General features: G+C 57.4%; 1 protein-coding gene and 1 long non-coding RNA gene across 2 annotated transcripts; both read right to left on the bottom strand.

Moving 5' to 3' along the window:
- Window positions 1-9987: 9987 nt before the first annotated feature.
- On the bottom strand, window positions 9988-29321 carry LOC141981993 (sphingomyelin phosphodiesterase 5-like). Its single transcript, XM_074943640.1, has 8 exons — window positions 29211-29321; window positions 23408-24466; window positions 22066-22138; window positions 14048-14188; window positions 13177-13266; window positions 12752-12815; window positions 12339-12495; window positions 9988-10841 (listed from the first exon to the last, which is right to left on the bottom strand). The coding sequence occupies exons 2-8, from the start codon at window positions 24314-24316 to the stop codon at window positions 10746-10748; spliced, it is 1530 nt and encodes a 509-aa protein (XP_074799741.1). The 5' UTR covers window positions 24317-24466; window positions 29211-29321; the 3' UTR covers window positions 9988-10745.
- A 7644-nt stretch (window positions 29322-36965) lies between these two features.
- Window positions 36966-47312, bottom strand: LOC141981994 (uncharacterized). Its single transcript, XR_012637935.1, has 3 exons — window positions 47013-47312; window positions 43233-43507; window positions 36966-36984 (listed from the first exon to the last, which is right to left on the bottom strand). It is a non-coding gene; the product is annotated as an uncharacterized LOC141981994 (long non-coding RNA).
- Window positions 47313-60160: the final 12848 nt, after the last annotated feature.

The raw sequence follows: 60160 nt of genomic DNA, 5'->3' as shown, positions 1-60160 counted from the left end.
TCATCCGGGACTTCCCCCGTTCGCCACGAGTTTTCAAAGATAATGGCCAAGGGCTCTGCAATCACAGCCGCCAATTCCTTCAGCACTCTCGGATGTAACTCGTCCGGCCCCATGGACTTGTGCACGTCCAGCTTTTCTAAATAGTCCCTAACCACCTCTATCTCCACAGAGGGCTGGCCATCTCTTCCCCATTCTGTGATGCCCAGCGCAGCAGTCTGGGAGCTGACCTTGTTAGTGAAAACAGAGGCAAAAAAAGCATTGAGTACATTAGCTTTTTCCACATCCTCTGTCACTAGGTTGCCTCCCTCATTCAGTAAGGGGCCCACACTTTCCTTGGCTTTCTTCTTGTTGCCAACATACCTGAAGAAACCCTTCTTGTTACTCTTGACATCTCTTGCTAGCTGCAGCTCCAGGTGCGATTTGGCCCTCCTGATATCTTTCCTACATGCCCGAGCAATATTTTTATACTCTTCGCTATAGATGTTCGCTGAGGGGAGCTCGGCGGGGGGGGGTGCGAGGAGGGCTGCCCGCGCCGCAACAGGTAACCCGGGGGGGGGGCACAGGGGCACCGCTCCCCGCCCCAGCTCCCCTCCGCCTCCCTCGGCCTGAGCGGGAAGCCGCCACCTGCGTCTCAGCCCCCCCCAGACTTCCAGTGCGAACAGCTGATTTGCGGGAAGCCGGGGGGGGGGCAGAGAAGCAGGGCCGGGTGGCGCGTTCACGGGAGGAGGCGGAGGCGAGGTGAGCTGGGGCCAGGCGTGGGGTGGGGAGCTGCCGGTGGGGGCTCTGCACCCACCAAATTTTCCCCGTGGGGGCTCCAGCCCCGGAGCACCCCCAGAGTCGGTGCCTAAGGCGCCACTTTTGATGTGATCGGTGGGGGGAGCGGCTGCTCCCCCTGCTCCCCCCCAGCTACGCTACACCACCCCACCCCACCCCTAGGAGCCAGAGGGACCTGCCGGATGCTTCCTGAGAGCTGCCCTAGGTAAGCAGCTCCGGGACTCCCCACCTCGCCCCCCGGCAGGTCCCTCTGGCTCTTAGGGGTGGGGTGGGCACCCACTACTGTGGCCCCCGAGACCCTCCTGCCCGGCTCTGGGGGCAGTCAGGGGACAGGGGAGGGGGGTGGATGGGGGCATCAAGGAATGCAGGGGGTTGGATGGGGCAGGAGTCCCGGGGGCCGGAGGTGGGCCACGACCCCCTCGTGGGGTGAGGAGGGAACCGGTTGTTAAGATTTTGGGAGCTCATCACTGGGTGTCACACAGGGTTCGTTCCCTGAGCCTGTCCCTAGAGGGTGTGGCGGGTGCAGCGGGGTCTCTTGTTTTGGGAGGGGGAGAGGTTGGGGGGTTAATATCGATACCCCAGCTGCTCTGTTTCTTAGACCCGCGCCTGGCCCTTGGAGCGGAAGATGGGGCGGTTTGGGATGGTCCTTCGCTCCGTGTGTGTGTGATTCCAGTCTCCGCCTGGCCCCTGCGACCGTTGCCTGATCTCCATCCAGGAGCCTAGGCTCTGTTTGGGTGTCCTGGGCCCCGGCCATGGAGCACTGGGAAGGGAAGGCCCAGCCCTTGAACGTGCTGCGGGAAGCCGGGGTAGGGAGCAGAGGACAGGGTGAGGGGCTCGCCGGAGCCTGTGTTGCTTAGGAGAGGCTGCATTTTTCTGAACGAGCTGGAGCTTCCTTCGTGCTGAAGGTGTCTTGCCCAGGTACATGGCCAGGAGGTGACGAGGGCGCGACGAACGGAGGCCAGGCCTCTCTCTGTCCCCCAGGAGGGGATGGAGATGGCAGAGAGCATTGGGCCGGCTGCTGCTGTGTGAGCGCTCGGAGTCAGGAGTCCGGCTGGCCTGCAAGTGAGCTGAGCCCGCGGGGACTGTGATTCTCCAGCAGGCAGCACCAGAGACGGGAGCTGCGTTGTCTCTGCGGTTCGGTTCTCTCCCCCTTGTCTTGTTCCGTCCTCTCGGAAGCAGGATGGGACTTTAACAACTGCAGGGACAGCTCCAGCCCAGCTCACCTGACTTACGCTCTTTCCCCCTAACTGGATGGTTCTTACCAGGACCCCAGTTTTCTGTGATAAAACCCCAACATTCACCAATAAGAAACGTAAAAATGCGCGTTTTTCCGTGACAAAGGGATTTCTAGGATCCCGGGTTATACCATCGTTAACGCCAGCTGAAGGGCTGTCCAATGGGGGTCAGGTTCCTGGTAAAACGTCTCTCCCATGAAAGGGAACAAGCGTCACTGTGACAATGACAGCCTTGCTGGGAACCTGACAGGTCCAACGCTTTCACTGTTTTTCTTCCTCTTGCTGTATCTTTAATAAAATGCTAAAGGACTGTTCGTGGTGTGTTTGCCAGGGGCCCGAGCAGCCTCACCCAAACGTCATTTAACATGTTCAGGGCCAGGGTCACATTAACACCTTTGATGCCGTAGCGGGGTGGCTTTAGCCAGTGCCCCAGGTGCAATTGCACCCACAGAAATCAGTCGCGGATTAGCCAGTGTGCACTGGGTGCACTTGCACAGGGCTCCCAGCTCAGGTTTGGCCCAGCTGGCCTCCATTGGGACGGGGGTGGGGGGTGCGGAGCCAAGTCTGCGTGAGTGGCATTGTGACCTGGGGTAGGCTGAGGCTGGGTCAGACCTGAGCAGAAGGGAAAGTAAGCTGCTACACCCCGGTATGGCATACCGGCAAGAGCCCAGCAGCGGCTGGAGCCCCGGGCCCTTTAAATCGCCGCCCGAGCCCTGCTGCTGGAGCCCCGGGGGTTGTGGTGGCAATTTAAAGGGCCCAGGGCTCCCAGCTGCTGCTACCACAGTCCCAGCCCCGGGCCCTTTAAATCTTGATTTAAAGGGCCCGGGGATGTAAAGGCCCCACCTCTTCCAATTCAGGCCCCGCCCCCTCCTAAGTACCGGTAAGTCCTTGAAGTTACTTTCACCCCTGGACCTGAGTAACACTGTGACCATGTGCACCAGGTTGCAATGCTGAGAGTGGGGAGCCAGACGCAGCCCCTGGGACAGGAGCCACTTCTGCAGGGTGACTATAAGAACGGCCAGACTGGGTCAGACCAAAGGTCCATCTAGCCCAGTGTCCTGTCCTCTCTCAGTGGCCAATGCCAGGTGCCCCAGAGGGAATGAACAGAATAGGGAATCATCAAGTGATCCATCTCCTGTCGCCCATTCCCAGCTTCTGGCAAACCGAGGCTAGAGACACCATCCCTGCCCATCCTGGCTAATAGCCACTGATGGACCTATCCTCCAGGAACTTAATCTAGTTCTTTTTGAACCCTGCTATAGTCTTGGCCTCCTCTGGCAAGGAGTTCCACAGGCTTATTGTGCGTTGTGTGAAGAAATGCTTCCTTTGGTTTGTTTTAAACCTGCTGCTTATTCATTTCATTGGGTGACCCCTGGTTTTTGTGTTATGAGAAGGAGTAAATAACACTTCCTTATTTACTTTCTCTACACCCGTCATGATTTTATAGACCTCTATCTTATCCCCCCTTAGTTGTCTCTTTTTCTAATATATTTTTTTTTGAGATGGGGTGACCGCATCCGCACGCAGTATTCAAGCTGTGGGCATACCATGGATTTACATTGAGGCAATAGGATATTTTCTGTCTTATTCTCTATCCCTTTCTTGATGATTCCCGACATTCTGTTCGCTTTTTTGGCTGGCGCTGCCCACTGAGTGGATGTTTTCAGGGAACTCTCCACACTGACTCCAAGATCTTTCTTGAGTGGTAACAGCTAATTTAGACCCCATCATTGTATAGGTATAGTTGGGATGATGCTTTCCAATGTGCATTACTTTGCATTTATCAACATTGAATTTCATCTGCCATTTTGTTGCCCAGTCACCCAGTTTTGTGAGATCCCTTTGTAGCTCTTCGCAGTCTGCCTGGGACTTAACTATCTTGAGTAGTTTTGTATCATCTTCAAATTTTGCCACCTCACTGTTTACCCCTTTTTCCAAATCATTTATGAATATGTTGACTAGGACTGGGCCCAGTACAGACTCCTGGGGGACACCACTATTTACCTCTCTCCAGTCTGAAAACGGACCATTTATTCCTACCCTTTGTTTCCTGTCTTTTAACCAGGGTGAGTGCAGGGTGGGCTCATTCTCCAGTCCCCCCTCTTGGGGCCTCCCCTCCTCACCAGCCACGATTAGGGTTGTGGTGCCGGGGTAGAGGGTGCTGCTGCGGGTGGTCAGTGCCCCCTCAGCAGCTTAGTGTAGTGCACCCATTGAACCGGGGGCTCCCTTGCTCCTGCTGTCTGGGCTCCTGAACACACAACACCCCGCTGAGATCACAGAGGCACTGGGGAACAGGGGCTCTTGGTGCTCTCAACCTCTGCTCATTGTGCTGATCAGCATTCACTGTTACTGGTAGGAGCATGTGGGGAGAGGGGGTCTTTCACCTCTACTCCATCCCCGGCTTGGTTGCTGTGTCTGTCTGCTAATGTTCTCCCCCCCAGCAGAACCCTCTCCAGCCAGGTGCCCAAATCAGGTGATTGGCTTAAAACTCTTGAGTTAGCAAATGAGTAAGTCTTGATTCATCGCTTCCAAGGCCCGAAGGGATCATTGTGACCATCTTGTCTGACCCTCTGTACAGCACAGGCCAGATACCAGCCCCTAGGGCAGAGCGTTTCGACAAACAGCTAGTCTTGACTGAAAAATCGCCAGGGCTGGAGAATCCACCTCAACCCTGGGTACATTGTTCCAAGGGTTAGCTGCAAACCTAGGCCTTATTTCCAGTCTGAATGTGTCGACCTTCAACTTCCAGCCACTGGATCCTGTCAGACCTTCCTCTGCTAGAGTGAACAGCCCATTGTTAAATCTCTGATCCCCAGGTAGGTACTTCCAGACTGGGATCAACTCACCCCTTAACCCTCTCTTTGTTCAGCTAAATAGATTGCGCTCCTCTGTACGGCAGGTTTCTAACCCTTTAATTCTGACCGCTCCCCAATTTATCAACGTCCTTCTTGAACTGGAGCCAGGATCCCAACAGCGCTCGCACCAGTGCCACGTACAGAGGGAAAATAAACTCTGCTCCTACTCGAGATTCCCTTCTTTATATATCCCAGGATGGCATTAGCCCTTTTGGCCGCAGCCTCCCACTGGGAGCTCATGTTCACCTGATTATCCACCGTGACTCCCAAATCTTGTTCAGGGTCCCCATCCTCGCTGTATACATTCACATTTACCTGTATTAAAACGCAGTTTGCCTGTGCCCAGGTTACCAAGTGATCCAGATTGCTCTGAATCGGTGGCCTGGCCTCTTTGTTATTTATCACTGCCCCAGTTTTTGTATCATCTGCACAATTTGTCAGTGATGATTTTATGTTTTCTTCCAGGTCATTGATAAAAATGTTAAGTAGGGTCAAGAACCAACCCCTGTGGGGGCTCACTGGAAACACATCCACTCAGTGGTGATTCCCCAGTTACAATTACATTTTGAGATCTATCAGTTAGCCAGGTTTTAATCCATTGAATGTGTGCCATGGTCATTTTATACCATTCTAGTTTTTGAATCAAAATGTTGTGCAGTACCAACTCAAATGCTTTACATCAACCCTGTTACCTTTGTCAACCAAACTTGTAATCTCATCAAAAAGAGATTTCACATTAGTTTGATGGGATCTGTTTTCCATAAACCCTGGTTGATTGGCATTAATTGAGTCCTGTATTCAGCTGCTTCATTCTCTTGCCTATAATTACCAGCTCATCCTGTTTACCCTTTCTAAAAATTGGCACAACTTCTAGTCTTCTAGAAGTGCTCCAAGATTTATTGAAAAATCAACCTTAATGGTCCAGTGAGCTCCTCAGCCAGCACGTTTAAAACTCTTGAATGCAAGTTATCATGATCTGCTGTTTGAAAAATGTCTAATTTTAGTTGCTTCTGCTTAACATCCTCCTGAGATCCTAGTGGAATGGAAAGAGTGTTATCATCACCAAATGATGACACTATATAATCTGTAGTTTCCCCAAATACAGAACAGAAATATTTATTGAACACTTCTGCCTTTTCTGCATTATTATTGAGATTTCTACCATTTCCATCTAGTAATGGTACAATACCATTGTCAGGATTCTTTTTGTTCTTAATATATTTTAAATTTTATTGTACTTAATGCTGCTGGCCATAGTTGTCTCCTTGTGTCCCTTGGCTTTCCTTATCAATGTTCTACAATCCCTAACTTCTTATTTATATTAATTACTATCAACTTTCCCTTTCTTCCCTGGGTTGTGGCTCACACTGCTCTTCCCTGGGTTGTGGCTCATGCTAGTGCTTGGGTGGGTAGGTGTCTGGGTGCCAAAAAAAGGGCAGGGTTATGGTGCAAGGGGCGGGACTGGACACTTGGCAGTTCTGACCCTACCCTACCTGACCTCCATACCCTGTCTGTCCCACTCTCAGTCCCCTGCCCGTCCCCCCACGTCTCACTGCAGCACCCCGATATGCCCTGTACCCATGATCCCCTGCATGCTCCCCCATTTCTTACCCTGCCATCCCCTGCCCCCACAACCTCCTGCCTGCTGCTCTATCCCCTGCCCTCCACATTCCTCCTCCCCAGGTTCCCTCCACTGTCGGGGGGGGGGCAAGGTAAAGGGACTCAGTACTCCCCCTTGGGCCACCCCCACAGGGGCTGAGTCTGGAGACATGCATGACCCCATCCAGGCCAGTGCACCAGGGCCTGGGGAACGGGTGGCTGTGCGTGCACAGAGTGAGGTGGGGGTGTGACGTTCTGAGTGTGATTTAAAGTCTCATGGAAAGGTGACAGGGCCAGAAAGAGCTAATTAACTCCCAGACTGACCTGACCCATGGCCGAACTTTAGAGACTGGTTAGGAAGAGATGTAAATGAACAGAGCTTTGAAATGCAGCCGGCTTGTTAGAGAGAGAAGGGGAGATGTTTGCTCAGGTCTTGTGATGTCCGCAAACAAGCCTTGTCTATGGCTACGGCTTTGATTCAAAGATCAAAAAGGGAATATTAACATTTAGGAAGACACTTGAGTGACAGAGTATTATTGTCTATGTCTCTTTGAAGGCTGTGGGAACCTGTGTCTGAACTGTTTAATGGATAAATGACCCTGTGCTAATTGCCAGGATGTTTGGGAGAAGGAAAGTCAAGCCGATTGTTTTCTCAGGCCAAAAGGCTGCAGAAAATATATAAAGACCTTGGGACACAATCCTTCTTCATCTCAAATCTGCTTTGGGTTTCAGAAGGGGGAAACCTTAAGCCATCAGGATTGAGATCCCCAGTCACTGACTGGAGTCACCCTGAATATGGCCATTGGACTATAACCTCTGGACTATTTCTAAAAGGACTTTTGGCAACTACAAGCTCATCTCTGCTCTGTATCTGGACCTCAAGAATTGAACCCAAGTCTCTCTGTATATTGATCTTTTAACCAACACTCTCTTTTCTTTTGTAATAAATTTTAGCTTAGATAACAAGGATTGACTGTAAGCGTGTATTTGGGGTAAGATCTGAGTTATCATTCGACCTGGGTCTGGGGCTTGGTCCTTTGGGGTCAGAAGAACCTTTTCTTTTCGAGGATGAAATAAGATTTTCAGAATTTATCACCCTATGGTTGACAGGTGTGTCTGGAGGGAGGCCTGAGGCCTGACGCTGGCTACTTTAAGGGAACCCAGGGAGGGGCTGTAGAAGCTGCTTTGGGCTGGCTGGGTAAATCTAACTATTGTAATATCCACCAGCGTTTGGGGTTTGTCTGCCCCGGTCTGATTGCAGTTCACCCTGATTGAGTGACCTCAGCTGGCTCCCACGGGCAGCATCATTACAGGGGTGTTCCAGGTGGGGGCGTTCCTGGGCAGAGGCGGCAGCAGCTGACTGAGTCCTTGGGGCAGGGGGCCCAGTGGGGCACCAGATGCCTGGGGGGCCCCTGGGAGGAGCTGGGGATTCCTGGGCTTAAACCGCACGTCCCTGGTTGGGTCTTTAGACTGGGGGAGGGACATAGGAACCAGGGCTGTGGGTCCCCCCATGGCGTCCGGGACTGCCCCTGCAGCATGTACAGCCACCCAGACCCTTCTCTGCCCAGCTGGGTGCCCCCCTGCCAGTCCTGATAGTTGGTGCCAGGTGCGGGCGCCCTGCATGTGAGCTGGTCTCCCCGGCTGTCCCCCACAGCTGCAGCTGGCAGCAGTGCCCCTGGCGCAAGGCGGGGCCAGCCCCTTGGGGGCCCCAAGCAGGAATACTCCCAGCCCCACATACTAATACTTAATGGGGGCCCCCTGAGCTGCTCGGGGTCCTAAGCAATTTCCCAGTCTGCGTCTGCCTGCCACCAGTTCTGCCCCCGGCCACAGGCACCGTCCGGCTGGTGGGCATGAGCCTGCTGCAGGCGGGGGGGAGCTGGAGCTGCAGGACACGGTGGGTCGGCTCCTTCCCCCGCACAACCTCACCCCCCATGTGCAGCTACTGACCTGAGGGGGGGCAGGGGCCACCCTAGGAGCCTGGCCAGCCCCTGCCATCTCAGCACCCCATGCCCCTACTAGTGACTTGGTGCAGTGAGGTGCCTGGCAGGGGGAGGGCAGTGGGGTGCATGGTGCTGGCTCTAAAAGGTGCCCCCCTAGGAGGGTCACTGAGACCCCTCCCCGCAGGGCTCCCCAGCAACCTGGAGTGTTCAGAGCCCAGCTCCAACTGGCCACAGCCCCTTTCTGCCCCCCACAGTTCTTCCTTCCCATCAAATCATGGCCTCTGACTGGAGCAGCTCCTCCGGCACCAGCTCCCCCCTCCAGCCTGCCCGCCACACCGGGGACATCAGCCCCGGCCCCCAGGGGCATGGCCCACAGCGCCCACCAGCACCCCACGGCCTGCCCAGCCCGATTACAGTGTCCGCCCCACTGCTCCACCAGCCCCATGGCCTGCCTCCCCGACCCCCACCCTGGGGCCTGGCCAGCAGGGTAGCGGCAGGCACCAGCCCCACTTTTCCAGTCACAAAGTCCAAGAGCAGCAGGGTCCCAAAGTCCATCCGGGGAGCCTGCAGGGTCTGGGGGCTCTGACCCAGGCCTGGGGTTGCATCTCCTTGGCCAGAGAGAACAGTGACTCCTTTGCCAGTGACTCCTGTCTAGTGGCCACACATGGCATCACCCCTCTGGGTACAACGGCTGTGAGAGGCCTGGGCAGGCTGTGAGGGGTGACAGCCACTAGTCCTGGGGACCCCCCTTACCCAAGAGGGGGGTCTGCAGGAGGGGTATGGCTGAGAGGCCTGGGCAGGCTGTGGGGGGTGATGGCCCCGAGTCCTAGGGATGCCCCCATACCCAAGAGGGGGGTCTGCAGTAGGGGTATGGCTGAGAGGCCTGGCGTGCCCGACCAGGGATTTCCCCAGTGGTGCCGAAGGGTGACAACGCCCGGGGCAGAGTAGGAGCCAGGAGCTGCTGGGTCACAGCCTAGCTGGGGTAACGCGAAGGGGGTGTTGAAGGGAGCTGAACCGACCCAGCCCCGTGGAGGATCCAGGGGGGCGACCGGAGCTCTGAGGGCTGAACCCCGACACCTCCCAAGGCAGGTGGGAACTGTGACCTCAGCTGACCGCTGCAGGCTGGGACAAGGGGCCGAGGGGGGGTTGGATAAGACCCGGCTTTGGAGAGACTGGGTGGATCTCACCCGGGACTGACGGAGCCAGGCCCTGGATTGTGTGGCCGCTTGGCCACGTGCTTGGACCGGGGCCATATGGGAACGTTGGCTGCCCCGTGCCACCACGTTACAGCGACTGACAAACCCTGCCGCCCGGAGACGCAGCCAGTGGTGGAGGGGACAGGTCTGTCCTGGGCAGAGCTCACAGCCTGGGGCAGGAGAGGTGGAGCCCGGAGGCTCAGTCCGGGGGGCTGCGTGGCCCCCCCTGAAGGGAGAGTGGGACCCTGGGGGCCCGGCCTGCTGAAGGGTTCCTACCAGGGACTGTTCAAAGTTGGGGTGTAGCTGTGCCAGTGGCCAGCCTTGGGAGAGTCCGCCCCAGCCGCCCCCCCTACCCCCTTCCCCCAGTGCACAGACGTGGACAGTTGCTTTGAAAACTTTATTGATTCCCCGGGGGGCCAGGTGACCGCAGGGGAGAGGGGAGCCCCTCCTGGCAGCCATGGCTCAGCAGAAGGGCACTCTGCCCTGCCGAGGGACAGACAGGCCTCGCGTGAAGCTGAGACTCGCAGCGCTGCGCAGAGGCAGACGTGGCCCTGTCGGGCCCACGCCAGCTCCGGGGAGCCCCTGCCCAGCTAACACCCAGCTCATGGGCTGGGGAGGGGGCCCAAGGGCCGGCTGGACCCAGGGAGCACGTGGCACTGAGCCGGGAGGGGTGCTGCGCTGTCAGGTGGGGAAGCCGGCTGGCAGCCTGGGAAATAGCCAGCCCCTCGTCCTGCTGCAGTGGGTGAGGTCTGCAGAGGCAGCTCCACACCCCAGCGATCCCCTGCGGACCCCAAGCCAAGACCCATGGGTGCTGGGCCTCACTGGCCAGAGGGGGCGCAGCAGAGCAGCCTCCTCCTTGGGCCCCCGCCAGCCCAGAAGCCAGGTGCCAGGGCTGTCCCCCTCTTGGGGCACTGACCGGGGGCTCTGGCCAGCACAGACCCACCTTCCATGGGACCAGCAGAGCCCCTGGGGGTGACTCTGGCCCCACACAGCCCTGCACAGCCCCACCAGGTCTCAGGCCTCGCAGCCTATCCGAGTCCGGAGGGAGGGGGGCACAGGCAGGGGGAGGGCCCTGCCCAGCTCCACCATAACAAGGATTCTCCATCAACCTTCCGCCCCGGACACCGGGGTTCACACTCGCTGCTGTCACTGCGGCGCAGGGTTGAGGAGCAGCCGCAGCCCTACAGCCATGTGGTCCGAGCAGCCGGCCAGCTGGGTGATGAAGGAAAACTTCTCCACCTCCTGGGGAAAACAAGGGGACAGCGGTGTCAGGAGCACAGCAGGCTCCCTGCTCCCCACCCTGCCCCGAGAATGCGGGGGGGGGGTCCCCTGAGACCACAGATCCCAGCATGCAATGAGTCCAGGTCTGGCTAAGCCAGAGCAGTGCAGGCTGGGACTTGTAGTCTCCATGGGCTCCACCCTCCCCTCAATCAACGCTGAGCACTGACACAGCTCACTACCCCTTCCCAGCCATGGCCAGGCCAGGCTCCTTCCCCCGCTGCAGGGCAGGAAACAGCACAGAGCCGGGAGGAGGTCCCTGCCAGCATCATGCAGCACATCAGGGTCAGAGCCAGCAGAGAACCCAGGCGTCCTGGCCCCCAGGCTTGGACCCTTCCAGGGAGCCCTGGACCATGCTGACTAGCTCTCTGAATCCCCCGCACACCCTGAGCAGCAATTCGGCAAGGCCAGCCCCCTGCAGCCTGGCTCCACGGCACCATACCATGAAAACCCCGGAGCGTGGGAGCTGCTGAGAGCCCCTGAAGGAGCTGACCTAGTGAGTGCAGCTACCAGCCCCAGCCACCTCCCCAGCATGGGCCCCCGCGGCCCTACCAGCCCCCAGCATCTGGCCCCTGAGCCAGGCAGGCCCCAGAGCTGAACCCCCCTGCCCTGGGCCCAGCATCCCTGGCTGGGAGCTCGCCTGCACCCTTGGGCTTGGGGCTTGCCCTTCGCTCTATGGGGCCCAGGCCAGGCTGGGGGTTAGGGGCTCCCACGGGGGTACCCCTCTACGGGGAGACTTTGGCAAACCAGTAAAGTGCCTGAAACCACTATGGCTTATTACTAAAAGCAGCCAAGTCAGCAGGCTGTAAATTAGCCAAGTCAGCAGGCTTAGCTTAACCAAGGCAGGAGGGGAGGGGGGTCTTTGGGTGCCACGGGAAGGGCAGCTTGACCCTGCATCCCTCCTGATAAGAATTGTGTTGAAGTTGCTGATACATGCATCTTAGAAGAGCAGGATGTGCCCCAGGAATGTCTGCTGGGGCCTCAAGGCTGCAAACTCTGGAAAAACCCACCCCGATAATCAGAAGGAGCCTCTTGCTTGCCCAGGGGAACCGCTGGCTGAACAAGTTTGCTTTAAGGGACATGTCATTCTATTACTCCTGTATAAATAAGGGGGACTCTTCAGGACTGAACTCTCCCTCTGGATGCGTCTTGTGTTTCCCAGCGGCTGCGCCACTCGAGAGCCTCGCTCAGCTGGGGTAATTATCAAGGGTTGGGGTGTTTTACTGACCTCCCGCGGACGTGTGTGTAAGTGCTTGAGACCAAGTAAAGTTTAGCTGTAAGTGAAAGCCCTCTTGTGTTGTCCTGTTTGTGCCGCCTTCGATCGGCTGGCCGGCCGTGTCTCCCCTGATTTATTCCCTGACACCACCTCGCACCGAGTAAAAGTTACCAAGAGCTTTGGGTTGAAAGAACCCCGGGGAGCACCCCAGGCCGGCGGGAGCCGGGGCCCCTCTGGGCACTCACCGTTGTCAGGCTGATGGGGGCGGGGTGCTCGCGGTACAGGATGTAGTCGATGCGACGCCCTTCCCAGGGGCTCCCTGCTGCCGAGGGGTCGGGGCGGCCGTCCTGCAGGATGGGACAGGCCAGGTACTTCCGCCTGCCGTCCTCTTGCTCCAGGGTCCTGCGGGGTGCACGGGGGAGCTGTCAGCAGGGGGCCGAGTGGCAGGGGAGGAGGAGCGTGGCTCTGCGTAGGGGGCTAGTCACACCTGGGCTACAGGGGCTGCATGGCAAGGGAGGGCCATCCACAGGATAGCCTTTACCCTGTCCCATTAGCGTCCCATTACCCTGTGTGGGGGCGGGGGCAGAGCCTGCCTTGAACTAGGGCTGTAAGCCCCTCTGCCCCCCAGCGCTCCAGAACCCGCAGGTGCAGCCGTTACCTTTTCAGCTTCTCTGGGGTCGACACGGCCTCCTCGTAGATCTCCAGGTAGTTCAGCAGGGTGCCTGCAGGGACGTGAGCAGCAGTTAGAGCCTCCCCTGCTCCGCCGTTCCCCCCACCCCAACATCTTCCTTCGCCCACAGGTACCTCAGCAGAGATCTGGGTGCGGGGAGGGAGCAGGGCTGGGACAGGAGGGGGCTCCGGGTCTGGAGGGGCACGGGCAGAGCTGGGGGGCAGGCCTCGGCTAGCAGGGCCCCTGGACCCCTGACCCTCGACGTCTCACCCGGGGGTTCCAAAAGCTGGGTCCCCCTGTGGGGATCTGGATCTAGATGTTTATCTGCAGCCCCAGATGGGGGCCCGGCTCCGCGGAACTGAGACAGAGAGGGCAGCAAGCTGCACTGGGCACTGGGCCAGCCAGACACGTACCTATGGCCCAGGGCTTGTCCTTCTTGGGCCCCACTCGGCATGGGTCTTGGTACTGGTGGAAGATGTGGTGGGTCTGCTCCAACTCATCCCCTGGAAAGATCCGGCAGAGTGAATGGGCACATCTGCACTCCCCCCTCCCCTCCCCCTCCTCCAGACTACCCTCCCGCACCCCTCCCACTGCCGCCCCCACTCCTTGTGTGATGAAGCGGAAATTTTCCATAATATTTGTATGATGCCGATGTGTGCCTCAGTTTCCCTCTACACTTTGCTGCTCCTGGAAGAGTGCAGGAGACACAGGTGTGTGTGTGTCACTTGCTGTTGGGGTCGGTAATTAACTGCTTGGCGCAAACCCAGATCAACAGAAGGGCCAGGGAGACAACTGAAGTCCCCAGGACTGAACAGCCAAGACCGCCGAGCGGGAAGCCTGCGTGTGGGACTTGGGACCCGTGCTGGGGGACAGTGGGGTCAGGTGGCTTTGGAGGGACCGAGGCAGAGAGACAGGGAGCCCCAGGAACAGAGTCCATCACGCTGGGCTGGTTCCTGGCTCTGGCTGGGCAGGATGGGCCTTTGCCTCTCTGGGCTAGCCCGCAGCCATTCGTTTCTGTGGCCAGGGGACTAGTGAAAGGCTGCCAGTGTGGCTGCAAATACCCCAGAGCCTCGCGCCCTGCAGGGCCCGGCCCCCGCGTCCCGCAAGGGGCTGGCGTGGCTGGATTTGCTGCAGGGAGCCCCGGGGCAAGCCAGGGTCGCTGGGGCCCGAGGAGCCAGCCCCTCGGGGTGTGGCACGCCCCAGGGACGGGTTACAGGCTGGGCACACCGCGACACCCCCGCCAGGCTGCTGCTCTCCCCTGCCCTCACCCGGGCCAGGCCCCACCTGAGGAGCAGTTGTCGAAGTTGAAGTCCCCGCAGAAGACGTCGAAGGCGATGACGTCCCCTCGCTCCGTGTGGGCGTCCTGGAACAGCTGCACCCAGAAGAGCCCCAGGGTGAGCTGGTCGCAGCGGATCTGTGCATCGGCTGGGGGGGACAGAGCTCGATTACAGGGGGGCCAACTTCCTCCTGTGTGACACCCGGACACTGCCCCCGCTCCACCACTTTCCCTCGAGGCCCCCCCGCATGGCTCGCTGCTCTCTCCACCACCCTCCCCCTGCCAGCTGAGCAGAGCTCCGGGGGTGGGGGCGGAGTGGGGCAGGGCAGGGGAGGTGAGGGAAAGCCGCGCTCCGGGGGTGGGGGCTGAGTGGGGCAGGGCGGGGGGAGGGAGAGCCATGCTGCAGGGGTGGGGGCTGAGTGGGACAGGGCAGGGGAGGGAGAGCCGCGCTCTGGGGGTGGGGGCTGAGTGGGGCAGGGCGGGGGAGGGGAGGGAGAGCCGGGCTCTGGGGACAGGGGGTGTGTGCCGCAGCAGGGAGGGGGGAGTGTTGACCTGGGGATGTTGCAGGGGAGTTTTACTGGGACTGTCTGCATTGGGGATGGGGTAGCAGGGGGTGACTTCACTTGAGGAACGATACCTGAGCCTGTCACCTGAGCCAGGAGGGGGGTGGGGCCAGGTGACACCTTCTGCCCGGGGAACTGGACAAAGGCTGGAGGAGGAGCCGGGTGAGAGGGCTGAAGGGGTTTCAGTTTGGAGCAGTCTGGGGAAACAGAGGGAGCCCCAAGGCTGGGGTCTAAGCTCCCTGCCCCCAGAGGGACCTGACTGAGGGGTCCTGTTTGTACCTACAAGCTCTGTTTGGACTGTGTTCCTGTTGTCTAATAAACCTTCCATTTTACTGGCTGGCTGAGAGTCATGGGGAATCGCAGGAAGTGGGGGTGCAGGGCCCAGACTCCCCCATACTCCAGGACAACTGGTGGCAGAGGTGGGATCTACTGCACCCCGTGGACGGCACTTCCTGCAGTAAGTGACCGGGGGAGCAGTAAACCAAGGGGGATTGGCGGGGTCCAGGTGTGTTGAAGATTCAGAGAGGAGCAGTTTCGGGGGGCAGAGGAGCTATGCTTAACCCTTGGGAGTGTGTGAGACCAGCGAGAAGGACTGTTGCAATAATGGGGACCCCCCAGGGACTGTGGTGAGCAGGCTCAGGGGCGGAGGAGTCTGCGGCTCGACCCTGGGAGAGAGGTGGTGACCTGGAGAAGGGCTGGTACACTAGGGGGTCCTCCTGGAAACCGTGGGGAGCTGAGAGCACACAGGCCTGCGAGTGGCCAGCAGGGAGATGTATGCGAAGCGCCTTAAGAGCGACCTGGTGGAGCTGTGCAGGCAGAGGGGGCTGCGCACTGGGACGCTCACCAAAGAACAGCTGATTGCCCAGCTGGAGGAGGAGGATCGCTCAGAGGAGCCGATCCCTGTCTCTGAGGGGAGCAGCCCGGCAGACACAAGGCGGGCCCCGCTGCCTGTCCCAGCTGGGAGGGGTCAGACAGCTACTGAGGGCATCCCGAGACCCCTCCTTCCTATGCCTAGGGGAGGGGCTGGGAGGAGCCCAGCAAATACCGAGGGGACCGTGACCCCGGCAGCCAGCAGGGGATCCTCCCGGCGGAGCTCCCCATCCCTGGAGCGGAGGCGGCTGGAATGGGAGAGGGAGATGAAACTGAGAGAGCTGGAAGATGGAGAGAAGGAGCGAGAGGACCGTGAAAGGCATCGTTAGCATGAGCTGGAGCTGGCCAGGCTGAGGAGCAGTGGGGCCCCAGCTGCGGTGAGTGCGGGGGGACCCAAGACTGCAAGGAGGTTTGACAAGTGCCTCCTGGCCCAGCGGAAGGAGGGGGAGGACATAGATAGCTTCCTGACGGCCTTTGAGAATGCCTGCGAGATGCACAGGGTTGACCCTGCAGACAGGCTCTGGTTTCTCACCCCCTTACTGGACCCCAGAGCCGTGGAGGTGTACAGCCAAATGACAGGGGCGGAGGCAGGGGACTACGAACTGTTCAAACAGGCCCTGCTCCGTGAGTTTGGGCTGGCCCCTGAGATGTACCAGAAAAGGTTCCGGAGTCAGCGTAAAACGCCTGAGGTCACCTACCTACAACTGGTCAACCGAATGCAGGGATATGCCCGCAAGCGGGCAGATGGGGCCCGGACGAAGGAGGACCTGCTTGACCTGATTGTACTGGAGCAACTGGATGAGCGGTGCCCATCCGACCTGAGGCTATGATTGGAGGACAAAAAGCAGAGAACCCACAGCACGCAGGGCAGCTGGCCAACGAGTTTGTGAAGAGCTGGTCAAGGGGTGACAGGGAGGAGTCCCAAAGGAACAGGCCCACCATGATGCAGAGAGAGAGTCACCATGGACCTCCCAAAGGGGGAATATGGAGAACCCCCTCCCAAGGGGAGCATCCGGCATCAGGACCAACCGACTTGCTCCAGGGGACCAACGGGACATGACCTCTATTACTGTGGCCAAAGAGGCCACATACGGACCCAGTGCCCCAAGCTCAAGGACAGACTGAGCAGACCGAACCCACACAGGGTTAACTGGTTAGGGACCCAGCTGGACGAGGGGCAGGCTTCCCAGGCAAGGGTGGATGACAGCTTTCCAACTGCCCGGGAGGGAGGAGTGTCCCAGACCAGCTCCTCTGAAGGGCTGGATGCTCCGGACTCAAGGTTCTCGGTTTACAGGGTGGGCGCGGGGCTGTCGTTGCAGAATGAGTGCCTCATTTCCCTGGAGGTGGATGGGAGGAGAGTCAATGGATACTGGGATATGGGCGCGGAGGTGACGCTGGCCCGGCCCGAGGTGGTGGCCCCAGATCGGGTGGTGCCCAACACCTACCTGACCCTGACGGGTGGGTGGGACCCCATTCAAGGTGTCCGTGGTGAGGGTACATCTGAAATGGGGGGCCAAGGAGGGCCCCCAAGGATGTGGGGGTGGACCACCATTTGCCCACTGAGGTTTTGATGGGGGGAGACCTAGAGGACTGGCCAAGCAACCCCCAGACCGCCCTGGTTGTGACCCGTAGCCAGAGCCGGCGAGGGGCACTGCGCCCTGACCTTGGGGAGGGTACCACACCGGAGGCGCAGGACCCTGCCCTGGAGGGGAGGGAGCGCCGAGGGGCACGGCTTGGAGAGGCTGTGGCCTCAGACCTGGCCAATGAGAGGGAACCGATCCCCATCCCTTCCCCAGCCGCTGAGTTCCAGGCCGAGTTGAGGAAAGATCCCTCCTTGCGGAAGCTCAGGGATCTGGCCGACCTCAGTGTGGTGCGGACCATGAGGAGAGGCTGCCAGGAGAGGTTCCTGTGGGAGAAGGGGTTCCTGTACCGAGAATGGGCTCCCCCAGGGGAAGGGGAGTCCTGTGGGGTCAGGAGGCAGCTGGTGGTCCCTCAGAAGTATCGTCGCAAGCTCCTGTCCCTGGCCCATGACATCCCCCTCGCAGGGCACCAGGGAATCCGGCGCACCCGGCAGAGGTCGCTACAGAACTTTTACTGGCCCGGGGTCTTTACCACCGTCCGGCAGTATTGCCGATCCTGTGACCCCTGTCAGAGGGTGGGGAAGGCCCGGGACAAGGGGAAGGCGCCTTTGAGACCTTTGCCCATCATAGAGGAGCCTTTCCAGAAGGTGGCCATGGACATCGTGGGGCCTCTCAGCAAGACGACCCGCTCGGGGAAGAAATACATTCTGGTGGTGGTAGATTTTGCCACCCGCTACCCCGAGGCAGTGCCCTTAGCTTCCACTGAAGCAGACACCGTGGCAGATGCGCTCCTGACCATTTTCAGCCGAGTGGGGTTCCCCAAGGAAGTCTTGACAGACCAAGGGTCCGACTTCATGTCGGCCCTGCTCCGGTGCTTGTGGGAGAAATATGGGGTCCAGCACAACTGGGCCTCAGCTTATCACCCCCAGTCCAATGGGCTGGTGGAGAGGTTCAATGGGACACTAAAGATGATGCTGAAAACCTTTATGAACCAGCACCCGCAGGGTTGGGACAAGTACTTACCTCACCTGCTGTTTGCGTACAGGGAGGTGCCCCAGGAGTCTACCGGATTTTCGCCTTTCGAACTGTTATATGGAAGGAGGGTGAGGGGCCCCCTGGACCTGATGAGAGACGAGTGGGAGGGGAAGGCCACTCCCAATGGAGAGTCAGTGGTGGAGTATGTCCTGATCTTCCGAGAGAGACTGGCTGAACTCATGGGCCTGGCCAGGGAGAATCTGGCCAGAGCCCAGAAGAAGCAGAAGGTCTGGTATGACCGCACGGCGCGGGCCCGGGCCTACGCCACCGGGGATCCGGTGATGGTTCTCATCCCCCTGAGGAAAAACAAACTACAGGCCGCCTGGGAGGGCCCTTTCAAGGTTGTCAAGCAACTAAATGAGGGGGGGGATAGCTCAGTGGTGTGAGCATTGGCCTGCTAAACCCAGGGTTATGAGCTCAATCCTTGAGGAGGCCATTTAGGGATCTAGGGCAAAAAGAAATTGGGGATTGGCTCTCCTTTGAGGAGGGGATTGGACTAGATGATCTTCTGAGGTCCCTTCCAACCCTGATATTCTGTGATTCTATGTGGTGGAGCTGTCTAAGCAGGTGTACCATGTGAATATGATGAAGCCATATTATGCCAGGGGGAATGTGGTGTTGGCCGTGTGTGGACATTGGGAGGAGCAGGGAGATGACCCTTTAGTAGATCTATTCCCTGGGACCAGAGCTGGTTCCCCCCTGGAAACAATTCCCCTCTCAGATCAGCTAACCCCTGCCCAGCAAGCTGAGATCAGGGGGGTGCTGCATCCGTACCGACAGCTGTTTTCCAACCAGCCTGGACGCACTAATCTGACTAAAAGGAAAGGAGGACTTGTGGCACCTTAGAGACTAACCAATTTATTTGAGCATAAGCTTTCGTGAGCTACAGCTCACTTCATCGGATGCATACTGTGGAAAATACAGTGAGGAGATTCATATACACACAGACCATGAAAAAATACACATTGTAAGGATGAGCTTAAGATGAGCTATTACCAGCAGGAGAGTGGGGTGGGGGGTGGGGCCCCACCCCACTCTCCTGCTGGTAATAGCTCATCTTAAGTGATCACTCTCCTTACAATGTGTATTTTTTCATGGTCTGTGTGTATATAAATCTCCTCACTGTATTTTCCACAGTATGCATCCGATGAAGTGAGCTGTAGCTCACGAAAGCTTATGCTCAAATAAATTGGTTAGTCTCTAAGGTGCCACAAGTCCTCCTTTTCTTTTTGCGAATACAGACTAATACGGCTGCTACTCTGAAACTAATCTGACTGTCCACCGGGTGCAGACAGGGTCGCACCCGCCGATAAGATGCTCCCCCTTCCGAGTCACGGGGAAAACTGCTCAGGACCTGGAAAGAGAGGTCCGGGACATGCTGGCTTTGGGGGTGATCCAGCCATTGGCCAGCCCTTGGGCCTTGCCGGTGGTGCTGGTCCCCAGAAAGGACGGGTCGGTCCGGTTCTGTGTGGACTATCGGAAGCTCAATGCCATCACTGTATCTGATGCCTACCCCATGCCCAGGCCTGACGAGCTCCTAGACAAGCTGGGAGGAGCTCGGTACCTTACCACCATGGACCTTACAAAGGGCTACTGGCAAGTGCCGCTGGATGCAGATGCCCGGCTGAAATCGGCCTTTATCACCCCTCTGGGGCTCTATGAGTTTCTGACCCTGCCTTTCGGCCTCAAGGGAGCGCCGGCCACCTTCCAGCGCCTGGTGGACCAGCTCCTGAGGGGGATGGAGAGTTTTGCCGTGGCGTATATTGATGACATCTATGTCTTTAGCCAGACCTGGGAGGACCACGTGTCCCAGGTTAGACAAGTGCTGGACCAACTCCAGGGGGCTGGGCTGACTGTCAAAGCGGAGAAGTGCAAGGTGGGGATGGCTGAAGTATCTTACCTGGGCCATCGGGTGGGGAGCGGCCGCCTAAAGCCGGAACCAGCCAAGGTGGAGGTGATCCGAGACTGGCCCGCTCCCCACACCAAAAAGCAGGTCCAAGCCTTTATTGGGTTGGCAGGATACTACCGAAGGTTTGTGCCCCGCTTTAGCGCCATAGCCACCCCCATCACTGAGCTATGCAAGAAGGGGAAGCCAGACAAGGTGGTCTGGACCGAGCAGTGCCAGGAGGCTTTCCGCGCTCTGAAGGAGGCTCTGGTCAGTGGCCCAGTTCTGGCAAACCCAGACTTTGACAAGCCCTTTATGGTGTTCACCGACACCTCAGACACGGGACTGGGGGCGGTGTTAATGCAGGAGGATGAAAAGGGGGAGAGACACCCCATTGTGTACCTGGGCAAGAAGTTGCTACCCCGGGAGCAACACTACGCGGCCATCGAGAAGGAGTGCCTGGCCATGGTGTGGGCCCTCAAGAAACTAGAGCCCTATCTCTTCGGGCGACACTTCACCGTCTACACCGACCACTCTCCCCTGACCGGGCTGCACCAGATGAAAGGAGCCAACGCCAAGCTCCTGAGGTGGAGCCTGGTTCTGCAGGATTACGACATGGACGTGGTCCACGTGAAGGGAAGTGCCAACCTGATAGCGGACGTGCTGTCCCGGAGAGGGGGCCCCGAACTTCCCCAGGTCACTGGACAGCGTGACCCCGCTCAGTTCAGTCTCGAAGGGGGGAGAGATGTGACGATGTGACGCAGCAGGGAGGGGGGAGTGTTGACCTGGGGATGTCGCAGGGGAGTTTTACTGGGACTGTCTGCAATGGGGATGGGGTAGCCGGGGGTGACTTCACTTGAGGGATGATACCTGAGCCAGGAGGGGGATGGGGCCAGGTGACACCTTCTGCCCGGGAAATTGGACAAAGGCTGGAGGAGGAGCTGGGGGAGGCTGGGTGAGAGGGCTGAAGGGGTTTCAGTTTGGAGCAGTCTGGGGAAACGGAGGGAGCCCCAAGGCTGGGGTCTAAGCTCCCTGCCCCCCAGAGGGACCTGACTGAGGGGTCCTGTTTGTACCTACAAGCTCTGTTTGGACTGTGTTCCTGTCATCTAATAAACCTTCCGTTTTACTGGCTGGCTGAGAGTCACGGGGAATCGGAGGAAGTGGGGGTGCAGGGCCCTGACTCCTCCACCCTCTGTGACAGGGGGAGTGGGGCAGGGGAGGGCAGAGGAGGGGAGGGAGAGCAGTGCTCCGGGGGTGGGGGCTGAGTGGGGCAGTGTGGGGAGGGGAGGGAGAGCCATGCTCTGGGGGTGGGAGCTGAGTGGGGTAGGGCGGGGAGGGAGAGCCACGCTCCGGGGGTGGGGGCTGAGTGGGGCAGTGGGGGGAGGGGAGGGGGAGCCGCGCTCCGGGGGTGGGGCCTGAGTGCGGCAGTGGGGGGAGGGGAGGGACAGCCGCGCTCGGGGCAGGACAGCGGACCCCCCGGAGCCATTGCTGAGTGCTCAGGGCTCCTCCAGGCCCCAGGTGCTCTTCCCGCCCCCTGGTAACTGGACTTTTAGTGTCCAGGCAGCACTGCTGACCGGCACCACCAGGTTCCCTTTTTGACTGGACTTTCCAGTTCAAACCCAGACACCTGGCAACCCTACTCTGCTACCGGCTGCACCCCACGTCCAATCCCTGCGGGGCTCCCCAACAGGGGTCGCACAGCCACGGAGCCAGGAGCCCCAGGGCCGGAAGCAAGTGCCCCCCACCCACCACCCACACGGGGTCCCCTGCCCTGCCACTGCAGACTGTGGGGCAGAGGAGATTTGGCCCTTGGCTGGCGGGTCGGCACTGGGACCTCAGCCCAGTCCAGGGGACAGGTGTCCCCTCCTCGCTCGCGGGGCCCTGCGGGGCAGGGCTGGGGAGGCAAGCAGAGGGAGCCGGGGCCCAGGTGCCAATGCAGCCCCAGCACCAAGCCCGCTCCAGGAGCAGTGGCAGGGTCAGCGGCTGGGCTGCTCCCAGGAGTAGAGCGGGGAAGGGGGGGCATCTGGACGAGCTGTTCTCCCTCCCTAGCCCCGGTGGGCAAGAGCCCCTCACTGCCCCCTCCCCACACTCACCGGCTGGAGCGTGCAGGTGTGTGCAGTTCAGGTAGCCCACAATCCTCTGCCCGTGGGCGTCCCCCAGCTGTACCTAGCAGGTGCACATGGAAACGTTGCCAGTTACAAGCTGGAAGGCCACTGACGGGGCCGGGGCCCCACACAGCACAGGCCCCATCACGGGGAGGGGTGGGGGTGCCGGCGTTTGGCCAGGGCGACAGTCAGAGCCGTGGGGAAGGAGGGTCAGTTTCAGCCGTCAGTGCAGGGCATGGCTGGGAGCTGGGAGGAGATGACCCCCACGTGGTTCATGGGCCCACGTGTCTGTCACCCCACGGGTGCCCTGGATTCAGCCCTTATTGTCTGGCTGGGGTCCCAGCAGGTTGTGGGGTGGGAGCCCGGCTCCCAGGGGTACATCTAGACAGCCTGCAGCGGTGAGCCCCCAGCGCAAGGCTGGCTCGCCCCTGGTGTCAGAGCCCGAGCTTCAGCCCCAGCCATGTCCACACGGCTGGTTGTGAGCGCTCGCACGAGCCCTGCTAGCCCCACTCTGCCCCGCCGGGAGGCTGCTGCAGGGCCGGGCGACACACCCTGGGTGACTGTTCCCGGCGCTGGGAGGAGGCAAAGCAGACAGAGCAGTTTCCATCCCATGCTGGGGTCACTGCTGGGCAGGCGTTTCCAGGCCTGGCTAAGGGGCAGCGAGTGGCTGGGGCAGCAGCGGGGTCGGGTGCCCAGTGGCCTGTTGTCAGAGGCTGAGCCCCCTTTAGCCAACCTGCTGGCTCCCAGCCCCACTGCCAAGGGCTCTCACTGCTCTCCCGGCAGGGCTGTCCCCGAAGCGCCTGCTCCCCCCAGGCCCTGTCCCTGCCTGGGCTGCAGACACCCACTCCCTGGCCAGGGCTCCCGGAGCTGTTAACCTGTCAAGATGGGGCTAGGCTGATGGTGTGGGGCATCGTCCCTCCTCTGCCCGTGGGGCGCAGGGGGCCCCAGGGTAACCAATCCCCTGCACGCAGGGGGCTCAGACTCAGGGCCTCCCCACAGCTGGGAGGCCAGGACACACAGGGAAAAGGGAGAGGGCTCAGGGTCACTTGGGGAGTCCAGGGCAGACCCGGGAGGAGACCCCAGGAGTCCTGACTTCCAGTCCCCTGCTGTAACCCGCTCCGCCACCCAGGCCCACCTCTGCCCACGCAGGCCCAGCGCCCCTGCAGGGAGCGGTGGCTCGTACGCGGATGCAGCATTGCCCTGAGCAGGGCCGGGAGGGAATGCCCCACGCCGCCCTGCAGCGACCCCGTCAGGCTGGCTGGGGAGAGGCCACGCCAGGCCCAGGAGGGTAGAGGGCCCTGGGCTCCCCGCAGCTGGGGCAGCTCCTCACCTGCACGGAGAGCAGCCCCTTGGCGGACAGCGCGTCCTCGCCGGTGCCGTTGGGGTAGCAGTGGTACTGGGCGGCCAGCACGGGGTAGCGGCTGGCCAGGAAGAGCCCGCTGTTGAAGACCTTGAGAGTACAACACCCAGGCAGCCCGCAGGTGCCCACGTCGTACACGATGTGCTCGTAGAAGGGGCTCAGCAGCTGGCACAGGCGGGCGCCCGCTCGCTGATCGAACACCTCCTGCAGGCAAAGGAAGTCCACGTCCGGCGGGAAGGGCGCCGAGATCTGCCCGGGCCCAGCCTCTCCCTCCCCGTCGGGGATCTCGACCACCACGCTGGCGTCAGGGCAGCGGGCACTGCTCCCCGACCGCGGTGGGCTTGACATGGTGGTCCCGTACTTGGTGGGCAGCAGGAACTGGCTGCTCCTGGGGCTGGCCAAGCTGGCCCTGGCCTCCCCCTGCGTGAGGCGCTGGCCGATGCGGGCCACGCGCTGCTTCATCTGTCCCAGGTTGCTGAACTTGGCCAGGCCGTTGGGCAGGAGGCACACGTTGGCGCTGACGAAGCTGAAGGCCTTGCCCGTGCCCGGCAGCTCCCACGGCTCTGGGTGGCGCGAGGGCGCGGTGTGTTTGTAGGCGAAGGGCCTGCGGGCAGCCTGCAGCGGGAGCCACAGCAGCAGGCCCAGGAGGGCGACTGGCATGGAGAGGAGGAGGAGCAGCAGCAGCAAGGGGCCGGTGACCACTGCCCGCAGGGGGGAGCAGGGGCAGCCCCGGCACCAGTTCTGCTGCCGCTCCGCCGTGGTCTCTTTGAGGTCGAGCAGGCAGTCAGTGGCCCAGTAGCTGGGGAAGAGCAGGTACTGTCCCAGGCTGTATAGGCCGCTCAGGAACTGGTTCGGGAACGGAGACTCCCGCAGGACCATGCTGCACGGCACCAGGGGCCGGGTGCTCCACCTGCTTCCCGGGGGCTCCGGTCACACCTCGCCACGCCCCGGGGTCCCAATGCCCGGCCCGGGGGTCCTGCAGGGCGGGAGGAGCGGCTGATCCCGGCCGGCTTCGCGTCCCGGGAGGTGCTGAAGGGAGAGAACGGGCTGAAGTCAGCACTGCCTGGCGGTGTACGGGGGGTCAGCCCCACGCCCCTGGGTGAGTGGTTTGGACATTGGCATCTGACCCTGCTGGTTACCTGGGGCAGGCCTTGCCAGGCTGGGCGGGCTGATGACCCCAAACACCCCCTGGTGGGTTCACAGACCAGCCGGCCAGAGCTGCCTCCTCTGAATGGGGGTTTGCAGCAGCTCCCCCAGGAGCAGAGGGCGGCAGCACAGGGCCTCGGTCCCGCCAGGACAGAGCCTGGAAATGGGGCCCAAGACACCCCCACCCCTGGACGGAGCCTGCAGATGGGGCTTGGGACGACCCCCTCCCTGGACAGAGCCTGTGGACAAGCCGCAGGGAGGGACTGGTGGGGATTCGGAGGGGACCAGGACCCAGGCACAGAGGAACATTACATGCTGTGTGTGCTCGGCTCCCTGATGAGCACCAGTGTCACCCACAGACCTCCTGACAGAGACCCCTTAGAGAGAGAACATAGGAACGGCCAGACTGGGGCAGAGCAAAGGTCCATCCAGCCCAGTCTCCTGTCTGCCAACAGTGGCCAGTGCCAGGGGCCCCAGAGGGAATGAACAGAAAAGGGAATCACCAAGTGATCCACCCCCTGTCGCCCATTCCCAGCTTCTGGCAAAACCAAGGCTAGGGACACGATCGCTGCCCGTGCCCATCCTGGCTAACAGCCATTGATGGACCTACCCTCTATCATGAATCTATCAGATTCTATCATGAATCTATCTAGCTCCCTATTGAACCTCATTATAGTATTGGCCTTCACAACACCCTCTGGCAAGGCGTTCTACAGGTTGACAGTGCGTTGCGTGGAAAAAATACTTTCTTGTGTTTGTTTTAAAGCTGCTGCCTCTTAATGTCATTGGGTGGCCCCTTGTTCTTGTGTTATGAGAAGGAGTAAATAACACTTCCTTATTCACTTTCTCCACACCACTCTTGATTTTATAGACCTCGATCATATCCCCCCTTAGTCGCCTCTTTTCCAAGCTGAAAAGTCCCAGTCTTATTAATCTCTCCTCAGACGGAAGCCGTTCTATACCCCTCATCATTTTTGTTGCCCTTCTCTGTCCCTTTTCCAATTCCAATAGATCTTTTTTGAGATGGAGCGACCCCATCTGCACACAGTATTCAAGCTGTGGGCGTACCATGGATTTATATTGAGGCAACATGATATTTTCTGTCTTATTCTCGATCCCTTTCCCAACGATTCCCAACGCTCTATTCACTTTTTTGGCTGCCACTGCCCATTGAGTGAATGTTTTCAGAGAACTCTCCACAATGACTCCGAGATCTTTCTTGAGTGGTAACAGCTAATTTAGACCCCATCATTGTATAGGTATAGTTAGGATTATGTTTTCCAATGTGCATTACTTTGCATTTATCAACATTGAATTTCATCTGCCATTTGGTTGCCCAGTCACCCAGTTTTGTGAGATCCTTTTGTAGCTCTTCACAGTCTGCCTGGGACTTAACTATCTTGAGTAGTTTTGTATCATCTGCAAATTTTGCCACCTCACTGTTTACCCCTTTTCCCAGATCATTTATGAATATGTTAAATAGGACTGGGCCCAGTACAGCCCCCTGGGGGACACCACTATTTACCTCTCTCCATTCTGAAAACGGACCATTTATTCCAACCCTTTGTTTCATACTTTTTTAACCAGTTACCAATCCATGAGAGGACCTTCCCTCTTATCCCATGACAGCTTATTTTGCTTAGGAGCCTTTGGTGAGGGACCTTGTCAAAGGCTTTCCCTATACCGGAAACCTACTGACCACTATACTTACCTACATGCCTCCAGCTTTCATCCAGACCTCACCACACGATCCTTTGTCTACAGCCAAGCTCTACGATACAACCGCATTTGCTCCAACCCCTCAGACAGAGACAAACGCCTACAAGATCTCTATCAAGCGTTCTTACAACTACAATACCCACCTGGTGAAGTGAAGAAACAGGTTGATAGAGCCAGAAGAGTACCCAGAAGTCACCTACTACAGGACAGGCCCAACAAAGAAAATAACAGAACGCCACTAGCCGTCACCTTCAGCCCCCAACTAAAACCTCTCCAGCGCATCAGCAAGGATCTACAACCTATCCTGAAGGACGACCCATCACTCTCACAGATCTTGGGAGACAGGCCAGTCCTTGCTTACAGACAGCCCCCCAACCTGAAGCAAATACTCACCAGCAACCACATACCACACACCAGAACCACTAACCCAGGAACCTATCCCTGCAACAAAACCAGTTGCCAACTGTGCCCACATATCTATTCAGGGGACACCATCACAGGGCCTAATCACATCAGCCACACTATCAGAGGCTCGTTCACCTGCACATCTACCAATGTGATATATGCCATCATGTGCCAGCAATGCCCCTCTGCCATGTACATTGGCCAAACCGGACAGTCTCTACGTAAAAGAATAAATGGACACAAATCAGATGTCAAGAATTATAACATTCAAAAACCAGTCAGAGAACACTTCAATCTCTCTGGTCACTCGATTACAGACCTAAAAGTGGGAATTCTTCAACAAAAAAACTTCAGAAACAGACTCCAGCGAGAGACTGCTGAATTGGAATTAATTTGTAAACTGGATACAATTAACTTAGGCTTGAATAGAGACTGGGAGTGGACGGGTCATTACACAAAGTAAAACTATTTCCCCTTGTTTATTCCCCTCCCTCCCCCCAAGACGTTCTTGTCAACTGCTGGAAACGGCCCACCTTGACTATCACTACAAAAGGTTTTTTTTGTTCCCCCCTGCCCCCTGCTGGTAATAGCTCACCTTACCTGATCACTCTGGTTACAGTGTGTATGGTAACACCCATTGTTTCATGTTCTGTGTGTATACAAATCTCCCCACTGTATTTTCCACTGAATGCATCCGATGAAGTGAGCTGTAGCTCACGAAAGCTCATGCTCAAATAAATTGGTTAGTCTCTAAGGTGCCACAAGTCCTCCTTTTCTTTTTGTGGATACAGACTAACACGGCTGCTACTCTGAGACCTGAAAATCTAAGTACACTATATCCACTGGATCGCCTTTGTCCACATGCTTGTTGACTCCCTCAAAGAATTCTAGTAGATTGGTGAGGCAGGATTTCCCTTTCCTAAAACCATGTTGACTATTTCCCAACAAATTATGTTCAACTATGTGTCTGACAGTTTTGTTCTTTATGATAGTTTCAACCAATTTGCCCAGTGCTGAAGTCAGGCTCACCGGCCTGTAGTTGCCAGGGTCACCTCTGGGGCCCTTTTTAAACATTGGTGTCACCTTAGCTATCTCCAGTCGTTTGGTGCAGAAGCGGATTTTAAGGGCAGGTTACAGATGGCAGTTAGTAGTTCTGCAATTTCACATTTCACAAGCTCACACTGAGCGACAAAATGAGTCTGCTCGTCTACGGTCGGCTTTTAGCTCATGCACTAAGCTCCCGAGGCCCCAGATTCGATCCAGCCCGCCGACAACCGGTCTGTCAGTGTTACCCCAGCGCACCAGCCCGTCTGGCCTCAGGGACAGTTTGCGTCTCCCTCTCCCATGCCCGGTCCCATGCCCCTGCCTGGGCTCTCCTGCCAGCCTGGCTTCCTGAGCCCTTCCCTGCCCCACCCTCAGTCCAACTTGGCCCCGCCCCTCTCCTTGCCTACCCTTGGCCCCACTCCATCACCCTCACCTGCTCACCCTGCTTCCTGAGCCACCTGCCCCTGATCCAGCCCCCGCCCGCCCCCCTCTCCCCGGCAACACGGGGGCCCTGCTAACCTGTCCCTGTCAGCGTAACTCAGTGGTTGCCCCTCCACTTTGTCATTTCAGGGGGCCACCGAGTTGCAGGCATCATGCAGGCAGCAGGGAGCCAGGACTCCTGGGTTCTTTCTCCAGCCCTGGGAGGAGAGTGGGGTCCAGTGGTTAGAGCAGGGGGCTGGGAGTCAGGACTCCTGGGTTCTCTCTCCAGCCCTGGGAGGGGAGTGGGGTCCAGTGGTGTGACGCAGCAGGGAGGGGGGAGTGTTGACCTGGGAATGTGGCAGGAGATTTCACTGGGGATGCGAGACCTGAGAGCCTGTAACCTGAGCTGGGAGGGGGAGGTAACACCTCTGTCTGGGGAAACTGGACAAAGGCTGCAGGAGAGAGTCTGCTGGGGGTGTGTGTGTGTGTGTGTTTGGTTTCAGTTTTGTGCTGGGTGTGGAAAGCAGGAAACCCCAAGGCTGGGGTCCAAGCTCCCTGCCCCCCAGAAGGACTTGACTGAGGGGTCCTGGTTGTACCCACAAACTCTGTTTTAGACTGTGTTCCTACTGTCCAATAAACCTTCCGTTTTACTGGCTGGCTGAGAGTCTCGGTGAATCCCAGGAAGAGGGGTGCAGGGCCTGGACTCCCCCACACTCCATGACAAGTGGTTAGAGCAGGGGGCTGGGAGCCAGGACTCCTGGGTTCTCTCTCCAGTCCTGGGAGGGGAATGGGATCTAGTGGTTAGAGCGGGGGGGCTGGGATCCAGGACTCCTGGCTTCTCTCTCCAGCCCTGGGAGGGGAGTGGGGTCTAGTGGGTAGAGCAGGGGGCTGGGATCCAGGACTTCTGGGTTCTCTCCCTGGTCCTGGGAGAGGAGTGGGATCTAGTGGTTACGGGGGGGCCGGGATGCCTGGGTTCCAGCGCCGTGTGACCTTGGGGTGTCCTTGCCCCCCTCCCGGTACGGATGCCCTGGGCACTGACCTGGCGCCTCCCCATTGGCCGCCGTCAGAAGCAGCCACCTGCCACCTGGCCGGTCCGAGAGACCCCCCCGGGCAGCTGCCGGCCCCTCCCCGGAGCCCGCCGGCCCGAGAGCGGCTGGGGAGCGAGCCGGGCTGAAAGCGAAAGCAGCCCTACCTGGCCGGAGCCCCCGCCCCGAGCGCTTAAAGGAGCCGCAGCCTGGGGGACCCAGGAGGTCCCGTCCGTGCCCGCCCTCCCCGGCACAGCATGACCCCGCCCGGGCCCCCCAGCACCGCGCAGGAGCCTCTCCGTGCCCCCTCCCGGCAACAAGACCCTGGCCAGGGCTGTCTCTTACCCCGCAGTCGCACACTCGTCGTGCCGGGCGCCGCCCGGGGGGGCAGGACTGGGCGGGGGGCGCAGCCCGGACCCCGGCAGGGGCAGCCCCAGGGCTCTGAGCTTTTCCTTCTGCGCGCTCCCTAACCCTCCTCGCTCCCCGGAGCGGGGCGCGTCATTGCCCAGATGGGGAAACTGAGGCAGGGGTGGGGGTGGACTCAGCCACCCAGCGAGCCTGCGCAGAGCCCGGATTAGCGCCCAGGAGCACCGTGCCGAGCCCCTGGCTCTCAGCCAGTCAGCCGGGCCCCTGCCTGGGGGTCCCTGCGGGGCCGGGGCCGTGGGGGGCTGTGTGGCGATGCTGGGACCGCAGACCGGGCTGCGTCCTGGAAGGTGTTTAAAGCCTGGCACGATCGCCGGGCGGCTGGTCCGGGCTGAGCCGGGTGTGCGGGCGCCCGGTTCCCCCGGCGGTTAACCCTGGGGGGGGGGGACTGAAGTCAGGGGCTGGGGAATGTCCCTCAGCAGCCGGGCTGGTCTGTGTGCAGCGCGGAGCCGGGACGGGTCCCCCCTCTGCCCCACACACCTCCCCACAGCCCCTGCCCCTGGCCGGTTATCCCCCGGGAGAGGAGCGGGGCCGGGCAGTCCCCCGCCCCCGCTCCTGCCCCCCGCAGTCCCCTCCAGCCCCTCTCCCCAGCAGCCCCCCTCCCCGGCTTCCCTGTACAGACCCGGGCAATGCCCGGGGCAGCGAAGGTCACTGGAAACCCCCGAGGGAAGCTAATGGAAAGTGAAACCACCCAACTGTACCTGGCCTCTGCTTGCCCGGGATGGGGGGACTCCTGCCTCCCGCTGCCGAACGAGCCCCTCCCCAGCCGCAGACACCCCGGCTGTTAGCACTGGGGGGCTGGGACGGGGGGCAGGGGAGCGGAGGAGCTGCAGCGCTCTGGGGCGGTGAGGGTGTCAGTGTGGGGAGGGGACGGCCCACTGGCTGGGGTCACGCCCTGGCCCTTGGGGGTGGCCTGTGCGGTAATTTGCGATGAAGGTTTCTGTGAGTGGGGGGACTGCCCACTTCCTTCCTTCTCCAGGCCCAGCCCATCACACCCCGGGGGCTCCTTGCAGCCCAGAGTCTCCCATAAACTCCCTGCGCACCCCCTTCACAGCCCCTCCATTCCAGGGACTCCCTGCAACCTCCCCCTGCCAGGGTCTCTGGGTGCCCCCCATTTCCTGGGCTCTGGGTTCCCCCACTCACCCCCAGCTGCCCTGCAGGCAGTCACTCCCTCGCCTCCTTGGCCCAGGGTTCTGGGCTGGCTGTGGGAGCGCCAGGGGAGGAGGCAGGTGGAAGGAAGGGGCAGGGAGTGGGGGGGCATGTCCCCCTTTGCCGGCGGCAGGGCCCGATTCGGCCTCCGTGCAGCCTGACTGACGCTTTGCAGCATCGTGGGCTAGCAGCAGGGCAGGAAGGAAACTGGCAGAGGGGAGCCTCTGCCGCCAGAGGAAATCACATCTGAGCAGCCCTAGCAAGCATCTTCCTCTGCTCCACCTCTGAGCCCCTGGGGCAGGAGCTGCCTCTGCCCCCCTCCTCCCCGCACTGTCTGTTATACAGGGAGAAGCTAGCACAGTCCTACAGAGAGCCCGAGCCTCCAGTGAGAAGGATGGGGCAGGCCTGGAAACCCCTCTGGAATCTGAAGGTACTGGAGGGCTCCCATCATGCCAGAGAAGGGCCAGCAGTGACATGTTCCCCATTCGACAGAGGGGAAACTGAGGCACAGGGCAGGATGGTGAGGGTCACATGCGAGTCAGCGGCAGAGACAGGGCTGCAGCTGAGCTCTCCCAGTCCCCTGTTCAGCCCCCAGCACATCCTTCCCCCTTTCTCTCAGAGCCCACCGAGGCAGGCGTGGTCTAGTTGTCTGACCACAGCTGTGGGAAACGGGATCTCCTGAATGTTGGCACCTGCATAGTCCGGGAGCACCCGCGCAGCTGAGCGGTGACACTCCGGGCTGGGCCTCAGCTCTCGGTCAGGATGAGGAGGGACGTCTCCAGGTCTTGTGGAGAGCCGGGCGAGGACTGTTCCACAAAACGGTTTCCCACCAGAAAACGCCAGTTCGTCAGTTGGGTGGGAGCAGGTGGGTTTAAACAGAGCTGGCCCTGGGACGGTTCTTCAGGTCAGGACAGACTTTCTGGCTAAATCCAGAGCGAGAGATGAGCCAACAGCCCAGGGGGCAGGGCACTCTCCGGGGTGCCAGGAATGCAGGCACTGTGGGCTCTCTGGCTGGTCTCGGGTCTGTCCCAGTGCAGAGCAGGACATGCTCCCCCGCCTCATGGGGGGAGGTGAGGGCTCTCTGGTGGGTGACGCTGTCTGACGCCCCAGGAAGAGGGGTTGTGCTGAACAGTTCTGCCTGCTCAGGAAAGCGTGTCTGGAACGCCAGCCCTGCTCCCGCTCTAGCCTGGAACCGACCATGCCACAGCCTTTGGCTGGCACCAGCAGCTGGCACTGGAAGCTCTGAGCAGGGATCAGGGGCTTGGCTTCACAGGGATACCCAGTGCGATTTAGTCAGCAGTGTGTCTCCCAGACCCTGCACATCTGTACCTAGGGCTCCCCAATGCAGAGACCTCCCCGCAGCGCTTCCTGCCCGAGCGGCGCCAGTGGGGATCCATGCACCTGGAGAAGAGAGAAATCTCCCCGGGGGGCCACTTTCATTTTCCCCTTTGCTGAAAGCGTCACCTACATGAAAGGTTTCAGAGTAGCAGCCGTGTTAGTCTGTATCCGCAAAAAGAAAAGGAGGACTTGCTGCACCTTAGAGACTAACCAATCTATTTGAGCATAAGCTTTCGTGAGCTACAGCTCACTTCATCGGATGCATTCAGTGGAAAATACAGTGGGGAGATTTATATACACAGAGAACATGAAACAATGGGTGTTACCATACACACTGTAATGAGAGTGATCAGGTAAGGTGAGCTATTACCAGCAGAAGCGGGGGAGGGAACCTTTTGTAGTGATAATCAAGGTGGGCCATTTACAGCAGTTAACAAGAACGTTGGAGGAACGGGGGGGGGGGAAATAAGGAGGGGATAAACAAGGGGAAATAGTTTTACTTTGTGTAATGACCCATCCACTCCAAGTCTCTATTCAAGCCTAAGTTAATTGTATCCAGTTTACAAATTAATTCCAATTCAGCAGTCTCTCGTTGGAGTCTGTTTCTGAAGTTTTTTTGTTGAAGAATTGCAACTTTTAGGTCTGTAATCAAGTGACCAAAGAGATTGAAGTGTTCTCCGACTGGTTTTTGAATGTTATAATTCTTGACGTCTGATTTGTGTCCATTTATTCTTTTACGTAGAGACTGTCCGGTTTGGCCAATGTACATGGCAGAGGGGCATTGCTGGCACATGATGGCATCTATCACATTGGTAGATGTGCAGGTGAACGAGCCTCTGATAGTGTGGCTGATGTGATTAGGCCCTGTAATGGTGTCCCCTGAATAGATATGTGGGCACAGTTGGCAACGGGCTTTGTTGCAAGGATAGGTTCCTGGGTTAGTGGTTCTGTTGTGTGGTATGTGGTTGCTGGTGAGTATTTGCTTTAGGTTGGGGGGCTGTCTGTAAGCAAGGACTGGCCTGTCTCCCAAGATCTGTGAGAGTGATGGGTCATCCTTCAGGATAGGTTGTAGATCCTTGATGATGCGATGGAGACGTTTTAGTTGGGGGCTGAAGGTGACGGCTAGTGGTGTTCTGTTATTTTCTTTGTTGGGCCTGTCTTTGTTTGTTGGAAGTGAAGAAACAAATTGAAAGAGCCAGAAGATTACCCAGAAGTCACCTACTAAAGGACAGGCCCAATACTCTCACAGATCTTCGGAGACAGGCCAGTCCTTGCTTACAGACAGCCCCCCAACCTGAAGCAAATACTCACCAGCAACCACACACCACACAACAGAACCACTAACCCAGGAACCTATCCTTGCAACAAAGCCCGTTGGCAACTGTGTCCACATATCTATTCAGGGGACACCATCACAGGGCCTAATCACATCAGCCACACTATCAGAGGCTCGTTCACCTGCACATCTACCAATGTGATATATGCCAACATGTGCCAGCAATGCCCCTCTGCCATGTACATTGGCCAAACCGGACAGTCTCTACGTAAAAGAATAAATGGACACAAACCAGACGTCAAGAATTATAACATTCAAAAACCAGTCGGAGAACATTTCAATCTCTCTGGTCACTCGATTACAGACTTAAAAGTGGCAATTCTTCAACAAAAAAACTTCAAAAACGGACTCCAACGAGAGACTGCTGAATTGAAATTAATTTGCAAACTGGATACAATTAACTTAGGCTTGAATAGAGACTGGGAGTGGATGGGTCATTACACAAAGTAAAACTATTTCCCCTTGTTTATTCCCCCCCCCCCGCCCCCGCAACTGTTCCTCAGAGGTTCTTGTGAACTGCTGGAAATGGCCCACCTTGATTATCACTACAAAAGGTCCCTCCCCGCCGAGCTCTCCTGCTGGTAATAGCTCACCTTACCTGATCACTCTGGTTACAGTGTGTATGGTAACACCCATTGTTTCATGTTCTGTGTGTATATAAATCTCCTCACTGTATTTTCCACTGAATGCACACGATGAAGTGAGCTGTAGCTCATGAAAGCTTACGCTCAAATAAATTTGTTAGTCTCTAAGGTGCCACAAGTCCTCCTTTTCTTTTTACCTACATGAAAGCGTCACCTGCTGGATCCCCCTGTGTCCTGCTGCAGTGTCCAGGGAACTCTTCCCATGGGGCCTCCTGGAAAACAGATCGGGAAAACAGATCGGGTCGGTCAGTGATTGCAAGTGACCCTCCGAGAACCCAGCCGGCCCAGCCACGCGCCATGTGCCACGGTGCCAAGACAGGCCACCCACGCTCACCAGGAGCAGCGGGAGGCAAGAAGGAAAGCAATAATTTCACAGTTCATCCATCTGCCTGTCCATCCCCCCGACCCGTTCTGTCTGTCCATCCCCCTACACCCCTCCCGTCTGTCCATCTCCTCTTCCCATTCTGTCTGTCCATCCATACACAGCCCCTATCTACCTGTCCATCCATCCCCCACCCCACCCCCAGCTCTCTGTCTGTCTGTCCCCATGCACATCCCTCTGTCTATCTACTGCTTCCCCTGGCCAGGCTGAGCCTTCCCCTTGGCAGTGAGCAGCTCCCTAAGCCAGAGCTGGCGAGGACACGGAACAGGGATTGGGGGCAGAGACGGTCAGAGCTGCTAGGGCCCATCCAGCCCATCTCCTGGGTGATGCAGGACCGTTCCCTGCTGCCCTTGTGCATCCCAGGGCTGGCAGGCAGTGCCCAGGCTCCTGCCCCTTCCAGTGGGAGCTCAGCCAAGGGATGGCTCTGACCGACCCTGCCCAAAACTGGCCCTGTGGTGTGCCAGGATCCTTCTCCCCCCGTCTCTTCTGCTCCTGCAGCAAGTCCACGCTGCTCCCCCCGGGTCCTGCACAGCAGAGCTCCCACTGGCAGCCCTGCCCCCTCCCACTCCTTACGCTCCATCCCTCCGACTGCTCCCAGCGTTTCCTTCCTGCCTGCCTGACCTTGCTCCTCTGGATGTCCCAGCGCCTGGAGCACGGCCCAGTTCGCGCTGGCCGAGCACCTCCCAGCCGCCCCTCTGGAGGGGTGTCCAGCTGCAGGGTGCACAAAGCTCTCGTCCCTGCCCAGCCCGCGCTGTGCTGAGCCCACCGCCCCCTCCCCTTCCAGCTCCTCCCGTCACTGTACAGCGCTGTGCACGCTGCAGCACAGGTGGGGAGGAACGGAGGGCACAGGGGAGGCAAGCTGTCAGCCAGGCAGGCCCCCGCCCGGGGAGGGGCTCTGGCAGCCAAAACCAAGCCGGACACCCGCAGGCAGCCAGTACAGATCCCAGGGGTTACATACCCAAGGGCAGATCAACAGGCTTCCCCCTTCTGCCCCTGGGCTGCGAGAGCCATTCTGGAGCAGCAGGAGCAGGGAGCTGCTGGTGAGATGCAGCATGCTAGCCCCACGGCCACACTGAGGTTTCTGGGGGCCCAGGGAACAATCTGAAACTGAGACCAAAATAATTACCATGGGGCGGGGACCCAGCACGTGGGATCGCAGCGCCACTCAGGTGTAGCCTGGCCACAAGGGTTACAACACCACTCGGTCGGGAGGCCCTAAAATGCGGGGCCAAGGGCAAACTGCCCTTTTGGCCTCCCGGGTGGCCCCGGCAGCCCCCTGAAGCGGACATAGGAATGGCCAGACTGGGTCAGCCCAGTTTCCTGTCTCTGACAGAGACCAGCCCCAGCTGCCTCAGGGGAAGAAGTCCAAGATATTCTTCCCCATGCCGGCCTCCTTCTGACCCTAATCACAAGTGAAGGGCTGAAGCCCCGAGAGGCCTCACCCTTCTTAGCACCAACTCCTTTCACTCAGGCTATTCTCGCTATCCATATAAGTGTCCAATCCTTTTCAGAATCACTCTAAGTTCTTGACCTCAACAGCTTCCTGTGGCAGTGAGTTCCACAGGCTAATCGCATGTGGGAACACAGATTTCCTTTCATCAGTTTGGAATTAGCCACCTTTACATATTCCCTCCCGGCTGTCTTCTGTTATGAGATGGAGAGAACGAGAGCTGCCCCTCTCCTGTCTATATCCCATTCGTTATTTTATCATGTCCCTTCTTGTTCAAGCGCTAATCCTCAGAAACGCTTAGATCCAGCACCACTCAGTACCCACTTTATTTTGATTTTTTAAGGCTCTTGTCACCAAGGTACCCAAGGGCCTCAGAACCCTTAATGTGTTTCTCCCCACACACTCCTATGGGGCAGGGCAGCGCTATTAGCCCATGTTACAGAGGCGGAGAGAGGCTAAGGGTATGTCTACAGTATGAAATTATTTAAAAATGATTCTATTCGAATTTTCGGAAGCGATTTTATACATTCGGTCTTGTGTGTCCCCACTAAAGGGCGTGAATTTGGTGGAGTGCATCCACAGTACCGAGGCTAGCATCAAATGTCAGAGCGGTGCACTGTGGGTAGCTATCCCACAGTTCCTGCAGTCCCGGCCGCCCATTGGAACTCTGGGTTAAGCTCCCAGGGCATGATGGGGCAAAAACATTCTCGTGGGTGTTTCTGGGTGTGTGTCGTCAGTTGCTCCTCCTGCCGTGAAAGCTATGGCAGACAATCGTTTCGCGCCTTTTTGGCGTGCAGACGCCATACTGCTTTCAGCAGACGGTGCAGTATGGTGCACCGCTTCTCTCCTGGTACTACGAATCCACCTCGCATTTCCTCTTGTCTTTCTGTGGAGTCTCTATAAGTATCTGCTCTTTCTCTTCCTCATCGACCGCTTCCGCTGACAACTCTGCTCGGCCATCGTGAACCGAGCAGCACACCTTCTGCTGCCAATTCTGCTCTCCCGCTCTTGCTGCACTACCGAGCTTCTCCATGTTGACTGTCCTGGGCTACCGCCTCCGTGAAAGCTACAGAAGACAACCATTTCCCGCCTTTTTCAGCTATCGTGAACTGAACAGCACCTCTTCCGCTGCCACTCTGCTCTCCTATGTTTCGCGCCCTTTTTCCAGGATTACCCGTGCAGGCGCCATAGCGTGGCAAGCATGGAGCCCGCTCAGATCTCCGCTGCAGTTTTGACCATTGTAAATACCTCGTGTGTTATTGTGACGATGTGATGCAGCAGGGAGGGGGGAGTGTTGACCTGGGAATGTGCCCTGGGGACGGGAGACCTGAGAGCCTGTAACCTGAGCCAGGAGGGGGAGGGGGAGGTGACACCTCTGCCCAGGAATGTGGACGGAGGCTGCAGCAGGGAACCTGCTCGGTGGGTTTAGGGTCAGTTTGGGGCTGGGTGGAGGAACGCAGGGAACCCCAGGGCTGGGGTCTAAGCTCCCTGCTCCCCCAGAAGGACTTCACTGAGGGGTCCTGGGTGTACCCACAAGCTCTGTTTTGGACTGTGTTCCTGCTGTCCAATAAACCTTCTGTTTTACTGGCTGGCTGAGAGTCTCAGTGAATCCCAGGAAGAGGGGTGCAGGGCCTGGACTCCCCCACACTCCGTGACAACTGGTGGCAGAGGTGGGATCTACTGCACCCCGTGAACGGCGCTTCCTGCAGTAAGTGACTGGGGAACAGTAAAACGAAGGGGGATTGACGGGGACCAGGCGTGCTGAAGATTCAGAGAGAGACGGTTTCAGGGGGCGGTTAACCCCTGGGAGTGTGTGACCAGAGAGAAGGACTTTTGCAGTAACAGGGTCCCCCGGGGGATTGCAGCGAGCGGTCCCAGGGGCGGAGGAGTCTGCAGCTCGACCCTGGCAAAGAGGTGGTGACCTCAAGAAGGACTGGCACACTAGGGGCTTCTCCTGGAAACCGTGGAAAGCTGCCCGGCCTGCGAGTGGCCAGCCGGGAGATGTACGCTAAACGCCTTAAGAGCGACCTGGTGGAGCTGTGCAGGCAGAGGGGGCTGCGCGTCGGGAGGTCCACCAAGGAACAGCTGATTGCCCAGCTGGAGGAGAGGGATCGCTTGGAGGACCCGATCCCTGTCCCTGAGGGAAGCCGCCCGGCGGACGCAGCGTGGGCCCTGGGGCCTGACCAGGCTGGGAGGGGTCAGACTGCTGCCCAGGACACCCCGAGACCCTTCCTACCTATGCCTGGGGGAGGGGTTGCGGGAAGCCCAGCGAATACCGAGGGCCCCCTGACCCCAGCAGCCAGCAGGGGATCCTCCCAGCGGAGCTCCCCATCCCTGGAGCGGATGCGGCTGGAATGGGAGAGGGAGAGGAAAATGAGGGAGCTGGAGGATCATGAAAAACAACGTCAACATGAGGAGAAACAACGTCAACATGAGCAGGAGGAGAAGGAGAAACAATGTCAACATGAGCAGGAGGAGAAGGAGAGGGAGCATCAGGAGAAGGAGCGGGAGCATCAGGAGAAGGAGAGGGAACGTCAGGAGAAGGAGAGGGAACGTCAACATGAGCAGCAGGAGAAGGAGAAACAAAGACAGCATGAACTGGAGCTGGCCAGGCTGAGGAGCAGTGGGGCCCCGGCTGCGGTGAGTGAGGGGGGACCCAAGACCTCAAGGAGCTTTGATAAGTGCTTCCTGGCCCAGCGGAAGGAGGGGGAGGACATAGATAGCTTCCTGACGGCCTTTGAGAATGCCTGCGAGCTGCACAGGGTTGACCCTGCAGGCAGGCTCCAGTTCCTCACCCCCTTACTGGACCCCAAAGCCGTGGAGGTCTACAGCCGGATGACAGGGGCAGAGGCAGGGGACTATGAACTGTTCAAACAGGCCCTGCTCCGTGAGTTTGGGCTGACCCCCGAGATGTACCGGAGAAGGTTCCGGAGTCAGCGTAAAACGCCTGAGGTCACCTACCTACAACTGGTCAACAGGATGCAGGGATATGCCCGCAAGTGGACAGCGGGGGCCCAAGCTAAAGAGGACCTGCTTTACCTGTTTGTACTGGAGCACCTGTATGAACAGTGCCCTTCCGACCTGAGGCTGTGGCTGGTGGACAAAAAGCTCGCGAACCCCCAGCATGCAGGGCAGCTGGCCGACGAGTTTGTGAACAGTCGGTCAGGGGGTAGCCGGGAGGAGTCCCAAAAGAACAGGCCCCCCCCGATGCAGAGAGAGAGTCACCATGGGGCCTCCCAGCGGGGAAATAGGGAGAACCCCCTCCAAAGGGGAACGCCTGGTGTCGGGCCCCTCCGACCCGTTCGAGGGGACCAACGTGACCTGAGCTGCTATCACTGTGGCCAGAGAGGCCACGTACGGGCCCAGTGCCCCGGGCTCAGGGACAGACTGAGCAGACCCAACCTACCCAGGGTTAACTGGGTAGGGACTCAGCTGGACGAGGGGCAGGCGACCCAGGAAAGGGGGGCTACCAGTTTGCCACCTGCTCAGGAGGGAAGAGTACCCCCAGCCAGCCCCGCCAGAGGGCTGGAGGCTCTGGACTCAGGGTGCTCGGTTTACAGGGTGGGTGCGGGGCTGTCCCTCCGGAGAGAGTGCCTTGTTCCCCTGGAGGTGGATGGGAGGAAGGTCAATGGATACTGGGATACGGGCGCGGAGGTGACGCTGGCCCGGCCCGAGGTGGTGGCCCCAGATCGGGTGGTGCCCAACACCTACCTGACCCTGACGGGGGTGGGCGGGACCCCATTTAAGGTGCCCGTGGCAAGGGTACACCTGAAATGGGGGACCAAGGAGGGCCCCAAGGATGTGGGGGTACACCACCATTTGCCCACTGAAGTTTTGATGGGGGGAGACCTAGAGGACTGGCCAAGCGACCCCCAGACCGCCCTGGTTGTGACCCATAGCCAGAGCCGGCGAGGGGCACTGCGACCTGACCCTGGGGAGGGTACCACACTGGAGGCGCGAGACCCTACTCGGGTGGGGAGGGAGCGCCGAGGGGCACGGCTCAGAGAGGCTGCGGCCTCAGACCTGGCCACGGAGGGGGAACCGGGCCCCATCCCTTCCCCAGCCGCTGAGTTCCAGGCCGAGTTGAGGAAAGATCCCTCCTTGCAGAAGCTCAGGGACCTGGCCGACCTCAGTGAGGGACGGACCATGAGGAGAGGCTGCCAGGAGAGGTTCCTGTGGGAGAAGGGGTTCCTGTACCGAGAATGGGCTCCCCCAGGGGAAGGGGAGTCCTGTGGGGTCAGGAGGCAGCTGGTGGTCCCCCAGAAGTATCGCCGCAAGCTCCTGTCCCTGGCCCATGACATCCCCCTCGCAGGGCACCAGGGAATCCGGCGCACCCGGCAGAGGTTGCTACAGAACTTTTACTGGCCCGGGGTCTTTACCACCGTCCGGCAGTATTGCCGATCCTGTGACCCTTGTCAGAGGGTGGGGAAGGCCCGGGACAAGGGGAAAGCGGCTTTGAGACCTTTGCCCATCATAGAGGAGCCTTTCCAGAAGGTGGCCATGGACATCGTGGGGCCTCTCAGCAAGACGACCCGGTCGGGGAAGAAATACATTCTGGTGGTGGTAGATTTCGCCACCCGCTACCCCGAGGCAGTGCCCTTAGCGTCCATTGAAGCAGACACCGTGGCAGATGCGCTCCTGACCATTTTCAGCCGAGTGGGGTTCCCCAGGGAAGTCTTGACAGACCAAGGCTCCAACTTCATGTCGGCCCTGCTCCGGTGCTTGTGGGAGAAATGTGGGGTCCGGCATGACTGGGCCTCAGCGTATCACCCCCAGTCCAATGGGCTGGTGGAGAGGTTTAACGGGACGCTAAAGATGATGCTGAAAACCTTTATGAACCAGCACCCGCAGGATTGGGACAAGTACTTACCTCACCTGCTGTTCGCGTACAGGGAGGTGCCCCAGGAGTCTACCAGATTTTCGCCTTTCGAACTGTTATATGGAAGGAGGGTGAGGGGCCCCCTGGACCTGATGAGAGACGAGTGGGAGGGGAAGGCCACTCCCGATGGAGAGTCAGTGGTGGAGTATGTCCTGACCTTCCGAGAGAGACTGGCTGAACTCATGGGCCTGGCCAGGGAGAATCTGGCCAGAGCCCAGAGGAAGCAGAAGGTCTGGTATGACCGCACGGCGCGGGCCCGTGCCTACGCCACCGGGGATCAGGTGATGGTTCTCATCCCCGTGAGAAAGAACAAACTACAGGCCACCTGGGAGGGCCCGTTCAAGGTCGTCAAGCAGCTCAATGAGGTAAACTATGTGGTGGAGCTGTCGAACCGGGCCCACCACCGCCGGGTGTACCATGTGAATATGATGAAGCCATATTATGCCAGGGGGAATGTGGTGTTAGCTGTGTGTGGTCAGTGGGAGGAGCAGGGAGATGACCCTTTAGTAGATCTATTCCCTGGGACCAGAGCTGGTTCCCCCCTGGAAACAATCCCCCTCTCGGATCAGCTCACCCCTGCCCAGCAAGCTGAGGTCAGGGGGGTGCTGCATCCGTACCGACAGCTGTTTTCCAACCAGCCTGGACGCACTAATCTGACTGTCCACCGGGTGCAGACAGGGTCGCACCCGCCGATAAGATGCTCCCCCTTCCGAGTCACAGGGAAAACTGCTCAGGACCTGGAAAGAGAGGTCCGGGACATGCTGGCTTTGGGGGTGATCCAGCCATCGGCCAGCCCTTGGGCCTCGCCGGTGGTGCTGGTCCCCAAAAAGGATGGGTCAGTCCGGTTCTGTGTGGACTATCGGAAGCTCAATGCCATCACTGTATCGGATGCCTACCCCATGCCCAGGCCGGACGAGCTCCTAGACAAGCTGGGAGGAGCTCGGTACCTTACCACCATGGACCTTACAAAGGGCTACTGGCAAGTGCCGCTGGATGCAGATGCCCGGCTGAAATCGGCCTTTATCACCCCTCTGGGGCTCTATGAGTTTCTGACCCTGCCTTTCGGCCTCAAGGGAGCGCCGGCCACCTTCCAGCGCCTGGTGGACCAGCTCCTGAGGGGGATGGAGAGTTTTGCCGTGGCGTATATTGACGACATCTGTGTCTTTAGCCAGACCTGGGAGGACCACGTGTCCCAGGTTAGACAAGTGCTGGACCGACTCCAGGGGGCTGGGCTGACTGTCAAAGCGGAGAAGTGCAAGGTGGGGATGGCTGAAGTATCTTACCTGGGCCATCGGGTGGGGAGCGGCCGCCTAAAGCCGGAACCGGCCAAGGTGGAGGTGATCAGAGACTGGCCCGCTCCCCACACCAAAAAGCAGGTCCAAGCCTTTATTGGGATGGCAGGATACTACCGAAGATTTGTGCCCCACTTTAGCGCCATAGCCACCCCCATCACTGAGCTATGCAAGAAGGGGAAGCCAGACAAGGTGGTCTGGACCGAGCAGTGCCAGGAGGCTTTCCGGGCGCTGAAGGAGGCTCTGGTCAGTGGCCCAGTTCTAGCAAACCCAGACTTTGACAAGCCCTTTGTGGTGTTCACCGACGCCTCCGACACGGGACTGGGGGCGGTGTTAATGCAGGAGGATGAAAAGGGGGAGAGACACCCCATCGTGTACCTGAGCAAGAAGTTGCTACCCCGGGAGCAACACTACGCGGCCATCGAGAAGGAGTGCCTGGCCATGGTGTGGGCCCTCAAGAAACTAGAGCCCTATCTCTTCGGGCGACACTTCACCGTCTACACCGACCACTCTCCCCTGACCTGGCTGCACCAGATGAAAGGAGCCAACGCCAAGCTCCTGAGGTGGAGCCTGCTCCTGCAGGATTACGACATGGACGTGGTCCATGTGAAGGGAAGTGCCAACCTGATAGCGGATGCGCTGTCCCGGAGAGGGGGCCCCGAACTTCCCCAGGTCACTGGTCACAGTGACCCCGCTCAGTTCAGTCTCGAAGGGGGGAGAGATGTGACGATGTGATGCAGCAGGGAGGGGGGAGTGTTGACCTGGGAATGTGCCCTGGGGACGGGAGACCTGAGAGCCTGTAACCTGAGCCAGGAGGGGGAGGGGGAGGTGACACCTCTGCCCAGGAATGTGGACGGAGGCTGCAGCAGGGAACCTGCTCGGTGGGTTTAGGGTCAGTTTGGGGCTGGGTGGAGGAACACAGGGAACCCCAGGGCTGGGGTCTAAGCTCCCTGCTCCCCCAGAAGGACTTCACTGAGGGGTCCTGGGTGTACCCACAAGCTCTGTTTTGGACTGTGTTCCTGCTGTCCAATAAACCTTCTGTTTTACTGGCTGGCTGAGAGTCTCAGTGAATCCCAGGAAGAGGGGTGCAGGGCCTGGACTCCCCCACACTCCGTGACAGTTATCCAGCAGTATGTGCAGTACCTGCAAAACCGGGCGAGGAAGCGACGACAGCGCGATTACGATAGTGATGAGGACATGGACACAGATGTTCCTAGAAGCACGGCATGTGGCGATTGGGAGATCATGGTGGTGTTGGGCCAGGTTCATGCCGTGGAACTCCGATTCTGGGCCCGGGAAACAAGCACAGACTGGTGGGACCGCATAGTGTTGTGGGTATGGATGATTCCCAGTGGCTGCGAAACTTTCATATACGTAGGGCCACTTTCATGGAACTCTGTGACTTGCTGTCCCCTGCCCTGAAGCACAGAGACACCAAAATGAGAGCAGCCCTCACAGTTGAGAAGCGAGTGGCCATAGCCCTGTGGAAGCTTGCAACGCCCAACAGCTACCGGTCAGTCGGGAATCAGTTTGGAGTGAGCAAATCTACTGTGGGGGCTGCTAGTAGCCAGCGCAATCATTGACCAGCTGCTATCAAGGGTAGTGACTTTGGGAAATGTGCAGACCATTGTGGATGGCTTTAATGCCCTGGGGTTCCCTAACTGCGGCGGGGCGATAGACGGAACGCATATCCCTATTTTGGCCCCGGAACACCAGGGCGGCCAGTACATAAACCGCAAGGGGTACTTTTGCACGGTGCTGCAAGCACTGGTGGATCACAAGGGACGTTTCACCGACATCAGCGTGGGATGGCTGGGAAAGGTGCATGACGCTCGCATCTTCAGGAACTCTGGTCTGTTTGAACAGCTGCAGGAAGGGACTTACTTCCCAGACCAGAAAATAACCGTTGGGGATGTTGAAATGCCTATAGTGATCCTCGAGGACCCAGCCCACCCCTTAATGCCATGGCTCATGAAGCCGTACACAGGCAGCCTGGTCAGTAGTCAGGAGCTGTTCAACTATAGGCTGAGCAAGTGCAGAATGGTGGTAGAATGTGCGTTTGGATGTTTGAAAGCGCGCTGGCGCAGTGGAGGAGGAGGGAAGGACAAGTCCAGAAACCAAATCAAAATTTTAGATATGCCAGTTTTCTGCTGCTTGTGAATCCTCTGGGGTTGACTGTGTGGGTCCCTGTAGCCTCCCCGCCCATGTTCTTGGGCGTCTGGGTGAGGAGGCTATGGAACCTGGGGAGGAGGGAGGGCAGTTATACAGGGGCTGCAGCGGCAGTCTGTGGTCTTGCTGCCTTTCCCGCATTAGATCCACCATACAGCGGAGCATGTCAGTTTGCTCCCCCATGAGCTTGACCATAGCATCCTGCCTGCTCTCATCGCGCATGTCCCTCCTCTCTTCGTGTTCATGTAATGCTTTACGTGACTCCGCAATTGTTTGCCTTCACGCATTCAGCTGGGCCCTATCAGTGCGGGAGGACGGCATGAGCTCGGTGAACATGTCGTCCCGAGTTCGTTTTTTCTGCCTTCTAATCTGGACCAGCCTCTGGGACGGAGTAGATAGGAGCCACGTAGTCAACTTGCCCGCTATTCCTACCTACATGCCTCCAGCTTTCACTGTTAAGGAAAAGTTAGCACATGTGACTCCATTTTGGTTTGGAGCCCACCATTGTCTAAAAGCAAGCACATCATGCACCAGGAGGAGTGTTCCTTAGATACTGCATTCCTGTGAAAATCCTCCTCCTTGTCTCCAGCCTGCCTTGACTCCCGGTATCTGTTCTTTGTCTGTCCCTAACTCCCTATCTCCTGGCCTTTGATGTGAGGCCTCCCATCCTGATAATAAAAGTTACTGATGCATGGCTTTAGGACCATGCTGTGTAATTAACATACTAGTTTAGCCTGAGGAATGCACCAAACAGGGATAGGTGGTAGATAAGAAAAGGGTTTGTTTATTGGCTAAGGTTTCCGATGCACGAGGGCAACATGCTTTGCTAAGAGGTATATAACCTTTGTATAATCTATATTCGGGGTCCCCTCCTGGCTAGCTGGGGGGCACAACGCTCGAGCGTAATAAACTTGGTGGTTTTTTGGGAACTCTGCAGTTGTGGACTTTGTTTATGTGCCTAAGCCTAGATTCGAACTGTGCGTGACCTATCAGGTATAATTCGTAGCATTTGTGTGCATGTCCTACCAGGTATAACTCGCAGCAGTTGTGTACGTGTCCTATCAGGTATAATTCGTAACATCACCCAGACCACACCACACAATCCATTGTCTACAGCCAAGCTCTACGATACAACCGCATTTGCTCCAACCCCTCAGACAGAGACAAACACCTACAAGATCTCTATCAAGCATTCTTACAACTACAATACCCACCTGCTGAAGTGAAGAAACAAATTGACAGAGCCAGAAGAGTACCCAGAAGTCACCTACTACAGGACAGGCCCAACAAAGAAAATAACAGAACGCCACTAGCCGTCACCTTCAGCCCCCAACTAAAACCCCTCCAACGCATCATCAAGGATCTACAACCTACCTGAAGGATGACCCATCACTCTCACAGACCTTGGGAGACAGGCCAGTCCTTGCCTACAGACAGCCCCCCAACCTGAAGCAAATACTCACCAGCAGCCACACACACCACAACAGAACCACTAACCCAGGAACCTATCCTTGCAACAAAGCCCGTTGCCAACTGTGTCCACATATCTATTCAGGGGACACCATCATAGGGCCTAATCACATCAGCCACACTATCAGAGGCTCGTTCACCTGCACATCTACCAATGTGATATATGCCATCATGTGCCAGCAATGCCCCTCTGCCATGTACATTGGTCAAACTGGACAGTCTCTACGTGACCTCAAAAACTTCTAAGGAAGGAGATTCCACCACCACCTTCCTAGGGAACCTATTCCAGTACTTCACCACCCTCCTAGTGAAAAAGTTTTTCCTTATATCCAACCTAGACCTCCCCCACTGCAACTTGAGACCATTACTCCTCCTTCTGTCATCTGCTACCACTGAGAACAGTCTAGATCCATCCTCTTTGGAACCCCCTTTCAGGTAGTTGAAAGCAGCTATCAAATCCCCCCTCATTCTTCTCTTCCGCAGACTAAACAATCCCAGTTCCCTCAGCCTCTCCTCATAAGTCATGTGTTCCAGTCCCCTAATCATTTTTGTTGCCCTCCGCTGGACGTTTTCCAATTTTTCCACATCCTTCTTGTAGTGTGGGGCCCAAAACTGGACACAGTACTCCAGATGAGGCCTCACCAATGTCGAATAGAGGGGAACGATCACGTCCCTCAATCTACTGGCAATGCCCCTACTTACACATCCCAAAATGCCATTGGCCTTCTTGGCAACAAGGGCACACTGTTGACTCATATCCAGCTTCTCGTCCACTGTAACCCCTAGGTCCTTTTCTGCAGGACTTCTGCTGAGCCATTCGGTCCCTAGTCTGTAGCAGTGCATGGGATTCTTCCATCCTAAGTGCAGGACTCTGCACTTGTCATAGAATCATAGAATATCAGGGTTGGAAGGGACCTCAGGAGGTCATCTAGTCCAACCCCCTGCTCAAAGCAAGACCAATCCCCAATTTTTGTCCCAGATCCCTAAATGGCCCCCTCAAGGATTGAACTCACAACCCTGGGTGTAGCAGGCCAATGCTCAAACCACTGAGCTATCCCTCCCTCCCTGTCCTTGTTGAACCTCATCAGATTTCTTTTGGCCCAATCCTCTAATTTGTCTAGGTCCCTCTGTATCCTATCCCTGCTCCTGCCCACATTTGGTGCCAGAGGCAGCAGCCCACCTTCCCCCAGGTGTCCAGAGAAATGCAGCACACTGGAACAAGTTCCCGCTGCTGGCTCCCCATCACATTCCCTATTCTGTGCACAGTTTTATGACAGCACTTACCTCCGCCTCCGACAGAATTCATCACCAGCAGGCCATTTGGTGTGGCTGAGTTACACGTTCAAGTCCTTTGGAAGAACTGCGACCAGTTAGCAGCTCCGGGTCAGGATGCGCAACGTGCATTGGGCTCCCTCTGAAGAAATGTCTCTCTGCCATCAGGGTCACCTGTGCACTCAACAGCGACAGTCTTAATCATGTTTCCTTGGGAAACGCCCTGCACACCTGGCTGCTCAACACACACATTCTTGCTGTAGGCGTGTTTGGAACTCCACTCGCGGAACGCCCTCTGGTCTGCTGACTCACAGGTCTTGCTTCCAGACTTCCTGCATGTTAGTATTATTATAGAGTCATTTTACTGCACCCACCGCAGGAGTCCAGGCCACAGGGTCTGCCACAAGGAAACTACAGCCTAATTATAGATGTGCCCCAAGCACCACCGTTAACAATCACACAAAAGGAGGACAGCAGTGGGGAAGGGGAAGGGTTACGTTGTTACCTGGTTACTCAGCTGGCATGGCTTTGGCTCACTCAGTCCATTTACTGTCTGCTGAGCCTTCCATGCTGAAGAACATTCACAATGGGAGAGGTTAATTTGTCACTTTTTGCACCTGCCTCTTCATGCTAGTAACATCCATATCAGACCCTTTAAAGGGGCCCCATTTCCCAAAGCTAAAGAGTATTAGGTGCAAAACTGATTAGCAGAAGAATGTCAGGAGAGATGGGACCCAAACCAGGGACCTTTTCTAGGTGTCCCAAAGCCACAATTTCCCAGTTGCCAAAAAAAAGAAAAGAAAAAAAAAAGCTGCTTTCCTTAAAAATCGTTTGATTAAGAGGAGACATGAAAGCGGCAATGAGGAAGGAAAAGCAAATCCATTATCTGCCAAAGGGAAGGCAGAGGGCAATGGGTACCGGGCAGAAGTTAAAAGCCTCCAGCGATTGATACAAGAAGCTGAAGGTAGCAATGAAATGTCTATGGTCAGTAGAGTTAAAGACAATGAGCAAGAAGGTTTTAAATATACCACAAATAAAACCCATGACTAGGTGGAGATGGAAAATTGTCAGTAATGATGCAGAAGAGCCAGAGGTGTGAAAGAGTTCAGAGTTTGGAACCATGCTGGAAGCCATATTCATATCTTACAAGGAGGATGAAAGACTTTCTTGTCCAACAGGAAAGAAGGCGGATGTCAAACAGGATCTGCTAAGCAGGTAATCTGCATCAACGAGTTTCATTTAAGAGATGGCTGAAGAACTCTCAAGGTCACTCATGTGCATTTGTAATAAGAGTGTAGGAAACTAGGCAGGGGCCAGAGGACTGTGGAAAGCCAATGTCCTGTCAAACAGGGCAAACAAGATGGCCTAGGTAACTTTAGGCCAGTTACCTGACACTGATCCTGGGTAAAATAATGGAATGATGGACACAGGACTCTATCAACAGAGAATGGAAGGAGGGAAATATAATCCATGCCAGTCAGGGAACACAGTCATTCCTTGGCAAGATCACAAGTCTGGCTGATGAAGGGAACTAGGCTTCCAGCTTGGTTACAGTCTCTGAACTCTTCCACACTTCGGGCTCTTCTGCATCATTACTGACACGTTTCCATCTCCAGCTAGGATCCTGACATTTTGGCCAGGTGTTTGGCTTTGCGTCGCAGGACATTTGGATGCTGGAAAGAGCTGTCGGGTGGCAAATAATGAAGAGGACAGTCCAGCCTGAGAGTTGGACGCAGAGAGGAGAATGGGGACATGAGAAAACTGCACTACAATGCCCATGAGGCATCATGGCAGCATTTCCAAATCAAAATGAAAAAGGGACCAAGGCCAGAGGGGTTGGTCCTGCTTTTGGGAGGGTGGGGTGGGGGGTTTGGACTAGATGACCTCCTGAGGTCTCTTCCAACCCTGATCTTCTATGAGTCTATGATCTCTCTCTAGTCCCAGTCCAGAAGCTTCCCTCTGGTTCTAGCCACCCACATTTAACAAACCCAAGGGGCCCCTCCTTAGTTCTTTGTTCTTATTCCTGGGAAACCTGGTCACCTGGCCTCCTCCTCAGCCCTTTGTTCTCCAGCTCGTCACACCTGGCTGGCTTCCTGCAGAGAGCCAGTTAGTTGCTAGGTACCAAATGTCTGGGTAATTGGAGTGGCCATTGTCTTTACCAGGCTCTCCATGGGCCCAGGCCCCAGACAGCCGAGTGTCAGTCACACCTGGCTCTCTGCAGAGTAAACAACCTTTCCCCCCAACCCAGTGGCAATTCTTCAACAAAAAAACTTCAAAAACAGACTCCAACGAGAGACTGCTGAATTGGAATTAATTTGCAAACTGGATACAATTAACTTAGGCTTGAATAGAGACTGGGAGTGGACGGGTCATTACACAAAGTAAAACTATTTCCCTATGTTTATTTCCCCCCCCCGCCCCCGCTGCACTGTTCCTCACATGTTCTTGTCAACTGCTGCAAATGGCCCACCTTGATTATCACTACAAAAGGTCCCTCCCTCCCCTCCCCCCCGGCTCTCCTGCTGGTAATAGCTCACCTCACCTGATCACTCTCGTTACAGTGTGTATGGTAACACCCATTGTTTCATGTTCTCTGTGTATATAAAACCTCCCCATTGTATTTTCCACTGCATGCATCCGATGAAGTGAGCTGTAGCTCACAAAAGCTTATGCTCAAATAAATTTGTTAGTCTCTAAGGTGCCACAAGTCCTCCTTTTCTTTTTGCGGATACAGACTAACACAGCTGCTACTCTGAAACATTGCAAAATCCATAGACTAAAGTGGGAATTTACAAGTATAAAGCTGGGGTGTTTTGCCATAAGACTCTGGGTTCAGTCCTGCAAAGCCTTGGAGCATCGGATCGCGACCAACAGAGCCCAGCTCCTCAACTTGCCCTCAATCTAACTGGCCATTAGATTGACTCGAGCTACGACAGACTGATAACGTGTGTGTGTGTGTGTGTGTGCAAGAGTGATTAAATGCATGTGTTAACTGTTGTATTTTCAATAAATGCAGCGTATTGCCTTTTCCCCTGAAAAAGATCCCGTGTGCTTCTTGTAAGCAAAACACTGGGAAGGCCCAGGCACTGGGTATTCCGGTAACCACATTCCAAAGAGCAGGCCCATGGCCACCCCAGCACAGAGGTACGGCACAGACCAAGGGTGGGCAAACTATGACCTGGGGGCTGCATCCAGCCCCCCAGACGTTTTAATCCGGCCCTCATGCTCCCATAAGGCAGCAGGGTCCAGGGCTCGCCCCACTCCATGCAGCTCCCCGAAGCAGCAGCATGCCCTCCCTCTGTCTCCTGTACGTAGGGGCAGCCAGGAGGCTCCGCATGCTGCCCCCACCCCAAGTGCTGCCCCTGCAGCTCCCATTGGCTGGGAACTGCGGCCAAGGGGAGCTTCAGGGGCGGCACCTGCGGACAGGGCAGCGTGCGGAGTCGCCTGGCTGCACTTCCGCATAGGAGTTGGAGTGGGGACATACCGCTGCTTCTGGGAGCTGCTTGAGGTAAGCGCTGCCTAGAGCCTGCACCCCTCACCTGCTACCGCACCCCAAACCCCTACCCCAGCCCTGATCCCCCTACCACCCTCCCAACCCCTCCGTCCCAGCCCGGAGCAACCTCCTGCATCCCCAACCCCTCATCCCCAGCCCTACCCCAGAGCCCGCACCCCCAGCCAGAGCCCTCCCCCCACCACCACAACCCCCTGCCCCAGCCCAGAACCCCCTCCCACACCCTGAATTCCTCATTTCTGGCCCCACCCTAGAGCCTGCACTCCCAGCCAGAACCCTCACGCCCTTCTCCACCCCAACCCCCAATTTCGTGAGCATTCATGGCCCGCCACACAATATCCATACCCAGATGTGGCTCTTGGGTCAAAAGGTTTGCCCACCCATGGCATACACCCAGTCCTGAGAGCTGGCCCAGGGCCACCCCAGCACAGAGGTACGGCATAGCCTCATTCTGGGGAGCTGGCCCAGGAACATACCGACCCCAGGTAAGACAAGGACGGAAGGACAGGATGATGGATGGGGATGTTTCGTTCGATTCAGCAGGTGCAAGGTCGGTAACTAACCACGGCAGGAGCAGGACACGTAACTAGAAGGAGAAGTCACTGGAGGGGCCCCTGTGTCCAGCCGAGGGGGCAGCAGAAAGTCCCATTCCTGGCTGAGCTGGGCCATTGTGACAGGCACACGTGTGTTGTGTACTTGTAACCCTGGAGCCAGGGTGCGAGGACCGAGCTTTCTTGTCCTTGCAATAGACCTGGCCGAGCGCCCTCTTTGTCTGTGGGCTGTCTGGGGTGTGCTAGCAGGGGTCTGCTGAGCCAGCTACCTGCGCAGGGCTGGGACAGTGAGTGGAGAGAACACGCACGCCGACTGACAACACCCCCTCCCCTCCCCATCCCCTGCGCTGCCCCCACTGCTCCGGACCCCCTGTCCCTCCCCGCTACTCCCTGAGCTGCCCCCACTGCTCCGGACCCCCTCCCACCCCTCGCTACCCCCTGCGCTGCCCCCACTGCCCCAGACCCCCTCCCCCAGCCTGGGGTCACTGGCTGAGGGTCTTGGGGCTGCGTGGTGCAGGGGGCAGGCTGGGTTTCCAGAATGGCATCTTTTGCCCGACCACAGTTCCCGAGAGCCAACTCCTCAGGCCCAGCGGCCGCAGGCGCACTCAGAGCCGCGGCCTGTGATGCCTGCACAAGCTCTTGGCAGAGCCCCATTACCTGGGATTTAATATGCGAGCGGGAACAGAGGCGCCCCCGGGGAATGCTGTCAGCAATCTGATGTGTTCCACACCCCTAGACGAAGGTGGAAATCCCTTGGACACGGTACAAGAGGTCTCTGGCCCGATTGCATGCTGCTCCCAGATGCAATGTTGCAATCCACCAGGTGTCTACATGGAAAGACAGGTCTGGTTTGGGAGCTTTCCAGCTTCCTCTCTTCCAAACCTCTCCCCTCATGCCCAGCGGCGGCCCATACACAAGTGCACCTGGGCACCCAGCATTGCCACTTCGGGTCTAGGAAGAGCCCCAGCAAGGAATGGGGAGTTGGACCCAAACTCAAAGCTTTAGGCCCAAGGTGACACAAGCCGCCCTGCCCGGACGCGCTGCTCTGAAACATTGCAAAATCCATAGACTAAAGTGGGAATTTACAAGTATAAAGCTGGGGTGTTTTGCCATAAGACTCTGGGTTCAGTCCTGCAAAGCCTTGGAGCATCGGATCGTGACCAACAGAGCCCAGCTCCTCAACTTGCCCTCAATCTAACTGGCCATTAGACTGACTCGAGCTATGACAGACTGATAACGTGTGTGTGTGTGTGTGTGTGTGTGTGTGTGTGTAAGAGTGATTAAATGCATGTGTTAACTTTGTATTTTCAATAAATGCAGCGTATTGCCTTTTCCCCTGAAAAAGATCCCGTGTGCTTCTTGTAAGCAAAACACTGGGAAGGCCCAGGCACTGGGTATTCCGGTAACCACATTCCAAAGAGCAGGCCCATGGCCACCCCAGCACAGAGGTACGGCACAGACCAAGGGTGGGCAAACTATGACCTGGGGGCTGCATCCAGCCCCCCAGACGTTTTAATCCGGCCCTCATGCTCCCATAAGGCAGTGGGGTCCAGGGCTCACCCCACTCCACGCAGCTCCCCGAAGCAGCAGCATGCCCTCCCTCTATCTCCTGTACGTAGGGGCAGCCAGGAGGCTCCGCATGCTGCCCCCACCCCAAGTGCTGCCCCTGCGGGTGTGAAGTGTGGGTGTGAAGTGAGGCGAGAGGCGCTTGCGGCAGACATGGGGGCAGCACGTAATGGAGGCACTTGTGAGCTATGGCTGAAGTGGGGGGGGCAGCCCCCTCTCGGGGTCTGCCCTGTCACCTGGGCTGCAGTACCTGAGTGCTTTCCACTGGCACCAGAGAAGTCCCTGGTGGAGTCTTTGGCTCATCCACCTTTGGCTTAGCCGGAAATAGCCAGCAAGACAGGTGAGCAGGGTAGACTGAGCTCGCCCGTGAGCCAGAGTGACGAGCTGGGGGGGCCTTCAGCAGACACGCCTCCTCTGCCTGGGGCACAGAGGGTGGGGCTGCCTCTGCCTCGCCAGCCTGATCCGTTTGGGCTGGTTTGTGTGATAATCACTCTGATATCGAGTGCCGGGGTAATGCAGTGTTGGGCTCCTTACCGTACAGTGATGGGACTGGCTCTCCCTGGCACCCCCACAGGCCACCCGCTAGTGAATTATTCTGCATGCAACTGAGCCCTGGGATCCCTGTGGGACAAAGCAGGAATTTTCTGAAACATTTGATGATGCCAGTGTGTGCCTCAGTTTCCCCTATATTTCACAGGTTACCCGGTGGGGAAGGGGGAAGGATAGGTCAGGCTGAGAGACCTGGCTATGAATGTCGCTGGGCTGTATGAGGCGGGATGCACCATTGAAAAGGACTGGCCCAGCTGACCCCATATCAATGGAGGACCCAAGAAGACAATGGCAAATCTAATTACAGGACACTGACACCTGGCGCCCAAGGTGTGGGAGGCTGGGGAGGGGTTTCCCCACCTCTGCAGGGATGCTGAGCAAAGACCCCCCAGCTTGAGAGCACAGGCCTGGGAGGTGGGAAGGGGAGGGAAGTGCTGGCTGCTGGAAGGAGCCTGAGCTCACCTGGGAACTGCCCAAGGAGGTCAGACGGACAGACAGACAGAGCTGGAACAAAGGGGGTCTTATAGCTGGGCTCTGGGCTCCAGGCTGACCCCACCGGTCGGGGCTTTAGCCTGCGTTTCCCTGGGCCACCCTGAGCACATCCCGTGCTGTGAGCAGCTAGCTAACAACCCGGCTGTGACTGCGCGGAGAGTGTCCCTGCGAACGCTGGGCGAGGGGCACTAGCCCCTGCTGCGTGGCCGGGTCTCCCCAGGGGTCTGGCCCAGCTGGACTCGCTGGGCAGAGCTGAGGGTGTGGGGCAGGAGCCCCGGGGGTCAGTCTGAAGTAGCCTGGGGATAGAGACAGTGCAGGGGGCACCGAGGGAGCCGCAGCCCATGCCCTGCGGGTCTTGAGGCCCTGGGAAAGGGCAGGCTGGCCCGTAGACTGCGGCTCTTGGGGCAGGGGCTGTCGTTGTCACCCGTGAGTGCAGTGCCTGGCCCAGCAGGGCCCTGGGCAGGGACTAGGTGAACCCCTTCCTGAATTGGGCAGGACAGTCCCACTAATATACATTGCAAGTGCCGGTCCCGGGGCGAATGGTTTCGGGACAGCATTTGTCCCAGGTTCCCTGCGATGCCGCTCAGCCCCCCGCCACGAGGCCTCGCCCCCCGCTCCTCCTCTGCCCGCTGAGGCCCTGCCCTGGCCAGGCCAGAGGCCAGAGCCAGGCCATGGTAAGAGCCACCCAGGGAACCCAGGCTGCGATGGGGAGCCCAAACCCTCCACCTGCCCTGAGCAGCACGCTCCTGGGGGTGGGGACGCAGGCTGGAGGCTGCTCTCGGGCGCCCCTCCCTCCCACCCACGGCCTGGCTCTGGCTTCTGGCCTGGGGGCAGGGCCTTGGGGGAAGAGGAGGAGCAGGGGTGTTAACTATCAGCTCCGTGTTCTTGGGGAACAAGGGCACAGCACCCAGCCTGTCTGACTCATGGAAGACCTTCCCCCGCCCCCAGCCTCTGCTTGAACCGAAGCCGATCAGAAGAAAGGCTGACAAAAGGCAATGAAAAGGCCATGGGAGACCCCTAAACCCCTGGGACAAGGGTGACAAGAACAAAGGCAACTCCCCTAGGCTCATTTGCATTGAAGATGAGACAGGGAGGCATCTCCATTAGCATACAGATTGGAGAACAGAGACTCCGAGGCAAGAACCGCAGGGAACTCTGGGACCAGGAAAGCAGGGAAGCACTGCATGATGGGCGATCTCTGCTCCAGATGTTAACGAACCCACGCCTGCACGCTCCCAGCTCAGTAGTTATCAGACCAATTCTAATAATAAATCCTTGATTGATATCCAAAATAGTGAAGCTTCCTAATTGCACTGTGAGCTCCCTCCAAGGAACACCGCCCATAGCCAGGAATGATCCGTTCCTATTGTCTAGCCTGAACAAAACAACTTGGGATACTCCCCTGAGCCATCAGTTTACCCATAAACAAATCTAGTGTGCTCCCTTGAACCATTGTTCTTTCCCTACACAAACCCCGACCCATGCTCAAGTAAGTGCTCTAATGCCTGGATCCAAAGTGTGCATCCGTTCCACTGGGACCTCATCTTCTCCTGACTGATCGTGCTGGGGGCTCTGCCTGTCTCCAGCACTCTGGACCCTCAGCTACCCCCACCTGGGCCCCCCGATCGATTCCAGCTTCATGGAGTGGTGAGAACCCAGCTCTCTCTCTCTCTCTCTCTCTCTCTGTAGCCTTCTGACCCTGACTTGTGGGATCAGTTATAGGTTTCTAAATCTGACCTTTATAATCAAGTTTAAGTTAGATTTAGTATTATCCCTGTTTTGTTTGTTTGGCTCCCCTCTGGTTATTACCTGGCAATAAATAACTTTCATGGTCAAGCTGGTTGCTTCTCTCTCTCTCTCACATGTGCTCTGTTAATGTGTGCGTGGGCTCATCTGATTCTGGGGCTGGAAGAACCCAGCCCTGGGAACCGAGGTCCGCCAGGACAGCGCCACTGGGAGGGAACTTGCAGCAGGGAGAAGCAGAGCTCCATATGAGAACACAAGGGACACAAGCAGTACATGGATAGAATTACAGAACCCCCCCTCCCAGAAGAAAAGGAGGACTTGTGGCACCTTAGAGACTAACCAATTTATTTGAGCATAAGCTTTCGTGAGCGACAGTTCACCTCATCGGATGCTTATGCTCAAATAAATTGGTTAGTCTCTAAAGTGCCACAAGTCCTCCTTTTCTTTTTGCGAATACAGACTAACACGGCCATTACTCTGAAACCCTCCCAGAAGAGTAACCTTAATAAATGAGCATACCCCAAAGTAACAGGCAAATCTGCTAACAGGGGGTGGGACCAAAGAGAGGGAGCAGGGCCTCATTTCCCCCCACACATACTTCTACTGATAGCACCCCTGCATCCGGCCCTCTGCCCAATCCGTCACCAAAGGGGGCATGTGGGGTCCCTCCCCAAAGTGAGGTACTCGCTGGTCGTCATGGTGATTGCATGGGGAAACGGTAGCGTTACGTGACACAGAACACAGGGCTCCACATCTCCGGGAGGTGAAAACGTCACTCGGGGTGGGGTGGTCTCAGGCTGGCTCAGTCGATGCTGAGAACAGCGGAGATCTGTTGGCACAGCCCCATGGTTACAGCCTGACCAGAAGCAGGCATGAGCATTGCCAGAGAGAAAAGGAGCCCAAGGGCGGATGCTGGCCAGGGCCCAAGAGGGCCCAGCTGAAGTTGATGAACTGCCCCGCTCATGAAAAGAGACAAAAGCCTGGGGCTGAGAGAGAAGACCGGACACGAGCTGGCATCGACTCCGGCAGAGATCCTCTGCCAGCAGTGTGGGGTTCAGCCCCACATTCTACCCGGCCTTTCCCCTCCCAGGCACCAGTGCCCCTTTGCAGGTTCCTCCTGCTGCCCGTCTGCTCTGAGAGCCGAATTCGGTGTCCTCAGTGAGTATTTTAAATAAACTTTACTAAAGAAATGAGAGGAAACCCATAAGCACTGGAGCTCTGGGGGCCAGACAGAGTCACAGTGGGACAACCACACGCAGCCAGATTGCTAAAGAATTGGTCACAGTGTACAGGAGCTGTACATGATCAATGGACCAATCAATGCAGGCAAACAGGTTCCCAGCTCAGAACCTCTTGCTGGGAAGGTAAGAAACTGGGGCTAGATAGGGTTGCCAACTTTCTAACTGCACAAAACCAAACCCCTGCCCTGCCCCTTCTCCGAGTCCCCACCCCCCACTCACTCCTTCCCCCTCCCTCTGTTGCTCGCTCTCCCCCACCCTCACTCACTTTCTCCGGGCTGGGGCAGGGGGTTGGCTCCATCTGGGGGTGCGAGCTCTGGGGTGGGACCAGGGATGAGGGATTTGGGGTGCAGGAGGGGGCTCAGGGCTGGGGTAGGGTGTTGGAAGGGGGGTAAGGACTCTGGCTGGGGCCAGAAATGAGGGGTTCAGGGTGCAGGAGAGGGCTCGGGGCTGGGGGGTTTGGAGTGCTGGAGGGGATGAGGTCTCCAGGTGGGTTGGGGATGAGGAGTTGGGGTGAACGAGGGGGCTCAGGGCTGGGGCAGACTGTTGGGAGGGGGCGTGGGCTCCAGGAGGGAGTTTGGGTGCGGGAGGGGACTCTGTGGTGGGGCAGGGGGTTGGGAGGGAGTTTGGGGTGTGGGATCCCAGCAGCGCTTACCGTGGCTCCCAGGAAGCAGGTCCCTGGAGCTCCTAGGTGCATGGGTGGCCAGGGAGGCTCCGCACGCTGCCCTGCTGCCCACAGGCGCCGCCCCCGCAGCTCCTATTGGCCAAGGTTCATGGCCAATGGGACCTGCAGGGGCGGGGGCAGCATGCAGAGCCTCCCTGGTGCCCATGTGCCTAGGGGCCGCAAGGAGCTGGTGGCTGCTTCCAGGATCCGTGCAGAGCTAGGGCAGGCAGGGAGCCAGCCTGAGCCCCAGGCCCCTGCCGCGCCAAATGGCCCGGTTGGAGCCGCCAGGGTCCCTTTTCGACCAGGAGCTCTGCTCAAAAACCGGACACCTGGCAACCTTAGTGATGGGCAGAGGACTAGCAACCTTCCCTGAGTCCCAGTCACACCAGGAGCTGTCCTGTGCACCTCAGGCCAGGAGGCCTTTCTGTACGTGTGCAGGTCCACAAAGGTCCCTATTAGGAGGCTTATTCCTTCACCCACTTACTTCCCTGGTCCTGCTTGCATGAACAAAGAGCAACAATACCCAAAGTCCAAAGGTGCAAACAATTTGACGTTTATTGGGGTGAACTTCCAGCAAGCATGATTCCAGTTTCCTTCCTTCATGTCCCCCTTCCCAGCTCTGACACCACAGAGCCTTACCTGTGTCCCTGTTCCCATTTCTCCCCTTAGCAAAACATGATTCCAATTTCCCCACCCCCATTCCCTGTTCCCATCCCCCCCCCACACCCCCATTCCCTTCCTGATTGACTGCAGACTATATAGTAAACTTGAGTTCTGCTTAGCTATACCTTAACCAATCATTTTCCTGAAATTTAACTAACCAATCCTAACATATTGTCATATGATTATTTAACCAATTATATCCCACCACCTTGATTAGCGTACACCCAGCAAAATTAATTATACAGCAGACAGGAACAATCACAGAACCAGACAGAGATTATACAGACAAACAATGGCAAAGTGGGAACTGTAATGACAAAACAATAGAGAAGTGAGGATTTCACATCCCAGCTATTGATAAGTGAGTTCTTGCCAGATAGGATGCTCTCAAACTGTTTCCTTTTACATCTTCTAGGCACTTCCCTTTCTCTGGAGGCAATAGGCATTATCAGGACAGGATTGTATCCCTAACAGCCCAACAGCATCTTCTTTCAATGTGAGGACGTGACCGGTCGCTTCCCAGCTTATGGCTGCCTCTGTTGCTTAGCCAAAGGCCTTAGCCTAAGAACAGGGGCTCAGACTGTCACAGGGAGAGAAGGCCCTTACACCAGCAGACAGTGATTTTGATTCTTCATTTATACCTCTAGAACTAACCAAGTGATAAGAACACACCTAAATTCTTAGAGTATGGGCCTTTACAGGCAGGCCTGGATACCTATATCCTAACACTCCACCCCCTTTTTTTTTTTTTTCTTTTGGGATCCTCCTGCCCAGGTATCCCTGGAAAAGCCCAGGAGATATGGCGACACATTTCCCGATAGGGCCAGGCATCCAGGTGGAAGGTGTCGATATTCCATTGGTCCCACTGCCCCTTGTGTAGTACCATGCCCTGCACCTTCTCTCATACGGGCATACCACATCTATTCCAATTAGTGTTCCAGACTTCCCATTACAGGGGGCCCGAGAAGGTTGGGTCTGGGTTGTCTAGAACATTGTAGGGGGTGGAGGACTTACTACATAACCTATAAGTAATCTCCATATGCAATCATAGAATATCAGGGTTGGAAGGGACCCCAGAAGGTCATCTAGTCCAACCCCCTGCTCGAAGCAGGACCAATTCCCAGTTAAATCATCCCAGCCAGGGCTTTGTCAAGCCTGACCTTAAAAACCTCTAAGGAAGGAGATTCTACCACCTCCCTAGGTAACGCATTCCAGTGTTTCACCACCCTCTTAGTGAAAAAGTTTTTCCTAATATCCAATCTAAACCTCCCCCATTGCAACTTGAGACCATTACTCCTCGTTCTGTCATCTGCTACCATTGAGAACAGTCTAGAGCCATCCTCTTTGGAACCCCCTTTCAGGTAGTTGAAAGCAGCTATCAAATCCCCCCTCATTCTTCTCTTCTGCAGACTAAACAATCCCAGCTCCCTCAGCCTCTCTTCATAAGTCATGTGCTCTAGACCCCTAATCATTTTTGTTGCCCTTCGCTGGACTCTCTCCAATTTATCCACATCCTTCTTGTAGTGTGGGGCCCAAAACTGGACACAGTACTCCAGATGAGGCCTCACCAGTGTCGAATAGAGGGGAACGATCACATCCCTCGATCTGCTGGCTATGCCCCTACTTATACATCCCAAAATGCCATTGGCCTTCTTGGCAACAAGGGCACACTGTTGACTCATATCCAGCTTCTCGTCCACTGTCACCCCTAGGTCCTTTTCCGCAGAACTGCTGCCTAGCCATTCGGTCCCTAGTCTGTAGCGGTGCATTGGATTCTTCCATCCTAAGTGCAGGACCCTGCACTTATCCTTATTGAACCTCATCAGATTTCTTTTGGCCCAATCCTCCAATTTGTCTAGGTCCTTCTGTATCCTATCCCTCCCCTCCAGCGTATCTACCACTCCTCCCAGTTTAGTATCATCTGCAAATTTGCTGAGAGTGCAATCCACACCATCCTCCAGATCATTTATGAAGATATTGAACAAAACCGGCCCCAGGACCGACCCCTGGGGCACTCCACTTGACACCGGCTGCCAACTAGACATGGAGCCATTTATCACTACCCGTTGAGCCCGACAATCTAGCCAGCTTTCTACCCACCTTATAGTGCATTCATCCAGCCCATACTTCTTTAACTTGCTGACAAGAATACTGTGGGAGACCGTGTCAAAAGCTTTGCT

This window comes from Natator depressus, chromosome 2 (assembly GCF_965152275.1).
Source record: "Natator depressus isolate rNatDep1 chromosome 2, rNatDep2.hap1, whole genome shotgun sequence".
NCBI lineage: Eukaryota > Metazoa > Chordata > Testudines > Cheloniidae > Natator > Natator depressus.
The sequence above is the reverse complement of the archived record's forward strand: the minus strand, read 5'-3'. Positions and strand labels throughout refer to the sequence as shown.

Coding starts and splice junctions, on each gene's coding strand:
- LOC141981993 (XM_074943640.1), bottom strand. CDS start 24,316: ATGGTCCTGCGGGAGTCTCCGTTCCCGAACCAGTTCCTGAGCGGCCTA. Junction 12,816..13,176: donor GGACAAGCCCTGGGCCATAG/GTACGTGTCTGG, acceptor ACGTCCCTGCAG/GCACCCTGCTGAACTACCTG. Junction 10,842..12,338: donor CCCCCATCAGCCTGACAACG/GTGAGTGCCCAG, acceptor TGTTTTCCCCAG/GAGGTGGAGAAGTTTTCCTT.